Genomic DNA, 72,089 nt, shown 5'->3' on the forward strand with positions numbered 1-72,089 from the left:
ACACATCATCACTTGCAAAAGACCTTCGTTTAGTAGCCTGTGCAGAGAGACTTGGTGCAAAATTTGGCCTTGTCTTGTTCACAAATGGATAAACAGATGTCACCTATAGCTTTTTACTAACAAAAACCAAATGACATCATGCAAAGAAATTGTCACAGCAAAGTTTGTCTTGTTTTCTCTCTATGCTCACCGTGTTATATTTGACTTCAACACACATCAGAATGCTCCCACTACCTCCTCACTTTTTGCCAAGAAATAAGTATACTGAAATATTTTGGAACAATTACGTTCTTCACAATGCAAAGCACCACTTAGAGAGGATTAGTAAGCCAAGAGTTGCTGTATGTACTACTCCTACATCTCCATTCTGGGATTTGGTTTTCCAATTTTTTAATACATGAACTCTATAGAAACAATGAGCACGATAATTGCTGGTGAATTAAAGCACAACAACCTGGAGGTGGTGTAGACTTTATTATCGAAAGTCAATGCAACATGGTAAAAAGAAAATGGCCTTCGAAGTCAGACACATTTGGGTTTAGCTTTATGGGTGGGTTTTCCTTCTACATTGAGTTCATCAGGTTGGCCAGAGTAAGGCACTTAGGTGCTTTGATCCTCTATTTTCTTGCCTAAATGACGGGACTGAGAGACCTACCTTGAAAGTTTTGTTATTCAGATTAAAGTCTATAACCAAGAAAGAAGCACCTCTGGCATGCAGTAGATGATCAGGACATGTTAATTACCTTTACCACCTTTAAAGCAAAGAGTTGCTTAATATTAGAATATAATAACTAAAGCAATTATTTTCATTCTTTCTATAAGCTAAAGTTACATAACTCCAAAAAAATATTCAACCACTATCATTGTCAGTTTTAAAATGGCTTATCTCCATTTGATCTTTCTGTCACAACCTGCATGCTCTGCCAATATGTAAGCCTCTGTTAACCATCTTGAATGTTTCATAGTGACTAGAAAGTGTTTGGGCCAGAGCTGGGCGTGCTGTTTGGCACAGTCTTCTACACTGTGCAGTAAGCTGGGGAATAAGCCAGCACATATGCTGATCAGCTACTGTGTGGCAAGGGCTAAACTAAGAGCTTTCACATTTCCTATCTCACCGAATCTTTGTAACAACAGCAGAGGCAGTGTTAACCGCCATTTATAGTTGAAGATAATAAGGTTCTGAGAGGTTAAGCAACTTGCTCATTATCACACAGATCATATTTCAAAACACAGATAATTTTCTAAGTTAGTCTTTTGTTCACAGAAGCAGGGTATGTTTAACAAAGCTTCCAATAAGCAAATCATTCCTGAGGATTAGCATTTGCTATCTCCTAGTATCATGGTGCTTTAGATGTGCAATAATTTTAGAAACTGTCCAGATTACCCTATTGTTTTAGAATTGTAATAAATAAGACGGCCGATCGGGACTAGCTCAGGATTAGATTAGGGTTAAAGCTGATTTTACAACTCCCAGAAAATATAGAAAAAAACAAAAAAAAAGCCTATGGTGTAATTTTTCACTTTCCTTAATTTTACTGTCTGTTTTACAAAAAAGTATCTCTGCAATAATCTGGGATTTTTGAATTATAGAATCATTGAATGATAACTATGATGTTATATATATTTGGTGATCATTTTTTAAGTGCTCTCATCTTACAGATGTGAAAATAGAATTTCTAGTTAGGAAAAGTCACTCGTTTACACCATCAGGTAGGAAGTATCATGCATAGCAATAATATCTTTTAATTTCTAGTCTAATGCTATTTTTACTTACCTATCCTATCTCTTTCACTAAGTCCTGTAGTTTGGCTTATAACGCAAAGACCTCATGGTAGCTGAATTCTATCAAAGCATTTTCTTAAACTGCACGAGATCTAACAATCTTTGAAGGACATAGAAAAGGTGACCAGAAGCCAGAAAAGTATCATTTAGGTTTACATCTCTTTCACTCTTTTAGTTCAGTTATTCTAGGTCAGAGTCATAGTTTAAAATGTATAATGGCTCAAATACTGTGGAAACAAATGTCTTTTTACATAATAGTTCAAGGTATTTCTTTCTTTCCATTAACAATCCAAGGTGGATGGCAAGTGGAAGAAAAGGGAGTCCAGGAGGGGCTCTGGTTCATATCAGGGATCCAGGCTCACAGCAGCTCTGCCATCTTTAACACAGACCTTCCAAGGTCCCTGTAGACCTTGCATCCTTCCCCTTCAGCCAGAGGAGACAGGAACATAGCAGGTCATTGTGAGCAAAGCTTGGAAATGCAACTCACGACCTTCTTTCTCATTCCATTCTCTAGAACTCAGTCACATGGTCACATCTGCAAGGGAATTTGGGAAATATAGTCTAAGTGTGTTCCCAGAAGGTGAGAAAACAGATTTCGATGAACACTTACTATATTTCTGTAGGGCTTTTTCCAATCTAAGATATTTTTTGAGTGGGAATATGTCTTGGTTTTGCTTTGGTTCTGATTTTTCTGATTATGTTTGTTTCTCTGAATTTTTGTGGGTCTCTTTGTATGTGTGTGACATGCTTTGTCTGCTCCTGGGTACCTTTTCCAATATACGTTTGAATCATTTTCTGGATAATATAATTCTCTCAGCATGGGCATGTGGCTTTTTCTGTGTCTATGGTAATATACCAATGCAGCTCATTTTGATATATGTTTTCTTCAATTTGGAAAAATAGGCTTTTGTTAAATACAGGAAGTTATAGGAATTAATAGATTGTTAAACAGTGACTGAATCTCTAATAATACCTAACCAGCATTCATAGACTGTTGAGGCATTTCACAGATTTCTCGCCTAAATTTGTTACATTTTAAGCAATACAAAACCTGTCTTTTGCTAAAAAGAACTTAGTTCAGCTCATTTGTATAGTGAAAATAAATATGCATTTAATTTGCATATTTTAGAATTTTTTTTAAAAAAACATTTCCCATGCACACTGAGGGAGGCTCTAAGTTGTCCAAATAAGAAACTTTAACTCAAAGGCAACCAGAAAAGTCCATGGATAAACAAATAGGACTAATTAGTATTTGGTTTATAGCTACATGCTGACAACGATTAACTTAATTATAAGGCACATGGTAGTAAATTACTATCTTTTTCATACATTTTCTGTAACAGCAAGAACCCCAGAGAGGTTCTGATTCAAAGTCTAGTCATTCTAATCAAGAAGAGTTAAAATCATTTCCAGCGTTAACCAGTTAACACATTCTAGTACAATTAATGCAATATTCAATAAACCATTACATTTTATTAAAAGGAAATGAAGTAAAGACACATTCAGTTAGATAAATGCTGACATAGTTTTCAAATGTTTTTGCAGTGTTTTGGTCCTGAAATACTGAGGTGTCAATAATGAGTTCCAACAAACACTTTGAGAAAAGGTAAGAGAAATTTTGTTCTGGAAACAATAGGGCCAGTATCCACTAGCGATATAGGAAAGAAACAGGAATTGATGCCAAAGACCTTTGGTTCTTTCTAAGAGAGCTGGATCAAAAAAAAAAAAAAAAAAAAAAGATAGTTGTAGATGAGGATTGTAAACTAAAACATTGTGTTACGATGTAGATAAAGTTTTCCTTTGAGCTCTGGAGAGTAAGACTGAACATCAGCAAAACTCTTGTTAGTTTTCAAACTTTGAGAAGTTTGTTCTCAAGTTATTAGTCCGTTCCATTCTTCTCTATCATTTGTATTTATTGAAACCATATGTGAAATCAGATCTATTCAAACTAGTGAAATTTACCAGAAGCAGAAGAGGAAGAATTGTTTCTCTAATGCATTTTGGGATGCAATGTTTTTCTGTAACTGAGTCACTAGTTTTACCATGTAATAACTTCCTTCCAATGGACATCCAGAGCTAGGCCCTCTGTATTGTATAAATGGCTGAGCATCAAGACTAGTTATGCATATGCTTAGTATGAATAAAAAACACTGCTGATAACTGACTTACAGAGTATAATTGAAAGGGGCTGTTAACCATAGTCTTGTGGAAAGATTCAAAGAATTTATAACCTTCATAGCCTTTCCTTAACTTCTAGCATATTTTTTTGACCCAAAGTGATCATTTATAGTATTTGATAGCAAAGAAATTCAGACTTTTAGATAAAGACGTGCAAAAGGATTAAGAAAAACATGATGGAGAATCCACAGTTTCTATAAACTTCAACCCTTGCCTTCTTGAATTTTTTCATTGCCTCCCTTGTCTTTGTATTCGCTCCTACTTTCCCCCTCTTGAACCTTGACCAACTAACAAACCACAAGGCTTGAAAATAATAGCTCTCAAAATAAGTATCCTGGCAGTTACAGAGATGGAACTGTCCCAATGATACCGAATGAGAGGCAGGAAAAACCAGAATAATCTCCAGCTGTTGTAACCACAATTTTCAGAGCAGTTAGAGACAAAAAACTGCTAACTGAGCCAAACCACAAGGACTTGTACTGCTCTCTTTCCCAGCCACCTCCCATAAAGCTCAATTTTGCTTCAACGTGGAGAATTACCTGGTCTCCAGGTGTTCTCTTATGCATATTGACTAAATAAAGCCTTTGACCTCTCTTTGAAGTACTTAATTTATTTTCTTTAAGCAGATAATCAGGCTAAAAAGAGACTGGGGAAAAATTCCAGAGACTGGAAAATTATGTAAATTTTTTTCATTTTTTTTTCCTTTTCTTTGACCCTTGCCCTTCTTTATTTAAGCCTTGGGGCCCTGCAGTCTTGTATGGTTAACACTATTTATAAGCCAGCTTTAAATTTGTGTGTATTTGTGATTATTGAATCATGAATGTTGAAACTAGCAAAATGTAATTTACCTGTATAAGAATCGTAAAATACCAATGAGGTCATAATAATTCATTTATTGTCACTTTAATGCTACTTAGGATTAATTACTTTATTAGGAAACTTTTAAGATTTCAAATACACCACCAGAAAAAATCTAGATTAATAAAAACATAAAACAAGACCTAGTGCGTATCATTTTTATATCATGAATAAAACAAACAAAAAGTAATCCATTTCACGCATTAATAAACCTGTGTAAAATACATGTGGGAAAATGTAGAACTAAACTTTGGCAGCAACACAAATTTAGCACTTATTTTGCTTCCTGGAGAAAAAAAAAGAAGCAAAAGTTAAGGAAAAAGACTTACAAAAATATATTTTGCACAACAAAGTTCTAGCCCTAAAACAGAATGATTATTGGAAATGTGCCTCATAATTTTATACTCTTTGATTTGGCCCAGTATGGGAATACTTAGAGATAGCCAGGAGTGGTTACTGGATGAAAGATATTTACTAACGCTTAACTTTCATTCTAAAAGATATGGACAAGTCAAAAGCCATGACTCACAGCGACTCACTAGTGCAAACTCTGTATCACACAGAGATAATGATTTATAATTGTTAGTATTTGATATACTTAAAGTTTGTCCGCATACATACCTTGCTCTTCAGAACAAAGCAGAAATGATAGATTCTATTATTCTCGTTTGAGGAATAGGATAACTGAAAAAAGAGATGCTAAATGACTTGCACAAGTCATCCACATAGTCTGTATGGGAATTAGTTCTAGAAGCCAGATTTTCTGACAATATTGCAGACATATGATTCCACTCTTAAAACTGAAAAGAAATAAAATACGAAAATAGACAATCTTAACAACAAATAAATTATTTTTAAAAATCATGTAACTTCTTCACTATCGAAGTTTTTATATTTAAATCCATTACACGTATTAGAATATAAAAAATATATGGTCTGCTAAGAAAACAGCCAAGTTGGATATACTCTCCATAAAATCTACTCCATAAAATTTGGCAAGTTTTCGAGAGTAAATATTCCCTAAATGTAACATAAGCTTTACATGCTATCTGCTGGTATTATTGAGAATATAATCTGACAAAATTTTCTACTATTAGTATAGATGAAAATCATATAAGTAAGGTTTATTTCCTTTTGCTATTCAACCACTTGTATTGTGTTCTAGTGCACCATAGAGAGACACTAACAGAAGAGTTCTTATTTGGCAGTGTGCTCAGATGACATGCTAGTCAAGGTTATATCTGAGTTAGAACACCTGGCAAACCTGAATAGATTCTAAAGCATACCTCCAAGGCATACTTACATCTCCGAACAAATAACAATGAGCTTCAATTCCCTGGAATGCATTCCTTTGGGTGACTGGATCATTTCTATTGCAACTTACTTGAGCAAATTAAATTAAACCTCAAAGTTTTAATGGTGGTAGATACGGAAAAGAGAGATTTAAGAAAGGATTACAATTAATATTTAAAATTTGCTTATGCAAAATTTTTACTTGATTTCTTAGTAACAGATATTAGTGTAATTTTAGGCATCTTATAGAAATATTTCATTGGAAGAGGTGCAGTGAATTCAATAATAAGGTCCTCAAATTGCCTGTATTTGTGAATATAGGAAGATCTTTTAGTTTTTATATATTTCTCTATGTTCCAATTCATAAGCTTACTCTAAGCAGAAAATTTAAACTGGTATTAGACAATTAGATGAATAGAGTATAATATATTTATGTCTTCTAAAAAATGAACTAAATCACTTAGTTTTATGGCTAAGATAAATCCTACCAGTGGTTATGAAAAGACCACATTTAGGAAATCTAGAATGTAGTTTAAGCCAGGCTAGAACTTACCAGCACAAATTTCATTTGAGTATAAAATTAATGGATAGTACTTGTATTGCTTGTAAGAAGAGAAAGTAGTCCTTGGAGGTTTTAAATATCTGGGATTTCTTGTTGTTTATGTATCTTCTAGATATGCTTGGGGGGGTATTGATAATCTCTCCACACCCATTCTTCTTTCTATCAGTGGGAGAAAATGGGTATAGAGAACTGAGTTCCCTGCCCTTCCATATTAACCAGAAGAGCACACATTAAAAGCTAATATATCTCTTTTATGATTCAGGTAGGCCCATTGGGGTAGGGCAGGAAAGAAATCAAATGCTTCTGCGCATACTAATTGGAGTCCATTGACTCAAAGAGCAGACAGGCTCCTTGCTAATTGGAAAAATGAAAGTTTTTCTTTTCTCAGTATGGATTTAGACCAGAGTTGAAGGGTAAATTAATGTCTATACTTGATAGATGTGCTTATTTTAATAGTTTCATTTATTAAAGGACAAAGCTGACCAGGATCACACAGGTGAGCATGTTGATTGGTAAAGCTAATTGTATGCTTTACTTCCTTTATCTACAGGGCAGATATTCGCAGTAAAACTTTGTCAGTGGGTAGTGATGGACATCATTGTCATGTGGGCAATCCGGAGGAAAATACTTGAGCTTATATGACTCAGACAGGAAGCAATGTATGTGGATAATAGTCTCAATAAATATAACAAAAACATATTGTGTTTATTACATGACAGAAACTCTTTAAGCATTTGTATATAATAATCTGCTCAATCTTTACAAGTATCCTATAATATAGATGCTATTGTTATATTCACTTCACAAATAAAGAAATACATTATAGATAAGTTAAATAAATTGTAGATAGCTGCAGGGTGGAAAAGACAGAATATTTGCCTAAGCAGTTTTGAGCCTGGTCTATGCTCTTTACAACGTGAAACATAAAAAATATAATAATAGTGATGACAATTGTGATTAGAAAGAAGAAGATGATGGTGATGATATTTATTAAACATTCACTGTGTGCAGGTACTTGGCTAAGTCATTTGGATTTGGTAATTTATTTTGTCCTTAAAATAACACTCTTAGACAGAGCTGAAGAAAGTGAAGCAAATATTTAATAAATCCAGAGACTGAGATGTTGTCCTATGGAGAGGACTGGAGTTTTTCTGAGGGACTGGGAGTGAGACGTGAATCAGGAGATTCTTTGAGAAGGGACATGCACCTATGAGAGAAGAAAGTGCAGATTAGAGGAAGTATCCACCGAAGATTTCCTTTTCTATGAAAGCCTCAGTATTTTGATTCCTCCATTATTTAGACTCACAAAAAATTCTGAGCTGGTTAGAAGTTTAAGATTTTCAAAATTTCCAGTTTGTATGGAAATTTCCTCCTGAAGGTATGTTAACCCTTCAGTAAAAAAAATTTGCATGCATATCAAAATCTTGTGTGCTGTGCTTGGGAAACAAAAGAAGCAGTTGAGCTCTACTTTATATCTTCTGAAAACCAAGCAAAGCGCAACAGCAGCCCATCACATAGACCATGAAATGAGGTTCTGCTGGTCATGGGTGGGAGCCAAGGTCCACTACAGGGTCGGGAGATAGGGAGTCGAGTCATAACTTTAGTGAGCAAGCACAAGAAGTAGCACATCAAATCTTTCATTTTTTTTCAAAAGATTAGGGCAACAAAGGAAATTCAGAGGACATGTGGGCTACGCAATTAGGTAAATGCGTTACATGGTATTTTTTGCTAATTCAACTACACAGTATGGGGTGCTAGTAAATGAGCTAGCTCATCCTGTATTTAGGTATCTTTAGGAGTTCTGATAAAGAAGAGCAAATGCATGCCTTAAATACACTCTCTGAAATTAATTACCTGAGCATACTTATTAAAATGTTTCATGTATATTTTATAGAATTAATTGATGCTTTACTATATATTAAATGTAGGTAATCCTGTACACCCTATCTACTCCACAGAGTTGAATTTAGTTTTGCTTTGTTGAAAATTAAATGAGGATCATATAGGTAACAGGCTGTATAAATGGCAGTAAACTGGAAATACTTGAGGGATAATTTTATTGCTTTTCATTGGTGGTTATTGATATGCTTACTTTAAATCTAAATATAAGAATTTTCTTCTTTGAACCAAGGTTATTTTGGATGTACAAGTAGAACTTCACCTTTGTTTATCCAAAATAAAATCAATCCTTTAGAATGATATTAGGTTACCTCATTGAGCCCAAGAAGGGCCAGGCTTTCTAAGAGATGGACCAGGAATCAAAAAGCTTCAGGAAGGGAGTCAGATCTTCTCTTTCTTCTGTTTCTCTGCTATCTGCTTTGCTTCTCTCTCTAAAGCAAGCTTTGTAACAAACGTATGGCAAGGCCCAGTCTAAACCAGGTCCTTCCATCAGATTGTCAAATCTAGGTTGAACAATGTCTTTTATATTTAATTTAAAATGAAAAGAAGAGATCATTTGATTGGCCCAACTTGTTATAGATATTACCTTCTGGTGAATCAAATATGTTGGGTGGGAAGGTGGGAGTTAGGCAGTGTGTAACGTCACATTGGAGAAAATTGATGTAAAGAGACCATCCCTATTCATTAAGAGACAGAACTCATGAAAACATCGGATAGGTCATGGACTGAACAAATCTTTTGAATGATAGCAATGTAATCTAAACTACATTTCTAAAAGAAATCTTTCTTTTTTAGACACATATACATATAATCATGCACATATGTGCTAATATTGAGCAGAAATGGGATTACTTTCATTAAAATAACTGACTGTTTTCTTTTACAACCTGACTAGAGATGCTCATTTTGAACCAGGCATCAGACATCTCTTAATGTAGACTCAGTTTATAGTTGCATTTAAAATAATAACAGCTGCCTGTGACAGATTAAAATTTTGTTCTGCAAATATTCGCTCTGTCCCTCTTTATCTTCATCCTATTGATGCTGGGTTTGACCACGTAGCTTATTTTGCAATAGGATGTTAGCTGACAACATGTGAATAGGGGCTTAAGATATGCTTGTGTGGGTAGTGGGCTTGCTCCCTTTGCTCCTGCCTTTGACTGTGAGAAGCTCATACTTCGGGTACCCAATGGTTCAGGATAATGAGAGACATGGAGACCCATTTCACATCTTGAAAGCCAGCCTGGAGGAGGAGCCCAGCTAAGAGAGGCCAAATCTCAGGGTACTACAGACATGTGAGCAAGGAATAAATGCTTGTTGCTGATTATTACAGAAATTTTGTGTGGCATGTTATTCAGCAACAACAACAAATGACTGCTACACAATCTGCTTGCCTTGTAGTAGGCATATTGTTTTATTTTGTTTAATACCAACCTCACACTATGAAACTTATGTTAAATGTCCAGATCTTTATCACATAATATCTATTTTGTTGGATTTTAATCTATCTTTTATAAAAACTGAATGCATTCAACTCATCTGTATTATATGTGTTATTATTTGCATGGCCATGTTTTGCTGCTACTTCTTTTTAGACTGACTAAAAGATACTCTGAGTTAAATTCTCATTAATTTTAAGAATTGGAGTTTACCTTATTGATAGCTAAATATGAATTCAACTATAATTCAGAATTCTTAAGATACATATTTTTCCACATTGATTTCAAACACTGAACATTTCATACAGTTAGGTATAAGGTTTGGAAATACTGCTGAAAAATACAACTATAATAGGTAAAGGGAACTTCAAAATGTTTTTTGGTGGTTCTTTCTCTACTTCCTGATTCTTAGTTCATGATTTCCTCCAGTGGTTAAATTAGACTTCTGTGGTAGCTGAAGATGTATTGATCTTCAATGGTAGAACCATTGATCCACCAGTTTATGTTTTATAAATAATTTCTAAAATGCCTTTCTGAGCAAAGCAATTTCCAAAATCCAAAATCAACTGTATTAAAAATAATTTTGTGAAAAGATTTTACCTATACAAATTATATCTCTAACTGGTTCAGTGTAACTAAATAATTTTAGGCTATACCAGATTTTTGCCTAATAAAGAAATAATTTAAAGCACTGTCTAGGGTGGCTAGGTAATTATAATATTATTTGGATCCAGAAACTTTTTTAGCATTTCATCTGGGAGAGTAATAATAACCATTAACGAACATTCACAAAAAACTATGCTTCTCTAACAGACTTCAACTGACCACATTGAGTTTTCTGTACATATTAAGTGCATTTCTTGTGAACTGGATATCTGGAAATCTTTAAAGAAAATAATTTGAATTGAGTATTTAGAAAAGAATATGAATTGCCTCATTAAGGCAAATAATATCAATTTTTTGTTTTTAAAACTTAAGTTGATGCCAAAAGTATTAAAAAAGTCAATGCAGGAAAAATCAGCAAAAGTGCTTTACAATAAGTATTACTGATAGCATACATATTCTGTTCTAAATGAATTCAATAGAAACAATGATATTTTTATTTATTCACTTACATGTCCACCCAACCACACATAAAGCTATATAGATATATGCTCCTAAGAGATCAATTCTTAACATCTGTGTCTTTCCAACACTATCTGACCACTAGGGAACTACACTCCCTTGTAGTTGCTGGGGAAACAATGACAGAACTCAAACCAGGAATCAATTAAACCGAGGAGACTGTTCCATATCTTTGTTTTCTGGGAAGAGAACAGGTGTTTAATAATTTACATAAATTATGCAAAATCTAAAGCATTTACAGTAACTAGACACTTAGCAACAGACATGAATGAAGAGGTAAATTGGCTGATGACATTAGGTATTATAGCGGCGCCTGCTAGCATTGCTATTGTTATGGATCTGTCAGCATTTCCATTATAAACACTGTTTCTTAGGGATATATATTTCAATATAAAAAGTTGCCTTAGTTTTTAAAAGTTTTTTAAAGATCATAGTAGACATGGTCCTTGCCTGGTAATGTATCTTATTTGTAAACTAAGTATTTTGTGTGTGTAGAAACTAATTTAAATTATATTTAAGTTATTGAAACAAGATAGTAATGAAATTTGAACTTAAACTCTTTCTTTAGCTAATACTGACAAATAACTCCAACTGAAGAATGTGCTTTTAAAGAATGAGTGATTTTGAAGAACATTTAAAATCTACAGTGTGAATTTGAGTATTTATATAATGTTAGATGAACTGTGTTGAGGACTTTATTTCAAGATAGGAATATAGGCCCTAAAACAGTAAATCTGATCATTTTAATCAATAGAGATTTTTGTTTGTTGGGTTTTTTTTTAAGGGACTTTTCCATGTGCTCTGTCATATGCTAAATGCAGTAGAGAATAAAATGAATAAAACACAGTATCTGCCTAAAATAAAGTCATCCTACCTGGGAAATTAAACATAGACACTTCTAAAAATAAATGAAAATGGCAGTGTATATGTAGCTACATTTTATGCTGATACAATAGAATGTTGAATTATTTCTCATAGTAAAATGCACTATCTCGATATAGTTTTTCTCCCTTATAAGTACCTTTCAACAGTTGGCCAATACATGAACTTTTAAAACTCAATTTCAATTTCACAATTAATACATGCTGTTGGATTCTTGACACATATGTGGGAGCCTTAAAAATCCTTGGGTAAGGCCGGGCGCCGTGGCTCACGCCTGTAATCCCAGCACTTTGGGAGGCCGAGGCACGCGGATCACGAGGTCAGATCGAGACCATCCTGGCTAACACAGTGAAACCCCGTCTCTACTAAAAATACAAAAAGTTAGCCGGACACGGTGGCAGGCACATGTAGTCCCAGCTACTCGGAAGGCTGAGGCAGGAGAATGGCGTGAACCCGGGAGGCAGAGGTTGCAGTGAGTGGAGATCGTGCCACTGCACTCCAGCCTGGGCGACAAAACAAGACTCCGTCTCAAAAAAAAAAAAAAAAAAAAAATTGTTGGATAAGTAAGCCTTTGTGAACAAGACACTTTTCTTCCCTGAGATGATACCCAAGAGGTTTAAAATTCCTTTAGCAATACATATTTCAGATAAGTTGAACATATCCCGTGTGTCCTGGGAATTTTAAACTCACTTGGCAAAGCTAAAATCCTAGGAAAATTCAACTTCCCACCTGCTCTGTACCTGTACCTGTGCAGCTACACACAGTTGAAGGAAAACATACAACCATGAAGACTAGTCTCATTTTAAATTCATGGCTGTGAACCTGGAGAGGATACTTAATACAGCCCATCATTACATTGTGCCTCCGAAGTGTCTTCACTTTTCCACTTTGATGACTATTTCTCATTTCTGTTTCCCAGCCTTAGTACCTACTACCTCATTTCACTCTCAGCTAAGGATCTTGCTTCCTTTTTCATTGAGAAAATGAAGGCATTCAGGTGATAATTACCACCCACCACAGCCAACCTTCTGCACTGTTTCTGCACTCACCATGCTGCTTTCCTACATGGTTCTGTAAATGAATAACATTGTCACTACTTAGGCTAATCTCTCCCTGTATATATACCAGATCCACATATACAATACACAAAATATTATTTCTGCCATAAAAAATCCAAAACCTATCTTTTGATTCCTTTTCTGCCACAAGCTTTTGCAATGTGTTCAAGAATTGTCTCAAACCACCGCCACCCTTTTCCTATTCTCTGTTAATTGTAAGTGAATAAGGCACTGCACTCTGCCACTCCACCAAAATTGCTCTCCTATATGTCACTAATAGCCTCCTTACTGTCAAGTCCAATAGCCAATTCTTGGTCTTAAATGCAACTTTCTGAGAAATTTGGTCCAGTGGATCATTTCCTCCTTCTTGATACAGTTTCTTCATCTGGTTTTGAATATTCCACGCTCTCTTGGATTTCCTCTTCTCTCACATCTTTATCATGCTCTCCGGTTCTTCTTTTTCCTAACCTCTTTTTTTTTTTTTAATTGTATTTTTTTTTTTTATTGGAAAACAAATATACAACTTGGAATGGATTTTGAGGCAAATTGTGCCATAAGTAGATTTTCAGTGGCTAAACAAAGTTTAAAAAGCAAGTAAAAATAAAAGAAAATGTTGCTGGTACATTTTTGTTGCAGTACAAAAAAAATAGTGTACGAGTACCTGGATAATACACCCGTTTTGCAATAGTGCAACTTTTAAGTACATATTGTTGACTGTCCATAGTCCATGCAGAGTTACAACTCCACACTTCAACAACAACATGCTGACAGTTCCTAAAGAAAACTACTTTAAAAAAGGCATAATCCAGATTTTCCCTCATTTGACCAACTCCATCTAATTTTAGATGTGCAGAAGGGCTTAGATACATCCAGAGTAAGCCACATGCAACATGTTACTTGATCAATTTTCTAAAATAAGGTTTCAGAACAATGACAGTAAGATACGGGAAAAAAAACATGGAGGAATGAAGTCCTAATTACTATACATGCATATTTTTTTGACAGTAGGGAGAAACCTTTTACAGATAAGTTACAAACAAAGAAAAGGCAAAAAAAAAAAAAAAAAACAATTTTGTACAAGAAATTTAACACATTCTGTACAAGGTCTTCACTTTGCTGTCATCATTTGTACAAACTCTTCATAGTTTACTTGACCATCACCATCAATATCTGCTTCCCTGATCATTTCATCAACTTCTTCATCTGTTAACTTCTCTCCAAGGTTTGTCATCACATGGCGAAGTTCTGCAGCACTAATATAGCCATTGCCATCCTTATCAAACACACGGAATGCTTCTCTAATTTCTTCTTCACTGTCTGTGTCTTTCATTTTTCTTGCCATCATTGTCAGAAATTCAGGGAAGTCAATTGTGCCATTACCATCAGCATCTACTTCATTAATCATGTCCTGTAACTCTGCTTCTGTGGGATTCTGCCCAAGAGACCTCATTACAGTTCCCAATTCCTTTGTTGTTATAGTTCCATCACCATCTTTGTCAAATAGCGAAAAAGCTTCTTTGAATTCTGCAATCTGCTCTTCGGTCAGTTGGTCAGCCATGCTGCAAGCGCTACCAGTTTCCGAGACGCGACTACACAACCAGTCAGCTCGCTCGCTCCACTCGGACTCTTTCCTAACCTCTTAATGTTGAAGTGATTGGTACCTGATTATCTCTCCATGTCTCCTCATTCTCTTGTTGGTCTTACCCAGTCTTCAAATAAAATCTTATGTGGGTCAGACATGATAGCTCACGCCTGTAATCCCAGCACTTTGGGAGGTGGAGGTGGGTAGATCACCTGAGGTCAGGAGTTCCAGAGCAGCCTGACTATCAAGGTAAAACCCCGTCTCTGATGAAAATACAAAAATTAGCTAAGGGTAGTGGCAGATGCCTATAGTCCCAGCTACTCAGGAGGCTGAGACAGGAGAATTGAGTGAACCTAGGAGGCAGAGGTTGCAGTGAGCGGAGATTGCACCACTGCACTCCAGCCTGGGTGATGGAGCAAGACTCTGTCAAAAAAAAAAAAAGGAAAAGAAAAAAGAAAAAATATTCTATATGTGGATGTGTGGATGCTGTCTAAATTTATAACCAGCCCAGAACTCTGTCCTAAATTCCAGACTCATATCCAACCGCCCACTGGATTTCTCCATTTGATTCTCCAATAGACAAGTCAAATTCAGCACATCCAGGATGAAACTCCTGATTGTCCTCCAACACTTAGAATCCTCACAGCCTTTTCTATTTCCTTCCACTTCCTTGGGCCAAGACTATGAAATTATGCTTAATTCTATTTCCCTCACATCACACATAAAATTTTAGACAACCCATTTTGCCCTGTCTTCAAAATGTATTCATAATTTGACCACTTTTCACCACTACTACTTTTTCACTCTTATCACTGTGGGCCAAGCCACCATTATTTATTAGCTGGACAACTGCATTCAGCCTCCTAATTGGCTTTTATGTTTGCCCACTTGAGTCAATTCACAATACAGCAGTTAGACGTATCTTTTAAAAGTGTAAGTCAGCTTGAGGGGATGGATATCCCATTCTCCATGATGTGATTCTGTCACATTACATGGATGCCTGTATCAGAACATCTCATGTACCCCATAAATATACACATCTACTATGTACCTTCAAAAAATTTACAATGAAAAACACAACAAGCATAAGTTAGACTATGTCATTCCTCTGCTCAAAACACTACAAAAATTCTCATTTTATCCAAAGAAAGGCCAAAGTCGTTAAAATGGTATGTGCGATCCTACATGATTTGGTCTCCACCCCTCCACCTCCCTTTACTCTTCTTCTTTTTTACTCTTTCCACCCAGACTGGCCTTCTTGTTATTCCTAGAAATTAGTTCACCTGAGAGTAGGACTTTTGCATTGCCTATTTCTTCTCTTTGGATTTCTCTTCAAACACTTCTACACAAGACTCATTCCCTCATCACCTTGGAGCTTGTGCTCAAATCTCACTCTTTCAATGGAGCCCATCTGACCTGCTAAATCATGGCTCTCACGTCTAATATTCTTGATTTCACTACTTTACCTTTGCTTTCAACATAGCACTTATCATCCTCTAATATGCTATGTACAAGCATACCTTGTTTTATTACTCTTTGCTTTATTGTACTTGGAAGGTATCTTTTTTTTTAAATAACACATTGAAGGTTTGTGGCAACCCTGTGTCCAGCAAGTCTATTGGTACCATTTTTCTAACAGCATGTGCTTACTTTGTGTCTCTGTGTCACGTTTTGGTAATTCTTGCAATATTTCAAAATGTCTCATTATTATTATATCTCTTATTATATCTCTTTTGCATCAAATAGCACTCATGAGCGCTCTTTGATGTTACTACTACAATTGTTTTGGAGCACCACAAACTCTGCCTATATAAGACAGAGAACTTAATTGATAAATGTTGTGTGTGTTCTAACTGCTCCACAGTGATCTCTCATCTCTCTCACTTTCCTCTGGCCCTCCAATTCCCTGAGAGAGAAGAGTATTGAAATTAGGCCAATTAATAACCCTACAATTACCTCTAAGTGTTCAAGTGAAGGGAAAAATCACATGCCCCCCACTTTCAATCAAAAATTAGAAACAAGTTTAGTGAGAAAGAAATGTTGAAAGCCAAGATAGGCTGAAAACTAGGCATCTTATGCCAAATAGTTAGCCACAGTGTGAATGCAAAGAAAAAGTTCTTGAAGGAAATTAAAAGTGCTACTCCATTGCACACACCAATAATAAGAATTCAAAACAGGCTTACTGATGATATGAGGAAAGTTTTAGTGGTCTGGATAAAAGATCAGATCAACCACAATATTTCCATAAGCCAAAACCTAATCCAGAACAAGCTTCTAACTCTCCCCAATTTTATGACTGCTAAGAGAGGTGAGGAAGCTGTAGAAAAAAAGTTTGAAGCTAACAGAGGATGTTTCATGAATCTAAAAAAAAAAAAAAAAAAAAAGCCATCTCCATAACATACAAGTGTGAGGTGAGGCAGCAAGTGCTGATAGAGAAGCTGCAGCAAGTTATCCAGAAGGTCAATGATGAAGGTGGCTCTACTGAATAACCAGTTTTCAATGTAGACAAAACAGCTTTCTATTGGAAGAAGTGCCATCTAGGACTTTCAAAGCTAGAGAGGAGAAGTTAATGCTTGGCTTTAAAGCTTCCAAGGATAGACTAAGCTCTTGTTAAGGGCTAATGCAGCTGATGACTTTAAGTTCAAGGCAATGATCATTTACCATTCTGAAAACCCTAGAGATTTTAAGAATTATGTTGCATTTATTCTGCCTATGCTGTACAAATGGGCACAACAAAGCCTGGATGACAGCACATCTGTTTACAGCATTGTTTACTCAATATTTTAAGCCCACTGTTAAGACTTACTGCTCAGAAACAAAAGATTTCTTTCAAAATATTATTGCTGATTGACAATTTACCTGGTCACCCAAGAGCTCTGATGGAGATGCACACAAGAGCACTCATGATGATGTGCAAGGAGACTAATGTTGTTTTTATTCCTGCTAAAATAACATCCATTCTGCAACCCGTGGATCAAGAAGTAATTTTTATTTTCAAGTCTTACTATTTAAGAAATATATTTCATAAGTCTATAGTCCCTTAGAGGGATTCCTCTGATGAATCTGGGCAAAGTCAATTGAAAACCTTCTGGAAAGGATTCACTATTTTTGATGCCATTAACTATATTCATGATTCATGGGAGGAGGTCAAGATATCAATATTAACAGGAGTTTGGAAGAAGTTGATTTCAACTCTCATATATGACTTGGAGGTGTTCAAGACTGCAGTGGAGGAAGTCACTGCAGATGTGGTACAGATAAGCAAGAGAAATAACATTGAAAATGGAGCCTGAAGAGGTGACTGAATTGCTACAATCACATGATAAAACCTGAATGGATGAGGAGTTGCTTCTTAGGGATGAGTAAAGAAAGTAGTTTCTAGAGATGGAATCAATGCTGTGAATATTGTTGCAATGACAACAAAGGATTTATAATATTTCATCAACTTAGTTGATAAAGCAGTGGCAGGATTTCAGAGGATTGACTCTAATTTTGAAAGAAGTTCTGTGAGTAAAATGCTATGAAACAGCATCACATGCTACAGAGAAATCTTTTGTGAAAGGAATAATTCAATTAATGTGGAAAACTTCATTGGTTTCTTATTCGAAGAAATTGCCACAGCCACCCAGGCTTCAGCAATCACCACTCTGATTAGTTAGCAGCCTTCATCAAGGCAAGGCCCTCCACCAGCAAAAACATTATGACTGCTGAAGGCTAACGTGATTGTTAGGATTTTTCAGTAATAAAGTATATTTTAGTTCAGGTACATACATTGTGTGTGTGTGTGTGTGTGTGTTTTTCTTACATATAATGATGTTACACACTAAATTGACTACAGCTTAGTGTTAACATAACTTTTATGTGTACTGGGAAAACAAACAAATTCATGTGACACGCTTTGTTGCAATATTTGCTTGATTGCAGTAGTCTCGAACTGAACATGCTGTATCTCTGAGTTATGCTGTAAACATCTCATTTATTTTGGATATTGAGAATACATCTCTCTCAATAGGATGCATGTTCATTGACGATAAAGGTCTTTGTTGTATTCCCTGATGTATTCCAAATTCCCTGATACAGTAATATCAAGTCACATTATAGATATTCAGTAGATTTCTGTTTGAATCGATGAAGAAATTGATGAAGACACTAGGACAGAGCATCTGCATTTAGGATCATACATGGTAAGACTCAAGTAGCCAAGAACTGCCAAAAAGTATCCTTCAGTTCATGTAGAAAGAACTTGCCTGAGAATAAAGCCACCATGGGAGAAAGCTAAACAGGAGTCACACCTCTGAGGGCATTATCTGAGCACAGCTCCCTAGCTGTACCCAAAGCCAAAGTCTCCATGGTACACTGAGATAAGCGAAATTCAAGCTATTGGATTCTCTAGGAGATAATTCATTTTCCTAATTCTAGAGGTTGCCTGCACTCCTTGGCTCATGGCCCCTTACTCCTCTGCTTTAAAGGACATTTGTGATTACCTTGGGCTCACTCAGATAATCCTGGATAATCTCTATATTTTAAGGTTAGCTGATTAGCAACCTTAATTCCATGTACAACTTTAATTCCTCCTTGTTGTGTAACACAATATATCACAAATTCTGGAGATAAAAATTTGAATACCTTTGGTGAACATTATTCTGTCTACCATAACATTTGATTAGAAATGAATTTTTAGAGATTTTATCTAGTTAAGATTAGAAATTTTATAGTTAATTATGATCATAAATAGATAAATTTTGTTATTGATAATTAATTCCTAAAATGAAAAAAGAATAGTGCCCCCAGATTTATGTTAATAAAATGCAATTTTTGTTCTGCTACTATAAGGAAAAAGCTCATCTCATTCACACCCTTGAAGCATACACACAAAAATTAATTGCCAAACCATAATAATTTATATTTATTATGTCTTCAAAAATAAAAATGCTCTTATTCTTTCAATTCCTTGCCCAAATGTTTGGATTAAAATGCAAAATAAACCACTTTTCCAGCTGGAATTTCCATGTAATAACTTCCGTTTCTGTCATCAAATTGTGCAGCAAAATGTCCACACAGGCACTCTTTTGTAGCTTGGGAATTTTCTCAAGGTTGCTTGAAAGAAACTGCTTGAATTGGATGTTACTTTTTTTTATCAAACAAACCTCAAGGATTCACAAACATCATTCAGTAAGTTAGGGCTAATATAGGTGGAATAAATAAGCACTGAACTCTCAGTGAAATAAATTGTTTCATGTGCAATTTCTTGAAAGGTGAAAAGGGAAAATACTGTATGAGTATTTTCACAATTCCAAATGCTGCCCTTGAAATAGAGTTTGGTCCAGGCAAAGCAGTTTATTCCTCAAAACCTACTAACATCCATAATGGAGATTTTTTTATAACCTTCAGCGATTTCTGACTTTTGCAAAGTCATATTCCTAGCCCTAAAGCAAATTGTGTTTAGATATGTGCTTATAATCTGCAACTGAGTTTCTCCAAAACTTTAAAAACAAGTAAAGTATAAGTGACATTATATTAAAAAAAAATTTTTAACGCAAAAATATAAGAGGAGCAACACCAGTTCTTTGTTATATTAAATATATTCCTTTCAAAAGCATAGTTTTAGTAATTTTCTATCTAAAGCTAGGAAATACTATCTCTTCACCCTAAAGATTAAGAAGGACATCTGAAGATATTTTGTACTTTGTTTCTGCTGAAGCTCTAGTGAATCATCCCTAAATTTTCAAGACATCAAAAACATTTCCTCAGAAGTATATCTCAATTCCAAACTTATATGTTTCCCCTCCTTTCTCCAGAAAAAAAAAATTGAGCCATTATAAGCACATTAAGTAAAACAAAAATAAAAAAGGTCACCCCCACTTCCCAAACATATGTGTCAGTAGGCAATAAGGCAAATGCAGGAGAGGAAAGCCTCTTTAACAAAATTGCCTTTCAATAGCAGAGTGATCAGGAAACTCGGAATTTACGTATTGGTTGAAAAGACTAAAAGGCAGAAATGAAATCCACAGGCAGACAGCCCAGGCGGCTGGGCCTGGTTAAAGATCGACCCCTGACCTAACCGGTTATGTTATCTATAGATTCCAGACGTTGTATGGACAAGGGTTGTGAAAGTCCCTGTCCTGCTCTGTTCTGTTCTGATTACCGGTGCTTGCAGCCCCCAGTCACGTACCCACTGCTTGCTCAATGGAAACCACCCCCCTCCCACCCATGGTTAAGCAAGCAGTTTGTCTAAAAAACAAAAACCCCTAGACGTTTGTAGTTTAAAAAAGGGCGGGAGCCAACCAGAAACTGCCGAATGTTCAAACTTCAAAATGCCAACCAATCCCAATCTTGTAAATGCAAAAATGCTCTAATCTTCTGTAACCTGTTTGTGCCTTACTATAAAAAGTAGGCTTGAGCTGTGCTCGGGACCTCTCTCTTGCCCTCCTGACTACGCCTGTATGGAGAGAGGTCTGGGTTCGAACCTGCAATAAAGTGATCCTGGCCGCTTGGCTTTGACTTCAGTTTCTGGTGGTCATCTTTGAGGGGGGTCTCGGAACTCAGGGCACAACATGGTCACTGCATTAACATTGTCTTACCTGTCTATTTCTTATTCTTCATATTGGTTACATTATGAAAAATTATATCAATAGGACTGCTGTAATAGTTGAACAGGAGAATAAGAACTGAAAGGGCACAGGATGCAAGCCCACTCCACCCTGTTGCTAAACCTTTGTCCTGCTCTCACAAACATATTGTAAAGATGTTGTAAGTTCCTGTTTTTCTGTGGCATGGCAGGGTCACAGGACGCGTTTAAGTATTACCTGCTAAACCCGTTGTGAAACCTGTCACAATATGATTAACTGCCTTTGTGTGAGACTGCTTTCCCGCCTCAGGTTTGCGAAAACAAGCCCTGCCCTGTCCTGCGAGCCCCTGATAAACGTCATCAGAGTTTCAAAATTAACGGAAATATCAGAAATGGCGGGAACCAATCATAATAAGCCGAATCGCCTTGTTCAATTATCAGCCAATCATGCATCCAGTTTGTACAATGACTCTGTGCCTGTTTACCCCAGACTATATAACACTGTCCTGAGCCCAGTTGGGGAGCTCTCCTGCCCGGCTCGTTTCACGAGTGAGTGAGAGCTCCAGGTTCGAACCTGTAATAAAGATCCTTGCTGCTTGGCTTTGACTCTGGACTCTGGTGGTCTTCTTCGGGGAATAAACGGTCTGGGCATAACAGAACTTCAAAGTTTGTACTAGTCATATTGGCTTTTCAGTCTTCTCAAATCTGTTCTGAAATATGGCAGGAAATAAATAAATGGTTACCAACAAAAAATATCCTAATCTTCCTAAGTAAAGAAGAGTGGCAGTGAGAGCGAATGATAACCCTTCTAAAGCCTTTACCCCGAAAAAGAAAAATAACTGAGAATATTTATGTGATTTTGTGGCATTCTTAAGGATAAATGCCATTTTGTGGCATTTATGTGATTTTGTGGCATTTATGTGATTTTGTGGCATGCTCAGTCTGCTGACCTAGTCTCTGTCTACCTTCAAATTGATGTAGGATTTTCTACACCTATGCTTTGTAGGTGGCTTCCATTTCTTTTATTCTCCTCCTTTTTGTAATTTCACCTATTTTTTTCAAGGTTCAGTTCAAATTCTGCCTTCCCTCTGAAGGCTAACTATGTTAGGTGGAGTTTCCTTTGAAGCTGGACCTGAGCTATGTAAGAGTATTGAAGAGATTTATTTAGGAAGTGGTCCCAGGAAATAGTTGGCAAGTGAGAAAGGGAGAAAAGAAAGGGAATGGAGCTAAGGCACGGATGTTAGTGAGCAGGTACCTCTGTGGGCAAATGAAGCTCAGTCCCTCTGGACTTCTGGGAAACTACAGTGTCCCTTAGAGTTGTTTATCTAGAAAGCTAAGTCATTTGTTAAGCGCTGCTGGAAGGTGAGGAAGAGATCATTAATTCCGCAGTGCATTTGGTCTCTGTGGCCTCACCCGGGCAGCTCCAATGGCCAGACTAGCAGTCAAAGTTGCTTCCAGTAGGGAGCTATGTGGGAGGGGATATGGGACATGATTTCTGAGGAGATTTAGGCAGAGAATTGTGGGCATGTGATATGCCAAATAATATCTCCATTTACTTGCAAGTATCTCCTATGGTGTGGGTTACCGAAACACAAGTACACACAACCAATCTTCCCAGCTAGTAAGGCCTGTTCAGCACAGAGGTAATGCCTGGGGCATGGCTTTGTCACTTTGTCTTTATTCAAATCCTATTCAAAAGTTTGTGTTGCCTTGGGCTAGTTGTTTAAATTCCCTGAACTTTAGATTACCATCTGTAAAATCTGAATGCACCACTTATTTCCTGGATCATTGTAATGATTATATGAAAATTATGCAATGAAACACTTGGCAATAGGTAGGCATTCCATAAAGCTGATAGTTCTCCTTTGACCTCTTTCTTATGCATTCTTCATAGCATTTTGGTCTTTTCTTTTTTTTCTTTTTTTCTTTTCTTTTTTTTTTGAGATGAGTCTCTCTCTGTCTCCCAGGCTGGAAAGCAGCAGTGCAATCTCAGCTTACTGCAACCTCTGCCTCCTGGGTTCAAGCAATTCCCTTATCTCAGCCCCCAAGTAGCTGGGATTACAGGTGTATGCCACCACACCTGGCTAATTTTTGTATTTTTGTATTTTTAGTAGAGACAGGGTTTCACCATGTTGACCAGACTGGTCTCGAACTCCTGACCTCAGGTGATCCAACTGCCTCGGCCCCTCAAAGTGCTGGGATTATAGGTGTGAGCCACCGCACCTGGCCGCATTTTGGTCTTTTCAAAAGTTGATTGTGTCATGCATATGCTCACATACATAAAAAAAATGTACCCCCATTCACTAAAGCATGTGTTTCTCCCTTCTCTTAGCCACACTACCCCTATCACTAGCTCTCTCATCCAGCTCCTGTAGTTTATTTTTTCTCTTCAATCAAACAGAACATTTAGAAAAATAATCTAACCTTGTAGATATAAGTGAATAATTTTTTTTCTTCTGATTCACTTTTTTTTAACTCGTTGCTTAATTCCTCCTACCCCACACATGCAGAATATCAACCTCAAGGAGACAAGGAGAATAAAGTAAAGAGAATGCTCTCTTTGTTCTGCTTTAAAACTTTTGAGGAACTTTTTTGGTTATAGACTCTCCAAATTTCCATAGTGTACCTGTGGTAGGATAGCTTTGGGGTTTTCTTGGAGGCCGTAATATACTTAGCAGATAAGAATTTTGAAAGTCTTTCAGGGGTCTTGTTTTTCATAGTGATAATCAGTCTGTCAATTCTATGAAGTCAGGGGCACGTTATTTCTGTTGACCATGGTTTCTCAGGTACATTTTGCAAAGTATATAATTTTGAATTTGAATTAGAAGTCTGAGTATATATCCTGCTACTTTCCAAAGCAGTGAGATGTTGAGAAAGTTTCTAACATTTTAATTTGTAAAGTAGGAAAATAGTACCTACCTGGAAGAATTGTTGCAAAAGACTAAGGGGAGATCACATGCAAAATGCCCAGCATGATACATAATAGTAGGTTCAAAATAAACATTAGTTTTCTTCCTACTCAACTCTTAAGGTTGCTTCTAAAACATGTAATGATACCATTCTTAAGACTAATTAAAAGACAGGAGAAGCAAGAGCATCCTTCTAGCTATGGAAGTACTTTTGTTTGTTTCTTAAAAACTCCAGTGCTCTCTGGTGAATTTCAGTATAAAAAACTAGCAATGTCTGAGTGGTAAGCACCATATGCTTTCCTGGATTTTTTTCACTTTATTTTTCAAAAGATCTCTCTTATCACATTAGTGCAAAGCCTATTTCAAAATGCTTCCCAGAACCTTTTTCAGCCTGTAATGAATTGTTAAAAAAAGGTTTAAATGAGCTATTAAAAACAGGAGTTTTGGAATTGAATAAAAGCTCTTCTTGGAAATGTTGTTCCAACTGAAAAAAAAAAAAAATCTACATGGAAGTGTTTACTGGTAAAGCTTGTTTGATTAGCCCCACCTGATATGTCTCACCCCATGAACACCACAGGGTAGATTATATAATGTACATTGGTTTTGAAAACATATAATCCATTCTCCTTAGCTACAGTGCTTGTATTCCATGCTGACACATTCACTAAAACCCTGTCTGATATATCAAGCTCTTTAATTGGGCTTACTTGATGGTCTGGGAAAGAAAAAAGGACATGAGTGTCTCCCTTTTTGCTCCCTTGGGTACCTTTTAGATGAATCTCTTTTCAATAATGGACAAATAACTTTAAATATATATCAGGGCGTATGTGTATGACACTTTTTTTTGTCTTGGATAACTATTCCACCCAATTTTCAATTAATGAAACAATGTGCTGTACTCTCTTATAAGTAATGAGGTATGTGTTTGTTCTTATCTATAACAATAGACAATGCCATCATTTTTAAATATTTTTCGCTTGTGTTTGCTTTCCATCTCCACCTGGACAGAAACTCTGCCTTTTACTGATCTTACATTGCCCCAACATTACTTGTAGGCACTTGGCAATTCAAGTTATTCTTGACTTGTACTAAAATAAAGGCTTAATATTGTGGAATATGTAAAGCAGAATCAATTAAATTGCCACTCATCCAGCCTAAATATATTTGAGTGTGTCATTGATTGTTCAGGATCATGGTAGCATTGATTTGGTTTTGGCAGCTCATGCCAATTAGAAAAGTTATGGATATGGCTATCAGAGACATGATTCAGTCTTATTCAGTGATTTTACAAATGTGACAAAAATTAATTAGTTACATGGATAATAAAAATTACAGTCTCAAATTAGTTGAATTGAGTAATGGATATAGAAATAAAGTTTATTTGTTTGGAGCCTCTAGCAATAGAATTCCTACCTTCAGTATAAAAAACCAGCAATGTCTGAGTGGTAAGCACCATATGCTTTCCTGGATTTTTTTCACTTTATTTTTCATTAAGAATGTTTACTTTTACCTGAAAATTGATTAGAATTACAGCTTTAGTATGATAGAAATAAAGTGATGAAGAAGAAAATGATGCCTATGGATCTGGCCTGATCAGTTACTTCAACCATGGTGATCAATGGACCTGAGATGTCACAGGCAGATCACATTTTCTTCTGGAGTTTATTTCAAGCATTGAGCAAGTAGCCTGGTAAGGGAAATAGGCACCATTTACAGTTATCAGCAAAAGGAGAGAAATAATCCCATGCCTGTAACTTTTACACAACAAATTTTGTCAAAGTCATCTCCTCAATCTCCTTTGGGAATATGGAAACACCTTGATGACATATTTGTGAGTTATTATCTTTAGATTATCTAAATTTCTTCACAAAAGGAATGTTTCTGCATTAGGCATATTACTTTGCGATTGGTGGATGTGAGAGCTGTTTGTGTTGTTTATTTTATTTGTTACTAGACTTCGTGGTTTTCTATTCTCTTTTTCCAGATGGTATATGTTAGCCTGTATATTCTTTCTATTGGATATAAAGTAAATTCAAGGTAAGCAGTTTATCAATTGTTTTCTTTGTATCCTCTTTCCTTCCTTCTCCATTTCCTCAAATTAGTACAGTGCTCAATATAGAGTAGATTCAAAAAGTTGTTCACCGTACGAATCTATTCTGTCTGGCTAGACAAAATGTCACAAGTTTGAAACTGTCAATTGCTTAAAAAGGCTCTCACTTTCACAGTCACCAGCCAAAAGAATCTCATTTAAACATTAAGGAGTCCTTCTTTTTTGATGAGTATAATCTTGATGTGCTGAAGGTTTCCTTGGACATTTAGCTTCCATTTGTACGACAATACTCTTTTCCAGGCCTGGCATGGTGGCTCATGCCTGTAATCTCAGCACTTTGGGAGGTCGAGGAGGGCAGATCATGAGGTCAGGAGATTGAGATCCTCCTGGCTAACACGGTGAAACCCCTGTCTCTACTAAAAAAATACAAAAAAATTAGCTGGGCGTGGTGGTGGGCACCTGTAGTTCCAGCTACTCAGGAGGCTGAAGCAGGAGAATGGCGTGAACTTGGGAGGAGTAGCTTGCAGTGAGCTCGGCCACTGCATTCCATTCACTGCGCCATTCCATTCACTACATTCCATTCACTGCGCCATTGCAGTGAGATCACACCACTGCATTCCAGTCTGGGCGACAGAGAGAGACTCTGTCTCAAAACAAAACAAACAAACAAACAAACAAAACAAAGACAATACTCTTTTCCAGTATTATTTTTTAGAATATATTACACCTCATAGCTATTCATTGCATTCATATTCACAGTCCCTGTAGACTTCGTATTACAAACTTTATGAGCATTTGTGCAATGAGAACTATTACTTAAATACAATGTCAGACTTTTCTGGCAAACCCAAGCATATCACAGATAATTTTTGTTAGTTCCTATAATTGCATTTTTTTTTTTGCATAATTCTTATATACACGGTGCAAATTTTTTATGAACTTTCTGCAGAAACATGAAAAACTTTGAATCCCTAATTCTTTCCCTTTAGAAAGAGGTTCTCTCAATATTCAAGCTGGAAGAGAGAGAATATGAACAGATGGCTGTGGCAAACAGCACATTGCAATTGGGAAGCAGAGTACAGGTACTAGTGAATATGACATTTGGTATTCCATAATAGTCTTGAAAATTAATTTTAAATCAGTCTTCAAAATCATAATAAAGAGCAACTCATATATTATTCATTTCTTTTTTCTAAGGGCTAATGTTTAGCATTAAGTATAATATATGCTGAAATAAGGTAAAGGAGATGTGATTTTCAATTAAATACATAAAATATATGTTTAAAAACCACTGGCTTGATCTTAGTTATTTTTCTAGGATTATTGCATAACTTCCAATTCCCTTAGACTTTTACCTGTAAGGACTACTTAACATTAAAAGAGAATATAAAGTTAGAGTTTGTAGTAAAAGTATTTTAAAAGTTTAATTTTATATTTTATGCCGACTCTGGTTGTATTTTTGAAGGTAATTAGTTGGTCAGATGCCAAAAGTGGTAAATATTTTATACTTGCTCATGGAAACAGGTAGCTGGAATGTCAAATTTGTACACATCATCAAAAACTGGGCAATTATCGTCTATGCTAATGTATAGATGGCTGCCTCTGGGATTCACAGGTAATCAGAGCTTTTATGAAGACTTCAGCACATAGTTCTATTTCTATTTAAAATAAATATTGCAGTCTGAATAAAAATTTTCATTTTTTTTTTTTTTTTTTTTGAGGAGCTGCTAGGGGAATGGTGGTATTATGATAGAAAGATTGGTTTGTTATATTATTATTCCTTTGTGTTACCAGTTCTGATTATCTCAGTGGTATTGCAAGCAGAACATTCTTTAAATTAATAGAAACTTTTCTAATGAAAATATCCCACATTAAATTCCTTTTAACAAGAGAAGATAATTATGTAAAGAAATTAGCAAATGAGAAACACGTCCATTAACATACAGATTTCTGTACAGACATGCATTATTCTCATAGCATTGATTAATATGTGAATATATACATATTGCATGTATGTGCATGCACATACATGCACATATATACATGCATTTGTCTTTAAAACACATGTGAATTATTTAAGGGTTTGTTTTACAATTGTGAGCCTATAGTGGATATCTTTTCTGCCCTGAGAAAATCTCCTTTAGGGACTCAGAGATAATTATATATCTAATAGAAGAAATATTTCATGATGGAAGTATACGGATGTTAGTGACCAGTAGACCTATGCTGAATCTTTTCTTTAGCATCTACCAGTTATAAATCCTTGTTTGCAGTTATGTAACCTTTGTAACCCTCATATGGGAAAAGAGGATCTCAAAAATGGAAACTTCACAGTATTGTTGTAAGGATTATTTAGGTATTGTATTTGTATTATTTAGGTACTGTATTTGTATTAAGATACTTCACCTCTTTTTATTGTTATAATGTTGTGTATCAGTAGAACATACACATGGGGGTTCTGGAAATCTAAAATGAAGAAACTTAAGTTTGATCAGCAGTTATTTACAGAAAGCTGAATGTGCATCAGGTATCGTGATCAACAACAAAATCATTTATACTTTTCCAACATGGCACATTTGTGTAGGATTGTAGCATAGATTATCTCATTGGCTTCTCATAACATCTCTGATATTAGAACGTTAAGGAAAATCAAAGTAACTTTCCTAAGTTTGACAACGTCTTCATGGCAGATCAAGGCCTAGAATATAGCTTTAGACCATTGATCTAGAAATTGTTTCATTACACCCCATGGTCTCCCAATTAAAGTGAAAATTATCTGTCTCTGATTGAAAGAGAAAATTCTCCTACATTCCCTGCTGTCCAAAAATTATCTCATCTTATTTATTTTTATCATGGGTGTTTTTGTGATATGTTAAACATGTTAATTGTTTAAAATGACATTTTACAAGTATGACTCCTCTTCCTATTGATTCTGTCAAATTAAAGGCTAAACTTCATGTGGAGAAAACCAAATGTATAAGACATAATTTAATTAAAGGTGACACATATTTATTAGATGCTTAGTATCCACAAAGACACAGTCTATGTTAGATGCATTGTTGGTAAACTTGCATTCATGTGTAACCCCTAGGTTGTACCTATCATGTCGGAGAAGGAAAACAAGTTTCATCTATCACCAGAAAGAATTCAATGCCACTATTAGTTGATTACTTGCACACATGGTATTTAGAGGATGTTGCACTAATATTTTACATCTCAGGCTGGGATACAGCATAATTTTGATGCATGTTTAGGAGAACCACCACAACAGTCTTCTTCCTTCTCCCCTCATCATTCCAGGTTCTCTTGGTCTTTTCTTTCACTCTGTCTCGTCTTCAGGGCCCTTCCTCCATTTTGGAAATACACAGGTATGTCATGCTTTGATGATGGTAGCAGTATGTAAACTAGAACTTCCAGATTTTTTCAAAGAGGACTATTCAATAGTCCAACAAATCTTCTAACTATAATGACTGCTTCTTAAATCATATTATTTTTAAACAAATAAAACTGTCTTTTTTTAAGCAGTAAATTGTTAAAAATTTAAGAAGATGAGTTAAAAAGTTGTTATATTTGAATCATGTATCTGTCCCTATGAGCTGTGTGACCATAGCAAGTTACTGAATCTCTTTCGGCCCCACTTCTTTACCTGTAAAATGGAGATAATAAAAGGACATCATTCTTGTGATTTCTTGGAGGGTTATATGAGTTAATACATATGACTCATATAATATTGTCTGGTGCTTAAGAAATACTCAATGTACTGACATTATTAATATTATGATTTTTAAGTTATTATGTCTTACCAAAAACTTATTCATTACTAGGTTGAGAAGAAAAGAAAAGGGTGAGGGGAAAAAGAAACCTGACCTATATGTACCTATATTTATTGATTAAATGTTTAAATAAAATATTTAATATTTCAACATTTCTCAGTCTCTCTTACCCATGAAGCTCACATAACACACACACAGGCATACATACAACAATAACTGCCTAGTATTCCTGGCAGATATCTATGAGAATGTGCATTTCCTCCTCCTGCCATTTTTTAAGATACTTTTTATTATTTTATCATATATAGGTAGAGAGAAGAATGTAAGGAATTCCCATAATAGTGCTTTAAGATTGTAATGGAGTGATTCGTTTTATTTGGTACAATGAGTAATGGAACACATTTGAATCTTGATCTTAAACGATGAGTAGGGCTTTGTCAGTTAGGTTGGAAAAGGACATTTCTAGTTAAACAAAAAGTTCATTCTGCATTTCTGCTTCAACGAAAGTAGGTCATAGCTTTTCAAGCTTCCCAGGCTAACATGACAGCACGTTAGCACTATCTCACAGGTCCTTGTCAAGAGTTTGCTATCATGGGAAAGAGTCCCCATGTCAAGAAACTCTCCCTCAGCCAATTTCATGCTTCACTCAACCTCTTTCCTTGATTGAGCACCCTGAGAATCTTGTTCCATGCAAAGTCTCCTGGCTCATGCTGGTACCTGACACCTAGGTTATGCAGCTTCTTTATTTAGTTCACCTTCTTCTATAGCAGGCCCAGAAAATCCCTGGTCAAAGTTGTGCTGGGATTGACCCTAATTTTTGGTCTGGTTGCCAGAGGGGGAAATGGAGATAGACTTTGAGGGGGGCAATCTTCAAGGTCTTGAGAAGGATTAAATCTTAATTTCCTGTGACTTAATTATAGGCTCAAAAATTACTCCTATTTACCTCTGTTTCTTAGGTTACACTGACAGGTTTCTAAGGCTTAATCATTATTACAGCAAAAGGCAGTGGAGACAACCGCTGTAGAACAAATCTGAAAATGCCTATTCACTAAAAAATATGGCCACTATGTCTTTCATTTCAGTACCAGCATGTTACAAACAGAGGACTTGGAGGCGAAGTAAAATTTAACTGATTTTACGTATACAGGAGGAGGAAAAGTCTCAAACAAGAGCTGCTTTAGCAAACTCTAGTTCCTTCTAGTTCCTTCACAATATTGTTCTTTCTTGCTAAAATAATCCTGATATTTATTCTAAGTTGCCCCCTAGAAAGGAGAACCCATTTTCTAGTTGCCTTTGCAGGTATGTGGAATTACATGGCTAAGTTCTGAGTAATAAGAAACAAATGAAAGTGGTATATGAGACTTGGAGAATCCTCCACAAAATACTGGGGGAGGGGTGCTCAACTTCTCTTTCCTTCCTTTTTCTTGGGACACAGGAAAAATGGCTAGAGCTCTAGCAGCAATCTTCAAGGGGATTTAATCTTTGGGCTTAAATTTTGCCCTAAAAATTTGATAATTATAGGATGCTTTGTATTCAAACTTGTTCTTTTATTATTGGAATATCTCTAAGTTAACATCTTATTATTGCATTATTTGCATTATCCTAACGTTTTTATATGATTTTATTCTAGAAATTGTGTACTGCTTATTTCTGACAACATAGTTGAACATGAGGAAAAGAGTACATTTTCACCTTTAGGTAAAAATTGATCTTCAGAGTTCATATACATTTTGGGGTTCAGTATACTCAGTAACCAATTTCAGATCAAAATCAGTTCAGTCCTAAAATCAGTTGGGACTCTAATCTTTACTGACCACCAGAAGTTACAAGAAGATACTCAAAGGGAATGGTATTGAGAGAATGGAGTCATGAAGGTAGGAACAGTGCTGTCTTGATGGACTGCCAATCTACCCTCCTAAGTGAAGTGGAAAGGAATGGTGACTGACCCTAGGAATCCTTAGGTTTAATGGTTAAGATCAATGAATTAAAATAACAAAATTATTTTAACAATGTTGGGATGCATTAGCATTGCTTACTCTCCACTCTGATATTTCCTTTTATGTTGATGAAGTTCATGAGCATAATGCTCCTGGTCTCTCTCCTCCCTCTTTCTCATTCCCTGCCAGTGGAAGCAGAGTGACATCTGACTGGGGATAGCGGAGGGAAAGAACATGCGTAGAACAATCCCTTGCTCTTTCTTCTCTCTTGTGAATGAACTGCCTGAAGGATGTACATGCTCTCAGTGCTGAATGTAGTACTTCAGCACTCTCTCTGCCCAGATAAGTCAATCTTACTTGGGAGTTTAGTTTTGAGAAGTCCACTTGCCTACAATGTAATAGAGTACACAACACAGAACACACATATTAAAAAGTATGTATACCATGAAAATGGCCATACTGCCCAAGGTAATTTATAGATTCAATGCCATCCCCATCAAGCTACCAATGAGTTTCTTCACAGAATTGGAAAAAACTGCTTTAAAGTTCATATGGAAGCAAAAAAGAGCCCGCATTGCCAAGACAATCCTAAGTCAAAAGAACAAAGCTGGAGGCATCATGCTACCTGACTTCAAACTATACTACAAGGCTACAGTAACTAAAACAGCATGGTACTGGTACCAAAACAGAGATATAGACCAATGGAATAGAATAGAGTCCTCAGAAATAATACCACACATCTACAGCCATCTGATCTTTGACAAACCTGACAAAAACAAGAAATGGGAAAAGGATTCCCTATTTAATAAATGGTGCTGGGAAAATTGGCTAGCCATAAGTAGAAAGCTGAAACTGGATCCTTTCCTTACTCCTTATACAAAAATTAATTCAAGATGGATTAGACACTTAAATGTTAGACCTAATACCATAAAAACCCCAGAAGAAAACCTAGGTAATACCATTCAGGACATAGGCATGGGCAAGGACTTCATGTCTAAAACACCAAAAGCAATGGCAACAAAAGCCAAAATTGACAAATGGGATCTCATTAAACTAAAGAGCTTCTGCACAGCAAAAGAAACTACCACCAGAGTGAACAGGCAACCTACAGAATGGGAGAAAATTTTTGCAATCTACTCATCTGACAAAGGGCTAATATCCAGAACCTACAAAGAACTCAAACAAATTTACAAGGAAAAACAAACAACCCCATCAAAAAGTGGGCAAAGGATATGAACAGACATTTCTCAAAAGAAGACATTCATACAGCCAATAGACACATGAAAAAATGCTCATCATCACTGGCCATCAGAGAAATGCAAATCAAAACCACAATGAGATACCATCTCACACCAGTTAGAATGGCAATCATTAAAAAGTCAGGAAACAACAGGTGCTGGAGAGGATGTGGAGAAACAGGGACACTTTTACACTGTTGGTGGGATTGTAAACTAGTTCAACCATTATGGAAAACAGTATGGCGATTCCTCGAGGATCTAGAACTAGAAGTACCATATGACCCAGCCATCCCATTACTGGGTATATACTCAAAGGATTATAAATCATGCTGCTATAAAGACACATGCACATGTATGTTTATTGCGGCACAATTCACAATAGCAAAGACTTGGAATCAACCCAAATGTCCATCAGTGACAGACTGGATTAAGAAAATGTGGCACATATACACCATGGAATACTATGCAGCCATAAAAAAGGATGAGTTTGTGTCCTTTGTAGGGACATGGATGCAGCTGGAAACCATCATTCTCAGCAAACTATCACAAGTACAGAAAACCAAACACCGCATGTTCTTACTCATAGGTGGGAACTGAACAATGAGATCACTTGGACTCGGGAAAGGGAACATCACACACCAGGGCCTATCATGGGGAGGGGGGAGAGGGGAGGGATTGCATTGGGAGTTATACTTGATGTAAATGACGAGTTGATGGGTGCGGACAAGTTGATGGGTACAGCACACCAACATGGCACAAGTATACATATGTAACAAACCTGCACATTATGCACATGTACCCTAGAACTTAAAGTATAATAATGATAATAATAAAAACAAAAAAAACAAAATATATATATATATAAAAAAAGTATATAATACGTAAAGAGTATATTGAATTAAAAACTTCTGACTATTGCCAAATGAAGAAATAGAACATTGCAAGCAACCAGAAGCTCTCTGTGTGTCCTTTCTGGATCTCAACTCCATTCCTACAATAGCAGTCCTAGCAAACTAATACAGATTTTTGTAGTTGTTTCCTTTGCTCTCTGACTTCCTGTGTGCAGCAATTTTGTGTGATTCATTCAGGGTGTTGTATATAGCTGTAGTTCATTTTAATTGTCATTTAATTGTCAACACTATATAAGAAGGCAGAAGCTTTCTCTATAGCTCTCCTGTTTTCTTTACAAGCACTTACTAGAATCACCTCTAACATATATATTTCTATCAACAATCTCTTGAAAGCAATCTAGGCTTTTTCCAACATGTGCCTCAAAACTCTTCCAGCCTCAATACAAAGCCACTTTTACATTTCTAGTTATTTGTTAGAGTAGCATCTTACTTCTTGGTTCCCAAATCTGTATTTGTTTTCAAGGGCTACCATAACAAAGTACCATAGATGGGATGGTTAAAAAAATAGAAATTTATTTTCTCACAATTCTGGAGACTAGACATCCAAGACTAAATTGTTGACAGGACTGGTTTCTTCTCAGTCTCTCTCCTTGGCTTGTAGATAGCCATCTTCCTCTGTATGTGTCTGTTTCATAATCTCCTATTCTTATAGATACACCAGTTCTATTGGATTAGGGTCCACTCTCACCTTATTTTACCTTAATCACCTCTTTAAAGACTCTATCTACAAATACAATCCTACATTCTAGGACTGCATCATATGAATTTGGGGGACAGGGGACACAATTCAGTCCTGATATGGTCTGGCTGTGTCCCAACCCAAATCTCATGTTGAATTGTAGTTCCCATAACAATCCCCACATGTCCTGGGAGAAACCCAGCGGGAGGTAATTGAATCATGGGGATGGGTTTTTCCTGTGCTGTTCTCGTGATAGTGAACAAGTCTCACGAGATCTGATAGTTTTATAAAGGGCAGTTCCCCCCCCCCCCCCCGCCCCCGTACACGCTCTCTTGCCTGCCGCCGTGTAAGCTATGTCTTTGCTCCTCCTGTGTCTTCCCCATGATCGTGAGGCCTCCCAAGCCATGTGGAACTGTGAGTCCATCAAAACTTTTTTCTTTATAAATTATCCAGTCTCAGGTATTTCTTCATAGCAGTATGAAAATGGACTAACACAAGGCAATAACACTATGAGCCACGCTGAGCTTTTCCTCTTCCCTCAGCTAATCATCAGATATATGATTAACCCATAAGTCTATGAGTAATGAGAGGTTTGTTCAGCTAAGGCCCATAACTACTGTAGTTGGGATTTAACTTTATTTGAATTTCAGCTAATGGATTAAGCCCTGGGTTTGATTCTCAGCTTTCTCCTCTCCTCCAGATAGAGTTGGTAAGAGCCTCTTTGCATGCAACCCAGCAGGGCTTGGGGGTTTCACAACTGGCTTTGAATTGCCAGTTCCTTGCCCAGAGCTACCCATGATATTTTTGTAGAGCAGTCATGGTGTTCAGCAGTAGTCATTTAGCACCTAATAGCTACTGTTTTCTTTAAATGTCTCCAAAGCCTGATACAGGTGCATTCTCTTTCACTAGCACACCCTCTCAATTCGATGCCAATGAAAGTTTTACAATACGATCAACACCTGTGTGAAGGGGCGATTTGTGTGTCACTTACCACTATTGATGGGTCTCCACGGCCAGCTGGGAAGTGAACGATGTAGCCTCAAATCCTACCTTGACAGTTACTTTCTCAGACTGCTTCTAACACCAGCTTTCACATACTGATTTATCCAGAAACAAGTGCTGAGATGGGTCTTGGTGTGTGCAATGCTTTATAGGAACTAACACCTGTGAAGAAAACCGGGCTGGGGCAGGATTGAGGCAGGGATAAAAGCTGAACTGAGATAAAGGTCCAACAAATCTAGAGCAAGTAAATTAAGCTTAAACGGCCAGGCTCTAGGACCCCAGCCTCATTCAGTAACCTGGTATGAGCTGCTGCCCTTAAGAGGGATGATCTTCATCAATGTAATTCTCTGCAGCTGAGGCTGACCACAAAGAAGTTGGCAGCTTAAAGCTGTTGGCTGATTGCACTCACTGCACCTGGGCTGCAGGTCCTTCCTTGAAAGAGGGTCTTGGAGGCAACTCTTTAAGCCTGGAAAAGGCACTTAAGTCTTCTGAATGTATGCCTCAGGAGTGGAAGTTTTGGGTGATAGAGTATTTGTAACTTTCACTTTAGCCAACAATGCCAAAACAAACTCTTCCAATGTGGTTTTACTAATTTACACCCTTAAGGGTTTAAGAGACTTTTAGTTGCTTCACTTCTATGTTAATACTTAGTATTGTCTTTTGGTTTCATTTTCGCTTCTCTGGTAGGTCTGTAAGGGTGTTATATTTTGGTGTTTATTTGCATTTCACTAATTACTAATGTAGTTATGCTCTCTTTCATGTGTTTACCAGTCAATGTGGAAAAACTCTTGGAGAAGTGGCCATTTAAAGATTTTGGCCCTTAAAAAAATGGTGTCGTATTGTGTATATGAGTTATTTAGTTGTATATGGTGTAAGCAGTTTTTTTTTTTTTTTACTTTGAGGCTTTTAATAGTATATTTTGATGGAGAGAAGTTTTAATTCTTATGTAGTGTAGTGCAATGTTTTAGTCTTTCTACAGATTTTCTTTTTGTGTTTTGTTTAGAAAGTCACTCTCTGCATCATAAATATGTGCCCCTATAATATCTGCTACAACATTTTTGTTTTGTTATACACCATCAACTCACTAAGGATTTTTGTGTATGATGTGAGGTAGAGAATTCTAAAAATTCTTTCCCATATAAAGCTACTTTTATTTTAGCATAAATAACCAAAAAGACTACAGATAACATCCCTACCGCTATACTGTACAAAGTAATGGAATTCAGAAAATATTAAGGTTTTCTGTAACAAATATCCCCCAAATTTAAGCATCTCAAAACCCACAAAGTTTATTTCTCATTTACATTTTTTCATCATGAGTGGGCATTGGCTTTACGTCACAGCCTCTATCTGGAACTTTGCTGATCTTCGTGGCAGAGGGGAAAGGAGAAGGGAGGAAAGCTCTTAAATCTTTTGCCCTGAAGTGATACTAACTTTTGCTCATATTTTAGTGGCCAAAGCTAGTACATGGTCAACAATTCAACAATTATGTGTACATATTATTTGTGCAGAGAAGGCTGGCAAATTTTGGCAAATAGTAATACATTCTATCACACAGCTTTACAATAAAACAAGTGTCTATACATTCATCAGGAAGCTGCTTGTCTTTCTACTGCTTTCCAGTCAATCTTTGCACCAGTGTCATACTATCTTAAGTACTAGAACTTCAGACATTTAAATAATCAGTACAGTAGTCCTTTCAGCTTGTTCTTCAAGAATATCTTGGTTTTTTTTTTTTGTTCGCTTTTTTGTTGTTTTTGTTTTTTAAACTTGTTGCGGTTGTATTTTTAAAAATATTTTAACTAAGTTTTACAAGGGCAAAAATAATGGTTTGAATTTTGATTAGAATTTTATTGGCTCTGTGACCTCATGAAGCTAATAATTCATTTTTCCTTCTATCTGGGAAAGATGATGGAACATCTACATTGATAAAGTTACCACATTCAAAACATATATATTATGTGTTAGTAAATAAACTGGACAGTGCCCTAAGTACTGAGATTTACAGTGAATACGGGTTCCCATCCTTTATGAAGCTCACAGTTTGAGGTGCAATTTGTAAGAGTGGCAGATTTGTAGAGAATGCAGAGTTTGATGGCAGAATATAGCAAAATTCTTATTTGATTTCAACAAATATGACTGAGCATGTACTCAAATCACCTGTCTAGGTATTACAGGGTCCCAAAGTTGAATTATGAACTCTAGAAGCACCCAATATAAAGTACGAAGTGATAGAATTCTGAACTCTAGAAGAATCTAATATAAAGTACAAAATGATAAATGTCTTGAAGAAGCAACAGATGCAGTTCTGAAAAAAAATAAGAGCCAGAAAGATTTCTTCCTGCCCTGAAGCAAAATTAAGAAGTGAATGGGAGGGCATTCAAGGCCTTGTGCATGAACAATGCCTCATCACTATTTCCCGTTGATTTATATGGCTTCTTTTAGGACTTTTATACTAAAACGTCTGGCCCTTTAAATCATGACATTTATTTTTATTTCAGGTGACAAATTTTAGGAAAAGGAAAAGTATAACAGCTGCATTTATTATAATGAGTACAAATTCATAAAAGGATACCTAATAAGGTATTTATAATTTTGCTCACTGAATTTCAAACCATGCATTCAGAGAAAACCCATTACGAGTGAATTATGAGTTTAAAAATGTCTGCAGAGCATTTTTATTTTTACTTTTGTTTATTTTTTTTGCCAAGGGAGTTAATTGCAAAACCTTATATTAATAGAACACTAAGGGCAAGCTTTCTAACCGTAAGTCAAAAATTTAAGTGTAAGTCAAAAAATTCCAAGTTATGTTTCCCTTAGTAACTAACTAATCTTTTTGTACACATAGTGAAGCAATAATATTAATATTTTGTGCAAAATGTATATAAAAGCTGGGTTATAGTCACTGTATAGTAAACATCATTGCATTTTAAAAATCTGTTGTATTTTTAAGTTCTGACCTGAAATCGGAATGGTTTTTGGGAAAATTTTAGAGTGTATCTTCAGATGCAAATGACTTTATCTAATCTATTTAAAAATCACTTTTAAAATTTTAATATCACTTCAGTAGATTTTGTTTCTGAAATTTAATATACTATTGATATTTAAGACACTTTGTACATTTATCTAAAAAAAAATCAGGGAGAATAAAATTTGTTTTCACATTGGTCATATTAAGACTTTGGGATTATAACTGAGGTGCACCTACAGATATAGCTCTTTATAACATAGATGTTAAAAATGTCTTGACTCAAAACCAGAGTCTTCAGCACTTAAGACAGCAGGTTAAATCAACTTGTTTGTTGATAGTTTATAAATTCAGTTCCCACCAAACTAAATGGAGTGCTTCAGTTTCACAGCAGTACTTTGCACAGCTACTGGGGCAAATATTTTACTAGTGTTTTCCATTGCTTTTAATAGGAACTAGCAGCTGGATGTGGTGACTCACACCTGTAATCCCAGCACTTTGGGAGACCAAGGTGGGCGGATCACCTTAGGTCAGGAGTTTGAGACCAGACTGGTCAACACGGTGAAACCCCATTACTACTAAAAAAAAAAAAAAAAAAAAAAAAAAAAAAATACAAAATATTAGCCAGGCGTAGTGACAGGTGACTGTAATCCCAGCTACTCAGGAGGCTGAGGCAGGAGAATCGCTTGAACCTGGGAAGCAGAGGTTGTGGTGAGCCGAGATTGCACCAATGCATTCCAGCCTGGGTGACAGAGCAAGAGTCGGTTTCCAAAAAAAAAAAAAAAAAAAAAAGGAACTAGCAAGAAATCCTAGAAAAGTCAATGAAATATAGTCTTATTAATAGGCAAAGCCCAACATAAACTATATAGCGTAGTGCAGGTGTTCAACAGAATCATTTTTATATACAAACAAAATTCATTAGTAGTAGTACAAAATACCAGTACAGTTAGACACTGAGGGCACACAAAAAAAGGACTCAGGCTAAAAAGGCAATACTTTTTTGCTTGAAATATTTAATTTTGTCTTTCTTGCTCTGTGTTCCTGCCTGGTTTTGGTATGTTTAACTGGTTCTTTATAAATGCCTTTTGATACTTTTGTATATTCCATTTCTAATCTGTTGTTTTCATCCATCTTGGTTTCTTACATTTTTCTGGTTACCTAACCTTTATTGTCCAATTACTCCTTTTGTTTATCCTAGGCCTGTGTTTGTCTCTTTGCTTTGATTTGTGTACACTTAGTTATTGTCACATCTGTCCTAAATTCATGTCCACAGATGGTATTCTAATAAACACATACTGGCCGGGTACAGTGACTCACGCCTGTAATCCCAGCATTTTGCATTGCCTATGTGGGTGGATCACAAGGTCAGGAGTTTGAGACCAGCCTGGCCAACATGGTGAAACCCTGTCTCTACTAAAAATACAAAAATCAGCCAGACATGGTGGTGCACGTCTGTAATCCCAGCTACATGGGAGGCTGAGGCAGGGGAATTAGTTGAACCCAGGAGGCAGAGGTTGCAGTGAGCTGAGATCGCTCCACTGCACTACAGCTGGGTGACAGAGCAAGATTCAATCTCAGAAAAAACAAAACAAAACGAAACAAAACACCTGATGATTGCAGATTTGCCTTGTGCTTCTGTGTAATGGTTCATTTTTATGTCAACTTGTCTACATCACAAAACTTACTCTAAATGTTTCTGTGAAGGTTTTTTTTTTTTTTTTTTTTTTTTGGATGAGGCTAATATTGGAGTCAGTGTACTTTGAGAAAAATAGACCACCCTCATGATGTGGGAGGGTCTTATTCAGTCAGTTGAATCCTTAGAAGAAAAAGACTGACCTCTCTGGAAGAAAGGAGAAGGAATTTAGCCAGCAGACCACTTTTGGACTCAAACTTCAACTCTCCCCCAAGCCTTTAGCTTGCCAGCATATCCTACAGGTTTTGGACTTGCTAGGCCTCTAAAATTTAATGAGCCGATTCCTTAATCCATCTCTCTCTTTCCCCTCCCCCGCACTGCATATACACACACACACACATCTATAAAACACACATATATACTATATAATATATACTGTCATATAATATAGTTATATAAAATATACATATAGATATTTTATATATAAGCATATTATACATAGAGATATTTTATGTAAAATATGATCAATGTAAAAATTAACTTATCCACCCTGAAATTGTTTTACATAAAATCTCTTTAGATGTATATAATCTGTTTCTCTGAAGAACCCTGACAAATAGATCCTGATTTGCTGGAAACCGAGCCTTTGTTCTGCTCTCATCCCTCAGGGCGGAACAAGTGCTCATTTGGCCCAATGCTATGAATACATTCCCCTTATTCATACTTGAGGCCTTTGGCTAGTCTGAAAACCTAGGCCATGGCAAGTAATACTTAGAAGAAGCAGTATTAGGCTTTGCAATGTTTCTATACTCTCAATATGAACAAGCAGAATTATATGACACTATCTCCATCATCTATGTCCACGTCAATGCCTGTATCATTGTGTGATGCCTTCACTGCTTGTGATGCAAGCAGAAGTTCTCACAAAAAGTGGGGGTTGGGGTAATCAGGCACAGTGACTCATGTCTGTAATCCCAGCACTTTGTGAGGCTGAGGCAGGAGGATCTCTTGAAGTCAGGAATTTGAGACCACCCTGGCCAAAATGGTGAAACCCCATCTTTACTGAGAATATAAAAATTAGCCATGTGTGGTGGTGCACACCTGTAATCTCAGCTACTCAGTAGGCTGAGGCATGAGAATTGCTTGAACCCAGGAGGTGGAGGTTGCAGTGAGCTGGGATCATGCCACTGCACTCCAGCCTGGGTGACAGAGTGAGACTCCTCAGGAAAACAAAAACAAACAAACAGAAAAAAGATTTGAAGATTGATTTATTCTCTTAAATAGCAAAATTGGAGGTAAGAGATCGTGTTCAAGGTTGTCTGTGACACAGCTCCATGCTATTTTTTCACTCCATCTTCTATTTGTTGGATGCTTGTTTTTTGTTTCATGTTTGTTACCTCAATGTTGCAAGATGGCTGCTGTAGCTACAGGGAGCCATTCATATTTAAGCCAAAAAGTTTGGAAATATTGGTACTGTCTCTGTTCTTTTTCTTGTTAACATTGTGCTTAATTATCTCTTCTTTGATGTGCTCATATATAGATGTTTTAAAAAGGGTAGCTGTACAAAGTCAAGAATCTCCTGGTTCTCAAATATACACTAAAGCAAAAGGCTGGGAAAAAAGTTCAGGATACTTTGAGTCCACTCTTTCCTTTTTTAAGAGTTGTGTTTAGTGTAAAATCTAACCATTATATATATAACTGTTATAATTCAATGACTTTTAGTATTTTTAGAATTGTGTGATGATCACCACAACTCGTATTAGAACATTCTCATCATCCACCTCCCCCATCCACAAATTCCTCAGACACATTGGCAGGCAATCTCTATTTACATTCCTGCTTCAGAAAACCACTGTTCTATTTTCTGTCTCTATAGATTTGACTTTTCTGAAAATTTTATATAAATGGAATTATACAAATAGTATTTAGCATTTGATATCTTTCACTTTGTGTGTTTTTAAAGTTCATTCAGGTAGTAGCATATTCCAGTAACATTTGTTCTTATGGCTGCGTTCCAGTGTATGGATATATCCTATTTTGTTTATCCATTTCCAAGTAATTGACTATTTTATACATTTAGACTGTTATGAATAATGCTGTTATAAACACTTATGTATGTTTTTCTGTTTACATACTTTGTTTCTCTTCAGTATATTCCTCAGAATACCACTGCTTGAGTTGCATAGTAAATTTGTTTAACTTTTTAAGAAATTGCCAGTCTATTTTACAAAGTGGCTGCACCATTTAACATCCTTACCAGCAATAAATGAGGGTTCCAGCTTCTCCAGATTCTTATCAATCTTTGTTATTGTCTGTCATTCTGATTAGTCATAGTGGATATGAAGTGGCATTAATTTCATTGTTTTAATTCACAGTCCCCTAATGGCAAATATTGCTAAGTATCTTTTCATGTGTATTTTAGCCATTTGATTATCTTCTTTAGTGAGATGCATATTAGATCTTTTACCAATTTCTAAATTGGAAGTTTTGTGTTCACATTGAGTTATACATGTTGTTTATATATTTTGGATGGAAGTCCTCTGTTACATATAATGATTCACAACTATTTTCATTCTGTGGCTTATCTTCTCATTTTTCTTAATGGCATATTTTGAAATAGAAACGTATTATTTTGGTGAGTTCTGAGTTTTTCTTTTATGGATTAAGCTTTTGGTATACTACTTCAGAACTGATCCCAGATCATGAAGAGGTATTCTTTTATGTTTTCTTGTACAAGATGTATGGTTTTTGCTCCTACATTTCAGTTAACCTTTTACTTGGAGTTAATTTATATAGCATGAAGTAAGGCTCTTAATTTATAGTTTTGGATATCAAATTGGCAAACATTGTTGAAAAGACCATCCTTTCCCCCATTAAATTGCCTTGGTACACATTTTGTGTAAGATCAATTGACCATAAATATTCTGTTCCATTGATCCATGTTTATCTCTATGCCAGCATCATCTGTTTTGATTATTGTAGCTTGATAGCAAGTATTGAAATTAGAAAGTTTATACCCTCTAACATTTTTTCCTCAAAATCATTTTGGCTATTCTGGAACCTTTGCATTTCCACATAAATTTTAGGGTCAACCTGAACATTTCTGCAAAGGAAAATCTACTGGGATTTGGACAGAAATTATACTGAATCTACAGATTAATTTGGGAAAAATTGTATCTTTATAATATTGTCTTCCAATCCATGAACATAAAATATCTCCCCATTCATTTAAATCTTGTTTCAGCAACTGTATAAAGCATTTTTACTTTTTGTTAAATTTTATTTATAAGTAGTTGATTCTTTTCAGTGTTCTTGTGAGTGAAATTTTTACCTGAGTTAATTTTTAGATTATTCATTCCATTACTTACACTGGTTCTATGTACCACAACTTATGATGATGTTACATACCAATAAACCATTGTAAGTTAAAAAATATCACAAGTCAAAAATGTATTTAACAAACATAACCTACTGAACAGTGAAGAGTAGCCTAGCTTGGCCTAAATATGCTTGGAACACTTACATTAGCCTACAGTTGGGCAAAATCATCTAACACAAAGCCAATTGTATAATAAAGTGTTGAATATCTTATCTAAGAGTATTGTACCACATACTGCTAGCCCAGGAAAAGATCAGAATTCATAATTTCAAGTACGGTTTCTACTAAATGCATATTGTTTTCACATAATTGTAAATTTGAAGCATCATAAATTGAGTGGTAGTAAGTTGGGGACCATCTATGGAAGTACAATTCATTTTCCTTTTTGATATTACTCTTGGATTCTTACAACTTGCTGAACTTGTTTATTAGTACAGTCATATGCCACATAACATTTCAGTCAAGGACAGACCATATATAGGAGGATGGTCCCATAATATAAGCTGAAAAGATTATATTGCCTAATGACTTCGTAGGCATCATAATGCATAGTGTTACACATTACTCGCATGTTTGTAGTGATGCTGGTGTAGAGAAACCTATTGTGCTGCCAGTTGCCTAAAAGTATAACACATATAATATATAGAGTACATAATTCTTAAAAATTATAAATCACTGATATTGGTTTATATATTTACTATATTATATTTTTTATCATTATTTTAGAGTATATTCCCTCTACTTATAAAAAAAAGTTATGGCCAGGCACAGTGGCTCACGCCTGTATCTCAGCACTTTGGGAGGCTGAGGAGAGTGGATCACTTGAAGTCAGGAGTTCAAGACCAGCCTGGACAACATGGTGAAACCCCATCTCTACCAAAAAATACAAAATTAGCTGGGTGTGGGACACATGTCTGTAGTCCTAGGGGAGGCTGAGATGGGAGAATTGCTTGAACCCGAAAGGTGGAGGTTGCAGTGAGACGAGATCCTACCACTGTACTCCAGCATGGGCAACAGAGTTAGATGCTGTCTCAAAAAGAAAGTTACTTGTCAGGTAGCCTTAGGCAGGTCCTTCGGGAAGTACACCAGAAGAAGGCATTGTTTTAAGAGATGACAGTTCCATGTGTGTTACTGCCCCAGAAGCCCTTCCAGTGGGACAAGATGTGTAGGAGGAAGACGGCAATTCTGACCCTGAGGAGGCCTAGGCTAATGTGTTTGTGTCTTACTTTTTAACAAAAAAGTTTAAGAAGTAAAAATAAAAGATAAAAAATTAAAGAGAAAAGTTTATAGAATAAGAATACAAAGAAAATATTTTTAGAGCTGTAATATGTTTGTATATTAAGCTAAGTGTTATTGTAAGAGTCAAAGTTTAAAGGTTATAAAATGAAATTAGCAGTAAGTTACAGTTAATTTATCATTGAAGAAATTTTTTTTGTATAAATTTAGTGTAGCCTAAGTATACAGTGTTTATAATGTCTACAGTAGTGTACAGTGATGTCCTAGGCCTTCACATTCACTTACCACTCACTCACTCACTGACTCACCGAGAGTAACTTCAGTCTTGCAAGCTATATTCATGGTTAAGAGCCCTATACAGATATATCATTTTTCATCTCGTATATTTTTACTATATCTTTTCTATGTTTCGATATGTTTAGATACTCAAGCATGATTGTTACAATTGCCCATAGTATTCAGTATAGTGACATGCTGTATAGGTTTGTAGCCCCGGAATAATAGGCTATAGCATATAGCCTCGGCTATTGCATAGGTCCATAGTAGGCTATGCTAACTAGGTTTGTGTAAATGCACCCCAAGATGTTCTCATAAGAATGATACTGCCCAACAATGCATTTCTCAGAATACATTCCCGTTGTTAAGTGACAGTTATGATTACTAGTGTTGTTGTTGTTGTTGTTGTTCTGGTTGTTTTGTTTTGGTTTTGGTAGGGATTTCTTTGGATTTTCTATAAAGAGTATCATGTCATTTGCTAATAGATTCTTTTCCTTTTAGAATCTGAATTAATTTGTTTTTTAAGCTAGGTTGAACTGACTAGAACACTGAGTGTAGTATTCATCAAAAGTGGCACAAGCAAATGCTCTTGCCTTATTCCTTATCTTACAAGAAAAGCATTCTGTTATTCACCATTAAATATGATTTTAGGTATATGTTTTTCACAGCTTCCCATAGGTTGAGAAATTTCCCTTTTATTACTAATTTGTTGAATTTAAATCATAGATGAGTATTACGTTTTGTTAAAGGCTTTTTCTGCATCTATTGTCATGATTTTTTTTGTTCTTCATTTTATTAATATGGTATATTAATTGATTTTCAGATGTTAAACCAACCGTGCATCCTAGAGATAAATCCTACTTGATCGTGGTGTATCTAATTCTTTTTACATATTGCTGAACTGATCTGTTGCTAACATTTTGCTGAAGATGTGTTTTGATGTCTATATTCATGATGAATATTGATCTCTGGTTTTTTAAATGAATTATGTGGCTGGCTTTTGGTATCGGGGTAATACTGACTGTAAAGTAAGTTAAGCATTGCCTTCTCTATTTTTAAAAAAAGTTTATGAAGGATTAGTATTATTTCTCCTTTAAGGATTACATAGAACATCTTTTTTGGATCAAGCCATCGGGCCCTGGGCTTTTCTTTGTAAGATTTGTAATTAATTCATTATTTATTAGAGATCTATTCAGGCTTGTTGTTGAGGTAGTTTTTATAAACTTTTTGTTTAAAGAAATATAATTCATCAAAGTTGTCTTAAGTTGTTGAAATACAGTTGTTCATAACATTCTCTTACAATTCTTTTAAAATTTTTCAGTTGTGTAGTCTAATTCTGTCTTCTTTTTCATTTCTTTTTTTTTTAATTTTTTGTTTTTATTTTTTTAATGATGATAGGGTCTTGCCATGTAGCCCAGGCTGGTCTTGAACTCCTGGGCTCAAATAATCCTCCTGCTTCTGCTTCCTGAGTAGCTGGGGCTACAAGCATGAACCACCATGCCTGAATTCCTCTTCCATTTAATATTTAAAAATTTGATGATTTGAGTCTTCTTTATTTTTGTCATGGTTTGTCTAGCAAAAGGATCCTCATATTTTTTGATCATTAAAAATTACTGGTATCACTGATTTATTCTACTGCTTTTCTGTTTTCTACTTTATTGATTTTCACACTAATCTTTATTATTTTCTTTCTCCTTTTGACTATTGTGAAAAATGCTGCTATGAACACTCATGTTAAAGTTTTTGTGTAAAGGTATGTTTTTAATTTTCTTGAGCATATACCTATGAGTGAAACTGATAAGTCATGCTAATTCTGTTTACTTTTTTGAACAACTGAAAAACTATTTTGACAGTGGCAGGTTATTGACTTTTTATTTTTCCTAATATAGATATTTAACGCTGTTAAGCACTGCTCTAGTTGTATCTCGTAATTAATATATTGTGCTATGGTTTGAATGTGTCCTTCGAAAAGCATGTGTTGGAAACTTAATCCCCATTGGAATGTTATTAAGAGGCGAGACTTTTAAGAGGTGACTAGGCCATGAAGTCTCGGCCATCATTAATGGATTAATGCCATTATGGAGTTGGCTTTTTATCTTAGGAGTGTATTCCTTACAAAAGGATGAGGTTGGCTCCCTCTTGTTATCTCTCTCTCTTTCTCTCCCTCTTTTTGCCTTTCTGCCATGGGATGACACAGTTAAGAAAACCCTTGCCAGATGCCAACCTCTCAATCTTGGACGTTGTAGCCTCCTGAACTAGAAGCCAATCAATGTCTGTTCATTGTAAATTACCAAGTCTGTGGTAATAGTATTATAGCAGCACAAAATTTAGACATACTGTATTTTCATTGTCACTCAGTTTAAAAAACTTTCTAACCTGTTATTTTTTTCATTGATCCATCAGTTTTTTATAACTGTGTTGATTAATTTTTAAATTTTTCTTCTGCCATTGTTATGTAACATGATTATATTACAGTTGAAGTATACATTTAATATGATTTCCATCCTTTTACATTTATTTAGTCTTATTTTAGTCTGGAGTATTATTTACCTTGGGGGACGTTTTTGTGTGATTGAAAGGACGAGGATTTTGTTGCTGGATGAAGTGTTTACTAGTTATCAGTTAGGTCCAATTTGTTTATATTGTTGGATAACTCTTCTATATCTTTGAAAATATTGTCTCTAGGTGTTCTATCAGTTCTTGAGGGTGAGATAACGAAGTCTGTATCTATTATAAAATTGTCTAATTCTCTTCTCAACTGTCAGTTTTTGCTTCATGAATTTTGGGGCTCTATTTTTAGATGTGCTTATGTTTATAATTGTTATATTATTGATTAACACTTCTATTATAAAATGTCCCATTTTGTCTGTAGGAACAGTTTTGTCTTTAAAACTATTTGATATTAGTATAGCCACTCTGAAACTCTTGTGGTTATTGTTGGCATGGTGTGTATTTTTTATTTTCTTTGAACTTATTTTTGTCATTAAATATGAAGAGTGTCTCTTGTAGACTGCATACAGTTATCCTTTATCCAGTTAGACAATTTCTTTATATTTAATCAATATACATTTATTACAATTATTATTTATTACAATTATTGGTATGGCTATGCCTGCTATTTTGCTATTTGTCTTCTATATGTCGCTCTTTTTTTTTTTTTTTTTTTTTGCTATTTTCTGTTCTTCTTTCAGTGTCTTCTTATGTGTAAAATAGATACTTTTGCCTCAACTAATTTTGTAGTCTTTCTCTCAATGTATGGCCATGGATGTCTCTGCTCATATATTTTAAGTGGACTATTTAAATTCCTTTTGGGTTATTCTCCTATAAAGTTGTTTTCTTACTGGTTTCTGTAGCTGTCATTATATATATCTTAGTACATTCTAATTTGATTAATACTAACTTAATTCCAGTATAATATAGAAGCTTTAGTCCAAAATAGCCACATATTCTCCTCTATCCTTCATGATAGCATTGTTGTATATATTTGTTTTTTAATTTATGGGCCTAAAATTTCATTTTAAATATTGTTTTATGTAAATTTAAAAAAAAGATTTAATAATAAAATTAACAAAATAAATGTGTGCTGCTTTTTATATTAACTAGAGAGTTACCTTTACCATTGTCTGTTGTTTCTTTTTGTGATTTGTGTTGCCATCTGACGTCATTCTCTTTCAGTTTGCAAAAATTCCTTCAGGAGAAACGAAATTCTCTCAGCATTTATCTTAAAATGCCTATTTGACCTTCATTTTAAAGAATAGTCTTCCTTAGTATCAAATTTTTAGTTGACTTTTTTCCTTTTAGCTCTTTGAATATGTCATCCCAGTGCCTTCTGCTCTTCATTTATTCCTAATGAGATGCCAGATATTAATTTTATTGTGGTTTCACTGTGTGTGACAAGTCATTTTCCTTACACTTCTTTCAAGATTTTTTTTTTTTTTTGACAGAATACATTGATTTGATACATATAGGTATGGATGTTTTATTTCTCCAATCTGGAGATTATTGAGCTTCCAAGATGCATAAGTTAATACTTTTCATCACCATCTGAACATTTTTTGGACATTATTTCTACAAATAGTCTTTCTAGCCCTTTCTGCCTTTCTTCACCCTCTTTCACTCCCATTATGCATACGTTGATGTGTTTTCAACGGTGTTGCACAAGATTTCAGGATTGTTTGTCTTTTATTTCGGTTGATGTGTTCGACGGTGTTGCACAAGATTTGAGGATTGTCTTTTGTTTTTAAAAATTGTCCATTTTTCAGATTAGAATCTTCTATTGGTATACAAGTTTATTGATTCTTTCACCAGCTCACGTCTGTTCTTGACCCCTCAGTTTTATTTTCATTTCAGTTATTGTACTTTTTGACAGAAGACTTTCCAGTTGGTTCAGATAATTTTTATCTGTATTGACATTCTCTATTTGATGTGCCACTATCATCATTGTTTCCTTTAGTTCTTTGAATATATTTATAATTGTGACTTCAGAGTCTTTGTCTTCTAAATCCAACATCCAGGCCCCCTCAGAGACAATTACCATCAATTGCTTTCTCCCCACTGTGTATGTGACACATTGTTATTTCTCTGAATGTCTCGCATTTTTGGCTGCATAGTAGATGACTTGGAAAATGCACCATAGCAAATCAGAATTCTGATTTCTCCTCTTGCCAGGGGTTGTAGTTCTGTTTTCTGTTGTTGTTGTTTTGCTTGTTATTTGTTTAGTGACTTGCCTGAACTAATTTTGTAAAGTCTGTCTCTCCCTCAGTGTGTGGCCATGGATGTCTCTGCTCAGGTTTTTGTTTCTTTTTAAATTTTCTTTCTAAGCCTGACATCTAGAGATTAGTTAGTATGACTCAGTGATCAGATAGTAATTAGTCAAAATTATACTTACACACCTTGGGCCAATAAATCTTCCACCCTTTGCCAGTAGATCTGGGTATGTGTTAAGGAATGCATTCGAAGTTCAGGCAGATTACAACTGTGTTCTAGTTTTTACTTTTTGCTAGGCCACCTCATGTCACCTTTCTGCACTAGGCCTCAAATTCAGTCAGTGACACATAGGTAGCTAGGGCCCTCTCTGGTGTCTCCTGGGTATGCACTCACTCTTATGCTTATGTAGACCAGCCTTCTAGACCAAAGAGATATGAGAAGCATATCCAGACCCAATGTAGTTGCCTTATTTTCTGGATATGCCTATTAAATTTCTGGCTAATGTGCTAGTCTATTGCTTGACACAACCGATATCACAACCTCAGACTGGTTGTGGGGTTAGTTTCTTTGAATCATTGCAACCATTATTACTATTGCTGGGGTTGGGCTTTTCTCCAAATCAAGTCAGCTTCCTCTGGCAGCAGAGGTGTTCTCACAGCTTGCCTCTCTCTGGTTGAAATACTGGGCTAATGGGGCTGAGGGTAGGAGTGGGATGGGAGCAACCTTAGGCTCAGACACTATTTACTGCCTTCATAGAAGTTTTAGTAATTTTACTTGAATTAAATCTTCCAAGTTGTTGTATGCCTTTAGCTGACTTTTGGAGCACGGACATTGCTGTTTTTAACAATACTGTCCACTTTTATTATTTCCTTTTGCGGAGAGAGTTGGCTGAGCTTCTCATTCTACCAGTCTAGGAGTTACATTGTTTTCATCAGAAAAAGTGAAAGTTTTCCCTGAAGACTAGGATAAGGTCTAATTATACTTCACTGAACAAAGCTGTGTCACATAACTCCTTGGTACAAGGGAAACTGAAGTCAAAGAGAAATTAGCTTTCATAGCCCCGATAATGAATGCTGGCTAGTGAGAAAATGTATACGTGGACATAGGCTTGAGGTAGACAAACAATAATGCTCCACCCCTCTAGCTCTTGTTACCATAAGTATAAAATGCAAGTATTTGTTTTAACACTTAAATATTAGCAACACTATTCCAAAGGCAATTGGGCATTAATTTCATTAGGTCTCAAGTTGAAGGATGTAGAGAAAAAGAAATCTGGTTATTTTCAAAGGCATACACACTGAGGTTAAACTACATGAGTTTTATACTAGCTGAATCATGTATGAGCATAGTAACCTTGGGTAAGTTACAGAACTTCTCTATCCTTTTGTTTTTATATATGTCAAATGTGGATAACAATTATTCTTCAAGGGTTGTAGTAAGAAATGTCTGTGAAGCAGTTTGCCGGGAGTCTGGCTCACAGCTAGTGTCTAACAAATATTAAGCTCCTGTGCTCATAAGTCACTTTCTAGAAAAACCAATCCAACTTAATATGGAAGTCTTCCTTTGTTGCCCCAGAATATTTTTCAGTGATGATAAAACTGGAAGGAAGATGCTTTCTTACGTCAACCATGGAATACTCTAAGGACCAGTAAATATGATATTTCATGTAGAGAAGTGCCTGGTTTTCAGTGAATGAAACTGAACCTAGGCAAGCTACCAGCTGATGCTCGGTACCTTTTCTTCTAGGATTGAGGCATGGAACTGGCAATCCCAGCTTCAAAATAACAGCATTGTATGAAAGCTGGAGAGATCCTAGTGAACTGTTTACTATTTAGAATATGAGGTGGGAAGGAAGAATAGAAAACTGATTAAATAATATTTTTGAAAGCATACTGGCAGTGTTTATTACCATAGTTGACCCTTCAACAACCAGTTTGAACTTCATGCGTTTACTTACGTGTAAATTTTCTTGTCTCTATCACTCCTGAGACAGCAAGACCAGCCCCTCCTCTTCCTCCTTTCTCAGTGTACTGAACTGTGAAGATGAGGTTAAAAAAAATCTTTATGATGATCCACTTCCACTTAATAAATAGTAAATGTATTTTCTCTTCCTTATGATTTTCTCGATAACATGTTCCTTTCTCCAGCTTGTTTTTTTTGTAAGAATATAATATATAATACATATAACCTACAAAATATATGTTGATTGTTTGTATTATCAGTAAAGTCAATGGTAGTCTATTAGTAGTAAAGTTTCTGAGGAGTCAAAAGTTATATGAAGACTGTACAGGAGCTGATTTTCCTCACCTCATATGGTTCAAGGGCCAACCGTATATGTGTATATACATATAAATGGTATATATTTCTCATTGTGATCAAATACCGAATAGATTTCTGATATTATAAAATGACAGTTCACTTATGGATAATTGGAAAGGAAATGAAAAATAAATGAGATCCCATGGATATACTGAGAGTAACTAGCAGTCAGAAAAATAAAATCAGCATATAGATATATAGGTTATAATGCAATTTCATTTTCAATCAGCCAAAAGTAATTGATAAAATTGATTATGATAAAAGTAAAAGTATTTTAAAGGTAATATATTTTGTATTCATAATGAATTAATGATCATTGGTGATATCTATAAGTAATCATAGAATTTTATAATAAGTTGAAAAAAGTTTTGGTCACATTTTACAAATAAAAAATATGTAGTGGCACAGTACTATCCAGAGATTTATTACAAGGGGTCAGAACTTTTGTGATGAATTGGGAATGAAAATAAGCTACTTCTATTAGTTTCATTTAAACATGAAGCAATGGGAACCATCTCTATTATGGTTACTGCAATTACCACAGTTCTTGCCAAATTTTCCACCCACTGCTTATTAGCTCATTTCTCCAGAGAAGCAGTGCCTGAATATGTCATTGTTGATGATATAGACAGTGTTAATACATTTGCTCTTTTAAGGGGGGAGGAAGGGATGAGGGCAGGTGCATTGTGTGCACAGTGACTAGCTCTCCACTGGGATGACAGTGATAATGTTTTTATAACCGGTCTCCTCTGAAATTTAGGTCACTGATAGTGCTCTGTATTGCTTTTATGTCTCTGAATTTATTCCTGAAAATTGCTGACCACTTTTTCATTGCGTCTTCCTGCCTCATAATAGCTAAACTACAACTGCTGTTTCCTGATTACCTGAAACTGAGATCAGAATTGGTACCTAATCAATCCTCAAATTCTATACTAGCATTTTTGTAGCCATATGGTGATTTCAGAAAAGCTTGTCAAAATATATGAAAGGTAAAAATGTACAGACCCTTCAGCAAAATTCATTACAAGAAAAAAATGTCCTTAGTAAGACACATATCAATTGTTTCATGTTGCTGTGATTCCGTTGTGTAGGAAAGGCAAAGGTAAAATTCTTATTTAGACAAGTTGAGTGAGGGATTGAGAAAAGTCCTGTTCACTCTTAGGTGACCCTTTCTGACTTAAAGAGAGTACACAGAGGCTATAAAGAAAAATCAAAGAGATGACAACTAAGGCTGAAGTTACACAATGGAATAAGAAGAATGAAAATGATGAGAAGGACTGAGAAAAAAGAATTTCTAGATCTGAAAACAATATTTCACAGCAAGAATAAGAATAAGATGTGTTCTACTGTAAATGCCTTGCTGTGAAGCACCTTGCAGTGCTGTGAACTTAAGTCTAATGTCAAGATCTTTGCGTGTGGGAACTCTCAGGAATCAGAGAATTTTTTTTTTTTTTTTTTTTTTTTTTCAAATTTCTACCACACTATAGATTCTATCTAGGATTATTATATTTTATCATTTCAACCTGAGGAAAATGATTGATTAAAGATTCTCTGCTATTCTCTTGTATATATAGACTACATGTATAGTAGGACCACAATACACCAAACACCAGCAGAGTATGGCAGTTAAGTGTCAGACTCTGGAGCCAAAATATGTTTGTTTGAATTGCAGTTCTAGTACTTCTTAGGTATGTGATCCATGACCATGCCATTTGGCATTTATCTGCTTCAACATCCTCATCATTCATTAGGAATAATAATAGTATGCAATAGGATTGCCCCACAATATACTGTTTCTAATCCAAATTTTTTAAAAACATAAATAATAACTGTAGCAAAGGGCTTTAAGTTTTTCAGTGTGCAGGCGTCCACCTGAAAACACATTTACTTTTGTCAAGAATGTGGAAGATTATGGCAGGTTCAATTTGGATCAAGTGCCTACATCTTCACTGATCAACTATACAACCAGTGGTTTGTAGATGCATGGTAACTCTAATTCAGATTTTAAGATTAGGATCAAGGAATATTTCCCATAAAGATTAGGGTGCTAATTCCCTTATTGGACAGACAGATTAGTGAGTTTCTACTCTAAGATTTGGGTTGATTTAACTGAATGTTATAAAGAAATGTATGTTACCCTGTACAAAATTCCTGAGGTGAGCCTGTACATTTTGGTGACTTACAGGCTGCAGTCAGTGGTACTTCTCATCAAAATACCATCATTCTCTTAATTGGACACCATTTGTTTCCTCCTATTTTGCTTGTTAGAAATACAAATGTGCCAGGCACGGTGGCTCATGCCTGTAATCCCAGCACTTTGGGAGGCCGAGGCGGGTGGATCACGAGGTCAGGAAATCAAGACCAGCCTGGCTAACATGGTGAAACCCCGTCTCTACTAAAAATACAAAAAACTAGCCGGGCGTGGTGGCGGGTGCCTGTAGTCCCAGCTACTCGGAGGCTGAGGCGGGAGAATGGTGTGAACCCGGGAGGCGGAGCTTGCAGTGAGCCGAGATCACGCCACTGCACTCCAGCCTGGGTGACACAGCGAGACTCTGTCTCAGAAAAAAACAGAAAGAAAGAAAAAGAAATACAAATGTACAGTGAATTTTTTACTTTTTGTAGCTAAAAATGAATTACTTTTTCTTATCTCTCCCAATACAATAAGATGATTTTTGGTATATACCTGTGTTCACAATAAGGTAATAAATTACTATTTTTAGTGAATTGAATATATTTTGCTTTTATACAAATTCAGCCTAAATAATCAAGTTTCCACAATGTCTTTTACAACTTTTTGGTGAGATTTCTGCTTTTATATGCTTTCGTGTTATAGCTGATCATCTTTTCATTTCAACCTGAAGAATTCCCTTTAGCACTTCCTATAAGGAAGATCTATTGTTGATGAAATTCCCCAGATTATGTTCATCTGGGAAAGTTTTTTTCTTTCCTTTATTTTTAATGGACAGTGCTGCTGGAGAAAGTATTCTAGGTTGAAGGTTTTTTTAAAAAAAACTTTGAATACTTTGAATATATTATCTCACCTTCCTCTGGCCTATTTAGGCTCTTGTGCAGAAACCCACCCATAGTCTTCTGGAGGCTCTCTTGCATGTGACAAGTTGCTTTTCTCTTGTTGCTTTCAAAACTCTCTTTGACAGTTTTATTATAATGGGTCTTGATACATATCTCTTTGGAGCCAACCTATTGAAGACCTTTGGGTTTCACAAATCTGAAGGTCCATTTTCCTTTCTGAATTTGGGATAATTTCAGCCATTATCTCCTTATGCTTTCTTCTCATTTTCTTCTATTCTTCTTGTCTTTTCATGATAATATACTGGTTTACATGATAGTGTGCCATAAGTCCCTTTACTCTTTTTCATTCTTTCTTTAAAGTGGGATAATGTTAGGTTACCTGTCTTCAAATTCACTGATTTTTTTCTTCATCTTAATCAAGTCTGGTGTTGAGGCTCTATAATGAATTTTTCAGTCCAGTCATTGTATTCTTCAGTCCCAGGACTTCTGTTTTTGTTGTTTCTTATAATTTCTACTTATTGAATTTATTTTGTTTGTGTATTATTTTTCTGATTTTATTTGAATGCCATTTAGATGTCTTGTAGCTCATAGAGCTCATTTAAGACATTTAAAGAAAATTCTTTATCAAGCAGTTCATGGCTATCCATTTCCTGAGGATTGGTTACTGGAGCTTTGTTACCTTGGGGGTTGTCAGATTTGCCTGATTCTTTATGATCCTGTGGCTTTGTGTTTGTGTCTGTGCATTTGAAGGAGCAGTCATCTCTTCCAGTCTTTACAGACTAGTTGTGGCAGATAAAGACCTGTCCCTGCCAAGTCCAGACAAGACTTCCTCCAGAACCATGACTGAGCAGACCTAGGGACACATCATGGGGCTTCTTCTGTATCCACAGTCAGGCCTGCAGTTGGTAGACCTCTTAATAGGAAGCACAAATGGACATGGCTCCTGCCTAGTCCTCAGGCAGACAGAACTGCACTGGGAACTGCCATCTAGAGGTGCTGGAGCCAGACCATAAGTCTGGGTCCATTCAGGTCTGTAGTTAGGTCCCTATGGTCAGCATACCAGTTATCAAGGGCGTAAGTAGGTGTAGCTACTGCCTAGTTCTTGGATAGATGCGACAGCCTCTAGGACTGCTTACAAGTGGGGATGGAGAAAAAGTCCACGGTGGATGGGACTACTTCTAAGTCTGTAGCCATATCCTCCGTGGCAGGCTTGCTACTGGAGTATGGTCTGCCTTCTCAAAGCCACTTGCCTTGGTCCAGGGCTCCAATAGGGTGTCACAATTGCCTACTTGGGTACTGAAGTTCCCACAAAAAAAAAAAAAAAAAAAAGAAAAATTTCTTGGATAATTGCCAAATTATTTCTTCAGTGGGAGATGAAGACTGTAGACATTGTATTCTATCATTTGGCTGGGGTTACTTGCTCAGAACTTTTTAAATAGCATTGGTAATATAAACAAAACAGATTACTTCTGAGCTTTTATGAGCTAGGACAAGACACCTGACATATTGGTAATAATTAAAAATCATTATATTAACAGAACAGAGAAAAATTGATCCTTTATGTGCTTTTATCTTTAAAAGGGTTAATTTATAAATAGACAATTTCTAGAGGGAATATTATTTCTGTGATTCACCACAGTATCATACCTGAATTTTGGTAATTAGATAAAAACACAAAATATAATGCCCATGGATGGCCCTTGTAGGAAGCAATAAATATGATTATATTATTAAACCTATTCTGCTAGATTATTAGCTATTCTACTAAAATACATCATTTTGAATTAGGAGAAATACAATATTAACATTAACTAATTTTTAAGCTGTACACATTTAAAAATTACAAATTTCAGCATTATGTGTTCATTAGACAAATTATTATTATTATTATTATTATTATTATTTGAAACGGAGTCTTGCTCTGTTGCCCAGGCTGGAGTACAGTGGTGCAATCTCAGCTCACTGCAAGCTCCTCCTCCTGAGTTCACGCCATTCTCCTGCCTCAGCCTCCCAAGTAGCTGGGACCACAGGCGCCCACGACCTCGCCTGGCTAATTTTTTGTATTTTTAGTAGAGACGGAGTTTCACAGTGTTAGCCAGGATGGTCTTGATCTCCTGACCTCTTGATCCGCCCGCCTCGGCCTCCCAAAGTGCTGGGATTATAGGCGTGAGCCACAGCGCCCGGCCTAGACAAATTATTTTACACTAATAATTTTATGCATGGGTAGACATGTTTCAGATAATTGAATGTAATGGAATGTAAGCAGAAAACTGTAGGTGTGACGGTTCAGCATGACAGCCTGCCTCTTTGTATAGGCACTTGAAAGCAGATATGTTTCCAGTTCATCCATTTGGTATTTAAAAACATACATAGCATTGCCAAAAGTAATGTTTAATTATTTCATTACTCTTTGAAATATTCATTCAACAGGATACAATGTGTGAAGTTTCAAACCTAAAATTCAAATTAGTTAATAGCTTATTTTAGTATTATTATTTATTCATTTTTTTTTGAGATGGCATTTGCTCTGTCACCCAGGCTGGAGTGCAGTGGCACGATCTCTACCCACTACAAGCTCCACCCCCCGGGCTCACACCATTCTCCTGCCTCAGCCTCCCCAGTAGCTGGGACTACAGGTGCCCGCCACCACATCCGGCTAATTTTATTTTTGTATTTTTAGTAGAGACGGGGTTTCACCGTTGTAGCCAGGATGGTCTCAATCTCCTGACCTTGTGATCCGCCCGTCTTGGCCTCCCATAATACTGGGATTAAGGTGTGAGCCACCACGCCTGGCCTAGGGCCTAGATTATTGTCTTTGCAAAAACATTTTGTAACTGAATATGATAATGTTATGATTTATGCTGGTTTAGAAATCTTTTTCACCATTCATTTAGCAAACTTTCACGGAGTGCTTACTATGTTCCAGAAACTATGGTTCCCAATGGAGATGAAAAAACGGTGCAAGATATCACTCTTAGTGTTAAAGAATTTACATTTATTAAGCAAAGCAGACACAAGAATATACTGTATAATTAATCCTATATTTCATAAATTCTTTTAGGCAATTGGTTTCATTTAAATTTTCTGTATCCCATAGCTCTACTTCATCTGACTCTGAAATATTCATTCAACAGGATACAATGTGTGAAGTTTCAAACCTAAAATTCAAATTAGTTAATAGCTTATTTTATTATTATTTATTCATATTTTTTTGAGATGGCGTTTGTTCTGTTACCCAGGCTGGAGTACTTCCTGTTGTACTATGAGGAAGACCTCAACAAGCGTTTTTATAGAAGGTTATGATAAACATTTCAGAAAAAAGTTTGTTTTTTTTTTTTTTTTTTTTTTTTTTCAGGAAAAGTGTATCTGAATGTGGATAACTTATTTCTCCATTTATGTACAAGGACAGAACTTTGAAAAAGGCCAGCAGGTACTTTCAACTCTACCTTGGTCTAATCACTCTCTTGCTTCTCTCCTGGCAATGATCCAACCTCTGGTAGATCAGGCTGAAATTTTTTGATTTCCCTTTTTCCAGAAGAACAGAGCCCTCACAGGAATGTAGTTGGCATACTATTTACCCAGTACACACACATAGCAGGAATACATTGTAATTTTGTCAAGGAAGGGAGAAACTTACACATTATGTACAGCATACATACCACACATAGCAGTAATACCTTTGTAATTTTGTCGAGGAAGAGAAATTTACACATTATATACAGCAATCATAGTATTTCCTTGTATATAACTTTTTATCTCTTGGTTAGAGAAGTTTTCCTACTAGGTTCTTTAAAGGCTTCTTATCTTTCAGTTTGTCTATCATATTTCCATCTACCATATTAAAATCTCTAATTTCTAGACACCTAGAAACACATAAATTTGCAGAGCAGATAATCTAAAACTTTATGAGCATGAGAATGATATGCAGCACCACGTCCTGGGTCCTACCCCAGAGACTGATATAGTATGTTGGAGTGGGAGCGGGGCGTTAATTGGATTTTTAGCCTCCTAGATTGTACTTTTTCATGGACTACACCTTCAGTAGAGTGGTAACAGTGATTAAAATATTTTAACAAAAATATTCAATTGAACCATAAAATAAATGATCAACTTAACCTGGTATTTTTAGAAAAGCAGTCAAAGTAGAGAAACTACTTGAACTGAGTCATGAGCAATGATTAGCTATTTTTTAAGGCACATAACATAGAAATGTGGACATATCAAAAAGAAGAGCATTTCAGCATGTTAAGCAGGGTAAGTATAGGCATAAAATAGCACATTAAAAAAGAAAACAAAAGTGTGCATGACTGGAGGGTCTAAAGTGTGGGGATAAAGGTGAGGTTGGAGGATTAAGACCAGAGCAGAAAGCAGGGGGCCAAATTATGAATAACGTTCTGACATATTTTAAATATTTCTTTAGGTAATGGTGTAGGAATGGAAATAATATGACAAGCGTTACTTTTAGAAAGATTATTTGGCATTAGTATGTAAAATAACACAAGATGGTACAGACTTGATGCAGAAGAAACAGAAGAAAATTATTGAAGTCATCCCAGTGAGTGATGATGAGGGTAGGGTGATGATGAGGGATTGCACTAGGGTAAGGAGTGGCAGTGAAGAGAGAGTAATAAACTAAACAGCAGAACCTTAACATGATTTTAAAGATGCAAGTGATGTTGTCTGCCTGGTTTTAAACACTATTGGCACAATAAATTGAGATGACAAGATAATTATTCTAGGGGAAATTACAGGTTTCATGGCAAGGGGGGAAGGAAAGAGTTGATGAATTCTGTTTTTGAGATGTAGAATCTGAGCTTTTGGAAGACATGCATTTGAAGATATAAAATAGGCAATTGCCTATATAGGCCTAGAGTGTAGTAAATGCATCTGAGTTAAACGTACAAATTTTGGGGTCATTTAATCATTGTATAGTTGTCTTTAGGATAATAGGATTAGATGAGATAATCCAGGAGAATATGGAGAATCAGACAGGTTCTTAGGAGAGAAGTTCTAAGACACGCTAATAGTTCAGGAATAGCTTCAGAAAGATGTCACTGTGGAAACAGAGAAGGTTTAATTAGAAGGATAGAAGGAGAACTGAGGAAACAGTGTTATCACTAAGCCAAAGGAAGAGAAGCTCAGAGATGTCAAATAGCTCACAGTCACCAATGACTCACAGATATCAAACATTTTGGGTACTGAACGGAATGTACTGGATTTGGCAATTAGGAGATTATTGGTGACTCTGAGAGTTCTTTCAGGGAAGTGATGAACATGGAAACCTTATTTGGAGTAGGGAAAATACTTAAAAGGTGAGGAATATGACATAGAGTACAAACTTTTCTCAGAGCTGAATTAGGAAGCAAAAAGACTGTGTCTTTCCTCGATTAAATAAAACCTTAAATCAGCATGACAACCTATATGTTGGTACCAGTAGATAATCAAGATTGGGGACCAATCAGAGGTCAACAAAGGACACCGTGAGCCTGCTGTAGAAGACTCACAGGATGAACCAAATCATAAAGGAAGAAGGAATGGCTGTCAGGGAGAAGGAGAGGAACCCCCAGCAAGCAATGGCTACTTCTTAACTCATTTCAAACACATTCAGCTGAAAATAAGTGATCAAAGATTCTGAGAATCCTATCTTAGAAGTTGGATTCTGTTACCAAAACTTGGCAATTAGTAGTTGAAAACCACATTCATTGTGTATAAACCATCCACAGGTACTTTGACATTTACATTATACATAAGAGAATACACAACCCTAATCTGAACTGAAATGAAGGGAAAACACAAAGTTATTTGCAATAATTCAATCATGTTTCTCCAAACATCAGACTACTGAGTGATATTGCCAAATCCAATAAATAATCTCTTGAGTAATAGTTCATTGCATTTAAGCAAAATTTGTCCCTGATTTTATATAAATGTATGTATTTCACTGTCAAGAAACCAATAATTCTAACTGCTGAAAATGGCTTCACTTCAACGTGCTTCCCAAATTTGGAATATTTAAACTAATTTTTACAGTTGCTGTTTAAGAATTATCCTTTATGAAATATAATGGATAAGAAATTTTTTTGAGTGTGCCCGACATATTGAATGCATGTCTGAGAAATGCATAGTGGTAAATCCTTTGAGAGAGAGAGAGAGATTGAAGACCTAGTGAGAAAAGTAGAGGAAGAAAGTATTTCTTATTGAAGAAAAAAGAAATTACAAATAAACTTGTCTAACTAGCTGTAATCATGTCATATCCTGGTTCAAAAATTTGTTACTTCCATTGTCTACTATAGGATTTCATAAACTAGGTTCCTTAAATTACTAGTAGTCTTTCAAGCATTAGGAAATGTTCCTTAAAAAAGGAAATACTGCATAGTATAACCCCCATGTATTTGTTAGGGCTGTCATAACAAATGACAACAGTCTGGGTGGTTTAAACAACAGAAATTTATTTTCTCACAGTTCTGGAGGCCAGAAGTCCAAGATCAAGGTGTTGTCAGGGTTGGTTCCTTCTGAGGGCCAGGAGAAAAGGATCTGTTCCTTGGTTTTTAGATAGTCATCTTCTCTCTAGACCTTCATGCCAACTTCCTTCTTGGATGTGTCTGTGTTTAAATTTCCTTTTTTTTTTTTTTGAGCTGGAGTCTCACTCTATCACCCAGGCTGGAGTGCGGTGGCCGGATCTCAGCTCACTGTAAGCTCTGCCTCCTGGGTTTACACCATTCTCCTGCCTCAGCCTCCCGAGTAGCTGGGACTACAGGGCGCCCGCCACCTCGCCCGGCTAGTTTTTTGTATTTTTTAGTAGAGACGGGGTTTCACCATGTTAGCCAGGATGGTCTCGATCTCCTGACCTCGTGATCCGCCTGTCTCGGCCTCCCAAAATGCTGGGATTACAGGCTTGAGCCACTGCACCCGGCCCTAAATTTTCTTTTCTTACAAGAACACAAGTCATATTGGATCAGAGGTTATCCTAAGGACTTCACTGTCACTTGATTACTTCTCTTAAGATCCTATGTCCAAATATGATTACATTTTGAGGTATGAGGGGCTAAGACTTCAGCATGAATGTTGGTGGGAACAAAATTCATCCCATAATATCTTGTCTTAAGTATCTCTTGCTTCATAACAATGTTACCACAAACATAGCATCTTAAAACAACACACATTTATGATATCATGATTTCTGTGAATCAGGAATCTGTGCACGGCTCAGCTGCATCTTCTGCAAGACTTCAATCAAGGTATCACTCAGGGTTGTAGTCTCATTTCAAAGCTCTGTTTCCAAGGAGAGGATCTGCTTCCAAGTTGACATAGTGGTTGACAGAATTCCGTTCCCTGTGGCCTGTTAGACTGAGGGCCTCAGTTTCTGCTGACTCTGGGTCAGAGGCAACTTTGAGTACACTGCTATGCAAATCTCTGGAATATGGCCAATTTACTTTATAAAAACTAGCAAAAGGAAAAGTTCCCTCACTACACTGTTGTTCTAATTTTATATAGAGTAACCATGGAAGTTACATCCTATCACCTTTGCCATGTTTGAAGGATTAGAGGTAAGTCACATGTCCTGCCTACACTCAAGCGAAAGGGATTATACAAAAATTTGAATACCAGGAGTTGGGGATCATGGCGGTTGCTTTAGATTCTTTAAGGAGTTACAATGGTTTAAACATACTAAGAGCTCTGAGAACACCATATGGGAATATCTTCTTAGGCTATTAGGATAAAGTATATTCCTTATCTCACCGTATAGGACATTCCACAATTAACTTCCAATTTACTTTTCTAGGATGATGTCATTATATAGTCATTATATATCCCTTACATACCATATAACTCAGTGCGCTGGATAGCTCACTCTTTTTCTAGGTATGCTCTAGGTTTCCACATCAGACTTCACTAATTTACCTTTCTAAATTCGTCATATTCTTCAATGATGAGTTTAAATTTCACTAGCTCCATGAACATTTCCTTGAACATTTCCAGGGGGGATTTATATATTCATTCAGTTCCTCATTCAACAAGTAATTGTTTGAGAACATGGTAAAATGCTAGGCGTGAAATTTATAGCAATGAAGAAATCAGACATGGTCTCTGTTGTCTTGGAATTTACATTCTAAAGAAGGAGATAAGCATAAAAATGTAAAGAAACAATTGTGTAACTGCAGATAAAGATATGTACCATGCAGGAAAATAACAGGGTGATCTTTAAGAGAAAAATATTAGCCTAATTTAGTCTGGGATGATTAGAACAGACTCAAAGGAAATGACTCTGAACCCTCAAAGATGAAGGAAAAGTGATACAAGGGTTCCAGGCAGAGAATAACTTGTGCAAAGTCCCTGAGTTTATGTAGATTTTGGCATTCAAAAAATGAAATAAGACTGATTTAGCTGAAAGGTAATGAGTGTGCAGTAAATGTGAAGAGGTCAACAGGGCTCAGATGATCACAGGCCTTCATGGTTTTGTTTTCATACTTAGTACAATGAGCAACCAGCAAAGGACATTAAGCAGGTTAAAATACCGCTCATGCTGTTATTTGTGAATAGATTGAAGATGGATAAAGAAGCAGATAGATCAGTCAACATTAAGTTTCTAGTGTATATTCAGAAATTAGTTGATGGTAGTAGTATGATCTTGACCAGGAATTAGTGGGTACAAACCCTATAGTGACCTGCCTCATATGGCCCATAAAGTAAGAATGGTTTTCACATTTTTCAAAGTTGTAAAAATTAAGCAAAGAAATGTGACAAACTGTATATACCCACAAAACCTAAAATATTTACTCTATAGGCTTTTATAAAACAAGGTTGCTGACCCTTCATTTAGACAAATAGTAATAGTGGATGTATAAACAAGTGGATGAAATTGAGATGTATCTGCAAGGATAGAATTTGGTAATGGATTAGATGTGGACGTGAAGAAAAGGGCGTTTAAAGAAAAATGTTTCAGTTACTGACTTGAACAACTGAATCAGTGGAAATGCCATTACCTAAAATGTAAGAGACTGCAAGTGGAATGATTTGTGGAGAGGGAAATCAAAAGTTCCGTCATGATTACTGTGGCACAATCTGTCCTATCTCTGTCGGCTCAATACCTTTTCACAACCATTGATATGTTTGGGAGAGTTTTATTTTTAATAAATTCTGCCTTCCCAAGGAAGAAGCCCCAAATACCCTTGTCAGCTTTTTTTGCAACTTGATGTTATGTCTATGCATAACATAAACCTGTGCAAAGATTTACTCTGCTAATGTGGTGGTGACAGTGGACTCCACTTACCAGGAATAGAGGACAGTGATTGCAAGATCATCTTCCTGGGATAAGCCATCAGTGCTGGGTGTCAGTTGTGGAAAACTTAAGCTTGTGGCACCCATGCAAACGGTAGTTTCTAGAATTTGGTAACAGCAGTAGCTGCAGTAATTATCTTAAGCAAATTCTGATTTGTGGTTTTGATTATTTTTTCTACAAATTTAGCTTAGAATCTGGCTTTCTAATCCTCACAACAATTCTGTGAGTTTCTCAATATTTTTTTTACAACCTCTTGTTTGATTTTTCAGCCAGTCCATTTCTGTTACTTGCAACTAAGAACCATGACTGATAAAGACATTTAATTTGATACACTTGTGGGACATTCAAGTAAAGACATTAAATAGAGAGCTATATAAGTCTGAAGCTCAAAGGAGAAGTCTTGGCTGGAAAGAGAAATTTGGGAATTGTTGGTTTATAGATGTTACTTAAAACTACAGGAATAGATAAGACTGTTTAGGAATATAGTGTAAAGTGAGGACTTCAGACTGAAAATAGAACAATTCAATATATAGAAGTAGGGTTGAGAAGGAAGTTTAATTCTTAATCTTTTTGAGGTCCCATAGTATTTTATGCCTACGATAATACATTCTGCCTCATATTATAGCGGTTTAACTGCATAAAAATAATTTACCTGATTATATATATAATATATATCTACATATATACATATATACACAATATATACATATATAATATATATAAATATATGTAAAGCTGTTTGTTTACCTGTATGAAAATATACCAGGCTTTTTTTTTAAAAAAAAAGAAATGACTATTTGGTCATCTTCTTCATGTCTCCTTCAGTAGCAGGCATGACTTTTCATGTGAGATATGTACTTAGCATATTTTTTTACTTGAAATTAATTTTTTAATCTTATTTGATTTTCCCTCCTTAGATGTGTTTTAAATATATGTCTAGGAGTAAACTATTTTTGCAACAATTGGTTTCTATGTTCGTTGGGTCTTCTCTAGGTCTGTTGACAAGACACTTTATAAAAATAATTTTTTGTTCCCTTAGGTATTTCCTAGACCAGAGGATGAGCAATTGTTGAATGATTTTTTTTCAGAATTCTCTTTGGAAGGATAAATTGTGAAATGTTTGACTTTTTACATTTTAAAATATTCTATCATATACATATAATGACCTCTCACTTCTAGAAAGATACCAGAGATTGGACAATTTTCCAAAGTATGAAATATCTTCAAATACTTATGGTTAGATAGTTCAATTACCCTTACCTCAGTTCTAGCTTTATTTTAAACGGACACTTTGAGTATTGTTACTATTACTCACATTTATTTAAAATGCTCATTGAAAAGGCTATGCCACAGTTTGTTTTTTTTTTTTTTTTTTTTTTTGCTGATAGGTTAGTATGTATATAATATTGGGGAAATAAAATTACTTTATTTAGTTTGTATTTAATTTGCAATACTTTATAAATATGTCAAAAAGTTGTCTTAAGTATCAACTCATTTGAAATCAATCATGTAACTACAATAAACCAGCACTTTTCTGTTTTGAGAATACAAAGGGAAATAAAAGAAGGCTTACAAAGAATTCAGTCAGTTGTAAATGACACTGGAAGATACTTAATTTTTGTGTCTTATTTCTTATTACATATAATAGTCTTATTTATGTAATGGATCGTATAAACCTCAGTTGTTTACTTTTCATTTGATTTGAATTTATAGTGGAGAAAAACTGTTTTTTGAAACTTTATGAAATGTCTCATGAAGTCTTATGACATTGTTCAACTAGAACAGTAAATATCAGCTGAGTTTCTGAAGGACACAGTAAAATGGGCAATTAATTCACTATATACACCCCAAGTTTTTTCATTCCTTGGGCCTGAATAGTTCTCTATAGATTTGACCTTTTATGATTTATCCCTAAACAAAACTGGGACTCCATCAGGGCCTTTCCAAGTCATTGTCTGGGAGATCATTTTTATCCCCCCATTCTTGCATATTGTCAAAGGACTTCTATATTCATTATTTCATGTGATACTAGCAAAACTTGTAAAAGGCTGAATAGGTATTATGATCCCAATTAATAGTTCTAAGGTCACATGGATAAGCACTTAACTTTACTAGGAATAGAAATGCAATCTTCAGGTTTTCATTCCTGATCTTTACCCTTCTACACTCCATAAGCTAAATAAAATAAAGGAAAAAGAAGTACCAAGAGATTAGTAGCTATTAATGATTATCTTAGTGTGATATGCAAACCAGAGGTTGTGAGTTGAGAGATTTCTTTGAAATACTAGAATTGCTGGACATAAAATTTCAATCTTTTGAAAATATACATTTATTATAATTATGTTTCAAAGTGTACACATATTCTTGACTCAAGTGTCTAAGGGAGATAAAAGAGGATAGCATGCAGAAATGTTGAGAAGCACTGGAGACTGATAGAAAGACAGAAAGATTAGATAGAGAGATAAAACGTCTTTGTAAAATGGTACTCTGCTATTTCAGGGAAATGACAATGCAAAAAATATTCTTCTTTATATCTAATTATAGAATTATGTAAGGTAAAACATCTATATAACCAGTGACTTGTCCGTTTAAAATCTGGATAGTTCTTGTTATGGTTTTGAGGCAGTGTTGGTTCTTCACCAAAACTCATGTTGAAATTTGATCCCCAATGTTTCATTGTTGGGAGGTAGGGTCTAGTGGGAGGTGTTTGGGTCATGGGGACAGACCTCTCATGAACGGCTTGATGCTGTTTTCACAAGAGTGAGTTCTAGCTCTGGTGAGACTGGATCAATTCTTGAGGGAATGGATTAGTTTTCACAAGAGTGGGTTGTCATAAAGCCAAGACGTCACTGGATTTTCCTTTCTTCACATATCCACTTTCCCACTGACTTTCTTTAGCATGTTGGAACACAGCACAGAGGCCCTCACCAGGACCCAGGAGTATGCCCTTGAACTTCTCAGTCTTCAGAACTGTGAGCTAAATAAACCTCTTTTTTTAATAAATTACTCAGTTTCAGGCATTCTGTTACAACCAAAAAAAAAAAAAAAAAAAGGACTAAAGACAGTTCCTATTGCCTTTTCACATTTCTCTAACACATTTGAAGATATTACAAAGTGTCTTTAAATCAATACTTGTGGCTTACTACAGGTAGGATATATATAGTGGGAAAGAGACTGATGTGCTCTTCAAGTGTGACACATGTATCCTCAGAATCTTGTATCACCTAGCCCATTTTGTCATTTCAGTTTCATGTACTGCCATTCCTTTTCAAGGTACTTGTTTTAGCCATACCTGCCTGTTCTCTTTCCTGAATTTACAGCTCAAATGAATGTTCGTCACTTCCATTGCATCAAGACTCAAACTTCACCACCTGTATGTGGTCAATCTTCTGTCTTCCAGAATGCTGAAAAATTTGCATCTCCTTTTCCTATATCCTTAAAATCTTGTACAATGCCTCAAAACACAGTAGATAGATCTTTAAATAGTCAATGAATGAATGCAATGTATTTGATTAAAGTCAGACTTCTAGTTGATATCTGCTAGAAAGAAAACATTTAGGAAATTCACTGGTTGTGTCTCTGCTGATACCTTTCATAGGTGAGTGAGAAATTCTGGCTTGATTATAGACCATGAAAATTGTTTGCAAAATTTTGCATTTCATATCAGATAGCGAATTTATCAAATAGCCTTATGATAGGGGACAAAGAAAACTGCTTGTTAAGTCTTCTTCTTTATAGGGGAATAAATATTTCTTACCCTCTATACACTATTTAGAAGACAACGATTCATTGCTTAGAAATTTTCCTTGCTACTTTTTCAAACCCCCAATATTCTATCCCAAAGAACAGGTTATATCACATTATTACCGTCTACTCAATAGCTGTTCAAGTGAACCACTTACCATGTCTAAGTCAAAATCTTATCTTCTAGGTTGAAAACACAATTAACTTCTGGCTCTTTGGGGAGAGCAGAAAAATAAATAAATAAACCTGTTTCCTATGTAATTATGCTACCAAAAGAGTCAAACTACTCTCTACCCTTTACACATAGGTCAACTGGAATAATTATTAGTAATAATGCTTGATATTATGTATTTTATGCCTTTCTCTCAGGAGATCAAATTGCTTTACACACATTATCTCATTAATCCCTACTCCAATTTTGTGAAATAGAAAGAAGTAGGCTTTTGATGTTTGTATTAGAGCGTTTTTTCCTCTCTCAGATGTAGCAACTAGAGTCCAAGGAGGTTAAGCAACTCACCCAAGGTCATACTCTGTGTCAACTGCTGATTTAGATCTTTTTATTCTTAACTCCTGTGTTTTCTCCTCTAAACCACACTGGCTTCAGAAACAGTCCCTTCAGGCTTCATTGCATAGTATACTGACCCATATCAGGGTTGAATTTTATTAAGTAGCACAAGGTCAAGCCCTTTACAAAAGAGGCCCTGAGTCAACAGGGAGTGCATTGCATCTTTGTTTTGTAAAAGGCCTTCTCCATATGAATGAACTGTCAGAATAATTTTATAATACATTGTTCTTTCAAGTTTAGATATGGCATTCTTCTATTTACTGGTGAATGGTGAACATGTAAATTATTTTAAGCTACAGCAATGAAAACAACAAGATCCTACTGTCAGTAGAATTAATATTTTTTCTTAACTGCATTACTGTACTACCTTAACACTCTGACTTTGATGCTAAGAATGTAAATGAAAGGGAACAAAATCTAAGCTGTTTGAATCTTCTAAATCAATAGCAAACATTGTTAGAATATTACATTGAACAGCTATAACACTAGCGTAACTTTTTAGCCCTGGGGCTGCAGCCACTAAGCCTCAAGAATGACAGTTCTAAGCCAAAACAGTATTTTGAAAGGCATTTCACTGTCAGTTTGTTTCAAAAAGTATTTCTTACTCTGATGAAATTTAATATACATTGATGAAAGAATTAAACTCTCATTTGTAATCTGGAAGTCAAGGACAGGCATACTGTAGGGATATTTTTCTTTTTCTTCTGGACCAAAAAATTGATGTTTAGCTGGAGGCAAGTTTAGAAAGAAAAGCACAAACGTGATTCTAGAACATTTTAGGGATAATAAGGCAACATTGTCTGCATATGGCTTTAGCCAAAGGTTAGGTAAAATATAATAGGGACCATCTTCTCAACATGGAGTCAGTTTCGCAGCACTGTAACTCTACAGGAAAGCTTCCTGAAATCTGTCATTCTGCTCCAAGCAATCTTTGACTCTTTGGGTAATTAATTCTTTTCACTGAAATATGTTGTTCAAGCCCTGCTATATATTTTTGTCTACATCTAGAATTCCTGGAGAGTAACAGAGAAAAAGGCACTGTCCCAATGGTGAGAGCCACTCCTCAAAGATAAATATCTCTTCTGTTTTATGTTTTGTTTAAATTGGAAAAGAGCAGTCCAACAAAGCCTGCATAGTGTCAATGTTTAAGATCGAGTTGTTATGCTCTTGATAAAAAAAGCAGAAAGAAAAAGCCATGCACAGTAGAAACCATGAACCTGATTATGTGACTGCCTCCTATTTTACCAACTGACTTAAAATATTTTAAAAGCATGTATTTTTAGAATTTGGAAGCTCAGTACAAATTGTAAGTAGATTGTAATGAACTCCTAAAATATGAAGTCTTTGATGGAAATATCATCTGACTCTTAAATTTTACATCATAAGTATGTTAAGTTTAGCACATGGTATGCTTTAAAAATATCTAGGGATTTTAGAAAAAGAATAGAGAAATATAAAATGATGATAAAATTTCATCAGTAGACTATGTTCCCTTATTGATATTTCACTGATAATTCATTGATATTTTTCTGATTCCTCTTGTATTCCTGTAATTAAATTTCTTAAGTGTCTTTACAATGTAATCAGTCATTAGATTTTTTCTGTGCTTTTTTATTCCTTCTTTCTATTATCTAATGAAGCTAACTTCATATAGTTTTATTTTGATAAATGGAAATGACTTCCAGGTTAAGTATAGCCAGTTCTTAATCAGAAGTTTGCTGGAAATTTTAGGTTTAGGGTAACATGAGTTTTGTGGACGTGGGGGAACCTACAAAACAACTCTGGGCCTCAGTTTTCTCATTGTGTAGTGGGGGTAATAACTGCTTATCGCAGTAAGCTGCTTTGAAGATTAATGACTGAATGTAAGGAAAGTGTTCTGTCCTTTTATTTGTAGAATTATCATTTTTCAGGATTTCTCTTATGTAATGAGCTTCTATCTGTTCATTTTAGATTTTTTTAAAATAAATAAATGTTAGTAGTGGAAAGAGCACTGGACAGAGAGCCAGAAGAACTATGTTCCTTTTACTAGTCCTGAATATTTCATTAAGGTTGCTTGAGAATTTTCACGTCCTCACTTCAGGTTTTTAATTTCCTTATTTTTTTAAAAAAAGGAAGGAACTAAACCAGAGTAATATTTTCAAGGCATTTGGAAATCAACCTGTAAATTAAAAATCAAATAAAGGACCAACAGGATCAGTGGTCAAATCTTTGTTTTATCAAGGAAGCACATTATAAAAACCACAACACACGATCACTAGGATTTTACAAAAAGATAAATTTGTATACCACAAAAAAAGGAAGAAAGACATAATCTCAAAATAAAGAGAAGTATTTTTCTTAAAGAAATTTAACTTTATGGAAAACTTATGACAGTATAGTAGATACATATTAGTATCAGTTTCAGCTGAGGACTCAAGACAATTGATGCCACATTCTAAGTGGAGTTATGAGACCACCATGAAGGATTTGCAAAAGAAATTATGGAAACCAATTATTTTATGAATCGAAATATTCTCCACCATTTTAAAAGTATAAAAATATTAAAAGTGGAGACAATAAAGGAATTTTTGGAAAAAACTATGCTTTTAAGTACCATTTGATTTCTTCAAATAGGAGGTTTTGAGGGTGTAGGTGTCTGTTCCTCCAAAAAACATTGGTGAAAGAATGTTCTACCGAACCACTTTGAGTTTGACATATATACCCTGGAGCTTGGGAGCCATAAGGTATTGCTGATCATGAATGCCTGGAACATCAAAAGAAAAGCAGAACAACAGACAAGTGCTCTCTCTGGGCAGCATGTGACCTCCGTGAGGCAAATAAAGTGTAAACTTCCCATGGATCACATACAGACTCTATGAGAATATACCATCACAGATGTGGAAACAGCAAACACAGGCCATCTTAAGTCCTAGTCAGGGGACTGCCTGTGATTCCAACATCATGGAGTGAGGTAAGGGGCTGATGAAAGTGCTAAAGTCAGGAGCAGGAAGGGATACGTTTGCCCTTATCAAGGGAATGGCAAGTAAGAATTTGTTAAGGATGAAAATGTCTAAGGAAATATGTGACTATTCCACATTAAAGAGATCAATCTAAAGATCTGACTGACTTCTGGAGCATGACTCCAGTTATGGATCGTGGTATATTTAACTACAAAGGACTTCTTTATTTTCTTCTTCCAGTCTGCCTCCCCATAAATCTAAGTTAGAAAATCTCAGCAAAATGGAGGA

The 72,089-nt window shown here is 35.7% G+C and overlaps 1 protein-coding gene across 1 annotated transcript; it reads right to left on the reverse strand.

The window, feature by feature from the left end:
* Nucleotides 1–13,976: 13,976 nt before the first annotated feature.
* Nucleotides 13,977–14,705, reverse strand: LOC111540495 (calmodulin). The gene has a single exon (XM_023208848.2). It carries the CDS (start codon nucleotides 14,632–14,634, stop codon nucleotides 14,185–14,187), a length of 450 nt encoding a protein of 149 aa, XP_023064616.2. The 5' UTR covers nucleotides 14,635–14,705; the 3' UTR covers nucleotides 13,977–14,184.
* Between the last annotated feature and the right edge of the window lie 57,384 nt (nucleotides 14,706–72,089).

Source organism: Piliocolobus tephrosceles, chromosome 1 (assembly GCF_002776525.5).
Source record: "Piliocolobus tephrosceles isolate RC106 chromosome 1, ASM277652v3, whole genome shotgun sequence".
Taxonomy (NCBI): domain Eukaryota; kingdom Metazoa; phylum Chordata; class Mammalia; order Primates; family Cercopithecidae; genus Piliocolobus; species Piliocolobus tephrosceles.

Bases quoted from the DNA above. Each gene is read 5' to 3' on its own strand.
- LOC111540495 (XM_023208848.2), bottom strand. From the start codon at position 14,634: ATGGCTGACCAACTGACCGAAGAGCAGATTGCAGAATTCAAAGAAGCT.